The 72089-nt window shown below is 33.5% G+C and overlaps 2 protein-coding genes across 2 annotated transcripts in view; one reads left to right on the top strand and one right to left on the bottom strand.

The window, feature by feature from the left end:
- LOC124374848 (RAB6-interacting golgin) overlaps nucleotides 1–2520 on the bottom strand; it is a 16502-nt gene extending 13982 nt beyond the window's left edge. Inside the window, 2 exon segments of the mRNA XM_046833021.1 lie at nucleotides 1789–2051; nucleotides 2512–2520. Coding sequence (XP_046688977.1) covers nucleotides 1789–2051; nucleotides 2512–2520 — 272 coding nt within the window.
- A 43310-nt stretch (nucleotides 2521–45830) lies between these two features.
- Nucleotides 45831–71579, top strand: LOC124368911 (kelch domain-containing protein 4). Its single transcript, XM_046826447.1, has 10 exons — nucleotides 45831–46105; nucleotides 48427–48597; nucleotides 52444–52679; nucleotides 55269–55435; nucleotides 57529–57678; nucleotides 59941–60162; nucleotides 60582–60703; nucleotides 62660–62897; nucleotides 68057–68209; nucleotides 71472–71579. The coding sequence occupies exons 1-9, from the start codon at nucleotides 45998–46000 to the stop codon at nucleotides 68200–68202; spliced, it is 1560 nt and encodes a 519-aa protein (XP_046682403.1). The 5' UTR covers nucleotides 45831–45997; the 3' UTR covers nucleotides 68203–68209; nucleotides 71472–71579.
- The last annotated feature ends 510 nt before the right edge of the window (nucleotides 71580–72089 follow it).

Below are 72089 nucleotides of genomic sequence, written 5' to 3'. Positions count from 1 at the left end.
ACTGAATGGCAATGCTTTAACATACACAAATATTAACTGTTTATGCTTGAAGTTAATTCATATATTTTACTTTTCGTTATTAGAATAAACTATTATAATTAACTAAATTCTTGTAATTGCTTATGGTTTGGTGTACCAAGAAGTTAATTATTTCTTATTTATTATTGTATTAAAGTAATAACATTTTTATCATGAAGAACTTTTAAATACTTACAGCATATTTTGGTGTACCAAACTATTTTTGGCACACCAAGGCAATTTAATTAGAATGCATTTGCTTTAATATAATAAAAAAGTGCAATATATTTCTCTTCAGTGTACATAAAACTTGGATGGTGTCCTAAACAGTTAATAATTATTAGTTAACTGTTTATGTTAATATTGTATTACTTTATTATAACATGAAATAAATAATTTGGAGCACTAAATTATAGACAATTAGAATTTGTTTATATAAAATAGTTTGTCGCTTACTTAAATATAATTAATTTCCGTGTAATGAAATATTTGATGTATCAAAATATAAATAACTTTAAATAGTTTATGAAAAAATGTCATTATTTTATTTTATCATCAGGAATTGTTGAATAATAAATAGTCTTTTTTTATGGTGAAGCCTTTTTAACGTTATATTTCCAATAGTTTTAATATAATGTTGAATATTATATAAACAGTACAATTTTGGTTTATAAATAAGTATTTGGTACACCTACGAATTATTCTACACAACGTTGCATTTTGCTAAGTTTTTGTTTTGTACAGCCATCTATATTTTTCATTTCGAAATATAACTCTATATGCTTCTTCATTTACAGCATTGCCATTCAGTAATTCGCGAACTTGGCCAATTCACAAACTTGACACGTTCTCGTTAGTAATAAGAATGATAGACACTCAAAGTATGAAAATACATCTGAAGTGTGCATATCCCCGCTTGTTATTTCCTTTCACAGTTCTGTGACCGAATTGTAAATTACACTTATGAACAAAAGAGAGACAAATATTGTATTTTTACATTTACGTACAATATATTATCTCATCAGATTTATAAAGTAAATAACAAAACAAAAAACAAGAAAAACAAACATTTTTTTAAATATTCTATTTTGGGGTCCCTGTGACATATGGGATACATAAAATCTGCCCCTACACACAGACTGACAGAAGAGGAATTTTGTGAGAGCCCTTGGTGATACAAAAATATACAACATATCAAATTTATGGCTTAATAATTCATTATCGAGATATCACCCTGAGTTATAGACTTTGCTAATATTCAGCCAAGTCCCATGGAGTCATATGAACCATTATCGAACTCAATGTTCTCTATATAAAAATAAAACTTCATGCAAAATTTCAGATTGTTCTTGAGATATTGTACAGACAGACAAATAGAAAAGAAATTTGGCACTCTCCCTAAGTCATAGGCTTTGCTAATGCTCAGCCAACAAGGAATGAAATCAGTACTGAATTTAACATTGTAAGAGATTATATGTAGTACATTCTATGAAACCTTTTACAAAACTATTTACTTAAGGAAATAAATAACTGTAAACAAATTTTAAATAAAAATGAAGAAATATCTTACATACAAAGCAGTTTAATAAACAAATTAAACTGCCAAGTGAGACTAGTAAATAATACAGCAAACAAATGAAATATTGAACATTTAATTATCATTTAATGATCAAATTATTCTTATTTTATCCAAAATTATAGATATATACTAAACAAAAATGGATTATAATCACATAGTTAATATATTTAGTTATTATAAAATAAACAAACCTGTCTTCTAAGGCTTTCTTCAAAAGTTCTTTCCTTTGACGATTTTGCTCTTTTATCGTTTTCTGCCTCTTTTCAAAGTCTTCTAGTAAAACTTCGTTCACTGCAGTAAATGTTGCATTTGTGGCAGTGCTGATAACTTTAATCTGCTCACAATTATCTGTTGTGTTATAAACATTTGAAAGTTCTAATGGCACTACTGCAGATGAATCTGCATTGAGTGATTTTTCTACAGTTGAATCTTCCAATTCTTCCTCTTCAGGGATCTTCAAAATATCAAGTATTTATGTTAACATTTTACAGAATGTTATACAACTAATAGTAATGAACTTATTAATGTTTTGTGTAATAACTACATTATATTCTCTGTACAAGATCTATACAAATTTTTTAAGTTGGGACTAGAATAAATTAATGATTGATTACAATTGTGAGGTTCAATCGAACTAGTTCTAGTCTAATGGCGCAACCAATTACAATTCAATTCCATTACATGAAAGAGGTTTATAAATAATTTTCTGTGGGGGGGGGGGGTGGGGGGGGGGGGGGGTGGGGGGGGGGGGGGGTGGGGGGGGGGGGGGGTGGGGGGGGGGGGGGGTGGGGGGGGGGGGGGGTGGGGGGAATCTCCGAAGTTGACGAATAAAATTTCCAGCCAGTTGCAACATTCCTTTGCGTTAAAAACTCTTATTACAGAACGAATCTCACAATTTGGCAAGATTCACTTGCCTTAAACATTTTAAAAACATTCAGAGGGAAAATTGAAAACGCAACGTTAGAAGAACTAAAATGGCGTGAGTCGAGTAGCCCAGTGAAACAAAGGACGACTAGTGCGCATTGCGCGGAACACACGATTGCAGGCGCTATGGGTGGGCATGATAGAAATGGAAAACAGGTACTAATACTTATTCTGAACATGGCCTTGTATATTTGTTTTGTATGCGCCCTGAACATTAGTAGATTTGAACAGGAATTGGAAGAGATTCTTTGGTGTAGGAGAAAGTTCTGTAGAATTGTTTTTATTTTAGCCCTCTTTGAGAAAGTAATTATTGAGAGATTTTGTAGGACCAATGGTTTCATAATGTAATAATGAGTTTATTATAAAAATGTCTCAGCTAATCGAAATTTTGGGCTATTTCATGGCTTTGTTTGAAAGACTGGAATAAGAGTTTTGTATTTGAACTTTTGAAGCTTCTTGTCTGGTTGAAGAACTCCCTGTTATTAATTCTTTTTGTCCACAATTCGTCAGGCTACAACAACGCATCACTCATAACGTGTTGTGTTTGGATTTTTTTTTCCATTTCAAAAAAACACACTGCAACATATCTCCAATGGATTATCTTCTGCAATTATTCCCATGCAGCTGAAGGAAACAGTAATAAACACTCCTGAATTCACATTTGGTAAAGAGAATCAATAGAGGCAATTACATGTTTGATATATTGGGACCACACGTGGCCTCAGGAACAAATGTCTGGTTAACTTTGAACTCAGCAGTGAGTAAATACTTTTGTAGTGGGGAAGATGGTGATGTGCACACTGACCTGCCACTTGTTTGGCCGTCATGGCATGAGATTGAATGTTGAAAAAAAAACTCTTCATATTTATAACACTAATTACTGGTTTATGTTTATACATCATATTCATATTCTCTTTGTCATATTAATTAATTTCTGTGTTTACTTTCATAACAAAATATGAATTTTTGAAGAACTTGAAAGCTAACTCAAGAATGTGTTTGATTGTTTTCAGGCAGAGCAGCAGAGGCTGTTAAAGATGACACATGAAACCAATTCTCAAAATGGTACAGCCAATGGTTCAGGTAATCTTATAAGTCTTTGATATGCAAAATTATTCTTTAACCTCTGGAAACGTTGACCGACCCATTTGGTGTTGATCACGTAACTTCCAAAGTGCAATGGGCACAGAAAGTGTTGATTCGTAATTATTGTATAAAAGCATAATTACTGATCAAAGACCTTTAACACTTTCACTGCCGCCTCCTAATTTTGACTTCTTTCTTAGATTGCCACCCGTTTTAATGATTTTTAAACAAATATAATTTTTTACCCAATTAGAAGAAAAACATGGGACTTACATTTATTTTAAAGCTGTGTTCTTCCTTTTTCTACACAAATGCTCATGCATAAATATTTTGAAACAGAAATTCTGGTTTTAAAACTTAATAACATAATGTTTTTTATAAAAAATAAAAAGTTGGCAAAAAAAATCACCATATCCTAGTCTATAACATAAATATATTTCTCATTATTATTTTGTTGTATTTAGTATTTTCATTACTGTCACTATAGCTACAAATATTTACAATTGAAATCCACTTGTTTAAATTTTTTTAGTGTGGGGACTAATCCTCTTCTTCCAGGGCCATCATCAAAAATCTTTATCAGAAGCTGAAAATAAACAATAAAACTGTAAAATTCTGTGGTAAACCAATTATTTATAAAACACAACAATAAAAGTTTTTATTACTAATATGCTGATATTTTTGTTTGAGTAAAAAACAATGTCAACAAGGTCCATTAGTAGTAAAATCAGGATCATTATGCAATAGCAAGCAAAACAATAACAATGCAGACGATGAATTAGCAGAACAATAGCAGAAGTACAACAAATGGCCAACGCGACGCAACAACTAGTTCTTGAACAAACCACTTTTTTCCGATATTCCAGATGACTGCTAACAACATTTCATATATCATAATCCATAGAGTAAGAAGTAAAAAAGATGGAAATAGCTAATGACTATCAATGCCGTCTAAGTCCTAAATACGTTTAAATGCATTTTTATTACTGTAAAAGTTGGTGCTTGTCAAAATACGTCAGTAGTGAAAGTGTTAAATTATAAGTAAATCAAAAAGCCTATGAGTTGTTTTTGATGTTTAATAGCATTTTATATTATCCTGTTACTAGTTGCCAATCTGTGGGGTTTTCCCAGATGTGATTTTGTTTAGCTCTGTGTAGCGGAGATTGTTGAATCATTTTGTTCTTATGTTTGGAAGCTTTTTTATCCAAATTAAGCAAAGCTTTATCATAGACTGATTATAATACTTCAGAATGGATGATCCTTGTAGATAAAGTGATATTCGTAACATTCTACAGAATCTGACCATGACTGACTTGAGTTGAATCTGAAGTAGATGTGGTTTGTAACTTGTTATCGTATTTTGTATTTTTTGTTCATTTTGAAGTAAAAAACTGACTTATACACTGTTCTACATCAGTTAACATCAATCAAAAAGTTAGAACAAAACATTAACCCATTGCGGATCACTGACGAACTGGGCTCGTCACGCAGCGGGCCGGCCTAACTGCACTGTGACGAGCTCAGGTCGCAAAAGCGGTCTGCTTTTAAATTTCCCTCCAAATAGTTAAAGTCTGATAGATCGGGCGATCGTCTTCACTTGTCTACTAAGAGTGTTTAACAACGGTCTAAAACGTTTAGAGTTTTCAAAACTTTTATAAATATCCTACAGATCGCAGTTGTATGTCGAAGTTGAAAAATCATTCATATGAGTTTACTCTCTGCTTTTTAGCGCTTCTGATTGGGTGTTTTCCTCAGTTGTTATTATAATACTTTGAGGTTAGTGACACAACTAAACGACGCAGACGTATATGTTTGGTGGGTTTATTCTAGACAATTGGCCCAGATGTTGCAATCGATTCGCCCGAGCCGCTTTATTTAGACTATGATTCAGACATCATCTCTGCTACGCCGTAACCTTGCTCGCGAGTTCGTTATCGTTCCTACATCACGGATACCCCAGCAGGTCCATGTTCCATCTAAACGAATACCTTCACAGCTGAATTTTTCTAGTATACAATAGCTAGCGATATGATGTGGCGCACCCATTGCTGTTCGTGCGGCCAGCTGACCGTGAATTAATTCACGCGACCGCTGGTGCCCCGCGCGCCAAAACAATACGATCCGCAATGGGTTTAATTTGCATGAGAGTCAATTGTATTATGCTCGTATTCATTGTGTTGCTTAGTAAACTAAAAAAGGGTAGAATTCTACCCACTCTTTGGCATTTCTCCATAAACATAAAAATCATTACTACTGTCATTTCTCAACTCCATAACACTAATATATTTTTGTGTTCAGAATTAAAATTTTGTATAAATTAGCTATTTTTTGTTTTTTAAACATAATTTTAAATTTTTTATTTTATAAAAATGCAGATACTTGAATAATTTTTTTTCACATGCCAAATAATAAAATACATATATGTTGTACAAAATTTTTATTTTTGTTCCAAAATTATATAGTTTTATTCTGATTATTAACAGGAAAAATAGTATATAACACATAATACATATACTACTTAAAAGATATTTTTATGAAAATTTACAAAGAGGCCCTAGAAAAATCAGGGCATACTTTAGAACTTCTGATAGAAGCTTCTAGAGTTAGAAGCTCTTAATCATACCATTTATAAAGTTTAAGAAACAATCATTCTTTTCAATGATTTTTATAGAACATAGCCAAAAATTAATTGTACGTTAAATTTTACCTTCTATTGTTTTCATTTTCTGTGGAAAATGTATTACTGTTTTAGATTAACCCTCTTACAATGATAATAATTTCAAGCTCTGCACTACTACAGCTTTTAATTTGCTTTACTAAGTCAAAGTGCATGATACTAAGCACATAATGCTTAGCCTGTTGGAGCTCTGACCAGGCCTCTGAAGAAGAGAGTCAGGGCTCTATTTGGTGAGAGCAAAAATTTAAAGTACTTAGGAGACCTACTGCACAACCACAAGGTTTGTAAGAGATTAACCTGGAAGAAACTCTGCATTGACAATATTGTACTGGGCTACGCAAGGCTTCAGAATCTATTAGCAAATAATCCCATTTCGCTACTCTAGTTCTCAAGGACAATCAAGATAGAAATATTGTTAATAATGGGAACACACTTTCCGGACTGTATAATTTATGACATGGATCAACCACTTAGCCATAGATTTATCTTCTTATTGAGACCTGCAGGAGTTGTGCCACTTACAATGTAGTTTGGCATGTTGTGTAGTAACCTTCAGAAGGATTGAGTGAGCGATCAACTCGTTTGGTCCTTAAAAATCTCTTAGGGGAGATGGAGTAAGACCTGTTTGCTTGCAGTGGGGATTGGATATTCTCCTTCCCCTGCTGTTGCAGGCTGTTTAGGGCCTCTGTGGCCCTCAGGTACATTCTTCTATGCTGGAGAGTATCCAGGGTAGTGTTTATAAACAAATCAGGGAAGGTTCTAGTCTGGATCGGCTTAAGTCTTTAAGGGTGATATGTCTGACATCCTATCTTCTCAAAACCATAGGGAAGAGACTGCTAGGTTTTGTTTGGGAGGGATCTTGAGTGCTCTCTACATCCAAATCAGCATGCTTACATTCCAGGAAGATCATGTGACTCGGCACTACATTAAGGAGTATGCAGGATTGAGAAGGTGCTAGCAGTGGAAGAAATAACCATAGGTGTCCTTCCAGACATTGAAGGAGCTTTTGACAACACAGACAATTGTCAATGCCAGTCTTGGTAGCTGATGGTATATAATGGTTTATATATGTGACCTAGATAGGGTTGCTGCTCACAGATAGGGTGATCAGTAGGCAGCTACACACTCCCTTATGGGAGTATGGACATTAGCATCAGTGTCAAGTAAAACAAGGGGTTGTCCAAGTGTGTGCCAGGTGTCATCGCCTGTGATACGACTCTTATCCACACCCACTGGTCTTGGGGGGTCAGGGTGCCAGATAACTAGGTCTGGGCCCAGCATCCGTTCCCAAAGGGATGCCTTGCCTTGATATCATGGTGGGGCTTTTCCCGAGCTTGGCTCTGGGTTCACTGTCTCAAACTCCCCTCTCCCTCCCTATTGAAGATTGTCATTTGGGGCTTACTAGGCCAGGAGAAGTGACCTTACTGTCGTTCAGGCAGGCGGAGTTTTGGTTCAGCCTCGTATTTTTACGTAAAAGGGATTTAAATTATGGGTATGGTTGTTTTAAATATTTCTACATTTTATTTTTGCAGTAGGAAGTTATGAGCAGAAACCAGTCCTGTCAAACAGTGAAATTCTAACGGAGAGAATCCCAAGACTGAGGACACTGAGTAAGAACTCCTTTAACATTCGCAAGAGAGGCGGAGGAAGTGGGGGGTGGGGGGGGGGGGGGGTGGGGGGGGGGGGGGGTGGGGGGGGGGGGGGGTGGGGGGGGGGGGGGGTGGGGGGGGGGGGGGGTGGGGGGGGGGGGACCGGTATCGTCGCAAATGGCCAGCCGATAAATTTCATAGATGAGAGGGATATTCATTTCAAAATAAATTACTGTTCATGGACCTTTCCTTTTTTAGTAGCCGAAGAATTGCCTGTTTCAATTATTTTAGGGTTTAACTTTATGCAAGCTTCGGGTATTGATTATAAACACGGTAAGGAAAAACAGTGGACATTTAATATTTAATACCTCATTTGGTTTTAGCAAAACTTGGAAGCCAAGGTCGGTGGACAATTCGAACCCTAAATGGACCAAGTTTTGGTGAAATCTCTTAATCAGTCTCAGATAAATGAATTGAAACATATAATTCAGTAGCTACCCAAATACGATTACCAAGACACTAGGAAGGACAAAATTAATTGAGTACAACATTAGAGTAACGTCAAATCAGTTGGTAAGGACTAGGACCCTATCAGTATGCGCCCTCCGAAGCAAATGTTGGTAGAAAAAACACGTAAAATCGTTACTTGAACAGGGTGTAATTAGACCATCAAAATTCACCATACAGCAGTCCAGCTTTTTTAGTTCCAAAAAAGAACGGTTACGTTCGCAAAGATTAGTAGTAAATTACCGGGGAATTAACAAAATAATTGAATTAGAATCAACACCTATGCCTACTATTGAAAGCGCCTTCCAGTACCTCGGAAAATCTTCTTGGTATTCTACCATGGATTTAGTGAACGCATATAATCAGATTCCCTTACAGGAGGCCTCAAAAAAATATTACCGCCTTTCGTGACAAGTACGGGACAGTTTGAATGGAATTATGTTCCTTTCGGTTTAGCATCGGGGAGCATGGTTCTGGCGAATTTATTAAATAAGGTGCTTGGCGACTTAAAGTTTCAGTTTGTAGTTCACATATTTTGACGATATTTTAATCTACAGTGATACATTTGAGGATCCATTTAAAGCACATAAAAAACTGGTTTTGGATCGTTTGCGAGAGGCGGGACTCACTGTTAGCCCAGACAAAATGGTATTGGCCACTCAAAAAATTGAATTTTTGGGACACGTTTTTCAGCCAAATAAAAGTTTCCATTAGTAATGAAAGAATTGAGCCCATAGAAAACTACCCAGAACCCAAAAATTTAAAGCAATTAAGTAGATTCTTAGGTATGTGCTCCTTTTTAATGCAAGATACATTAAAGATTTTTCTAGCATCGCTCAACCATTAAATGAATTGAAGAAAAAAGGGTGTTAACTTTGTTTGGGGTCCACAGCAAAAAGTAGCTTTTTAACACATTGAAACAGCGATTAACATCTGGGGCAGTGTTGAGACTACCTAATTTTGACATACCGTTTTACGCTGCAAACAGACGCATTCAGGTTTCAGCCCTAGGAGCCGTATTGTCTCAGCGTATTGAGGGTAGTTTGGCCCCAATAGCATTTGCAAAGCCGACCACTAAATCAACATGAGCGACATTATAGTACCTTTGAATTAGAAGCTCTCGCCGGTAGTATTTGCCCTTAACAAATTTCGACCTTATCTAGAACATTCGGAATTCGATCTTTATACAGACAATAGTGCACTCAGCTGGTTATTAAATCATCCTAGACAAATTGGCAAAATTGCACGATGGGTTACATTCATAAATGCATTTAAATTTTACGGTGCATCACATTAAAGGCAAGGACAAATGTTGTGGCGGATTGCTTATCAAGAATATTTGAACATAAAAAATGATGAACAGATAATTCCATCTACTTCAAAAAGAGCAATCACCTCATTCGGTATTTCTTTTGTATGGGATACCCGAAAGCATTTAAGGATGTTAAGGAGCATCAAAGGGACGACTTAAACATTTAATAGCATAATTCGGCAAGGTTCAAAGTCGTACGCCGCCACCTAATTATTTTCTTCGTGACGGAATTTTTAATGTATCGAGCACCTAATCATACACGACCTCGTATTGTAATTCCGGAAAAAATTGATTCCAATGCTATTTAAAGTATATCACTGCTCGCCAACGTCTGCTCATTTGGGGATTTCAAAAACATGGTCTAGAGTATCCAAGTATTTTCATGGGGATCAGCTGCTGTCAGCCGTATAACGGGTATGGTGAAATCTTGCGTGGAATGTCAGCGTTGTAAACAGGCTCAAAACACGCGGTGTGTGGGTCATCTTGCGTCCGAAGTCTACTCTGTACCTTTTGAACGTATATTTATCGATTTTCATAGGACCACTCCCACGTTCAAAAAGAGGGAACAAATGGCTTTTAACGGTGGTAGATGGCTTTTCCAAATATTGTATAATGCTTCCCGCAAGAAACTGTACTGCTAAAGACAGCCGTCAGCTTAATGGAAAAGGGAGTTTTCACGTACTTTGGATTCCCAAAATCGATTGTTTCCGATCATGGTAGTTGTTTTAGGTCAGAAATGTTCCAGGGCATGTGCCGATCACTCGGGATACAGCACGTACGAACAACGGTTTATTATCCGCAGCCATCACATGCCGAGAGAGTTAACAAAAATATTAAGGTAGCTCTCCGGGTTTTTCATCAAAAGGACCATTCAGAATGGGACCGTAATTTACATTTATTTCAAATCGCGTTTAACTCTGCTGAACATGCTAGCACTGGATTTTCACCTGCCAAACTGTTTTTTGGGACACAGCATTAGAAATCACTTAGAGAATATTTGGAATTTAGATGATTTGTTGCAGTTAGATAATAATCAAACTAATATCGAGGCGCGTTGGGCCCAGGCTTTTGAAAACCTTAAAATTTGCTCATCAAAAGATAGCCTCAAGGTACAATATCAACAGGAAACCTGCTGCCTTCAAGGTTGGTGACACGGTAATGTACCGGTTGATCAATATTAGTCAGGCAGCGAAGAACATATCGGCTAAAACTAAACCCGTTGTGGTCCCGGCCCCTTATTATTACACGTTTCACGTCTCCGGTGACAGTTTCCCTAAGCGACCCTAAAAGTAAGAAATTCGTGAGAAATGCCCATATCTCGCAATTAAAGCCATTTTCAGGTAAAATTTAAATAAATCGGAAAGTTAATACTATAAATAACCAGTTAGCTTGAGAGGCGGGGATGGTCCCTCAAGGTGCCAAAGAGAGACTTTGTGATACTATATATTAAGAATACACTTACATTTGAAAATATACATCTACTGCAGATCGTCCTCAATGCGGGAGGCTTTTTCGACGCAATTGTCAATAAGATCTGGGTTTGCGAAGCCTTGATCACTTCTGCGTTTTGAGGCTGACTGCGTTGAGAGATGGTTGGAAACACACACACACATATACGAGGGAGGGTTATCCAAATCTGGCTATCCTTTTTTTATGTGAAGAAAAGAGCATATGCTACTAAGTAATTTTTGTTTTATTATTTACATTTCAGACAGATGGTTGGACGAGGAGATCCCTAGCGCACCCTCATAACACTGACATTCATTACACAAACAAATATTCACATTAATATTAGTTCAGAATCGAATTTTACTACGGAAGTGATAGGAAAGTAGAATGTTTGTGATATGGAATCTGTCTTGTATTATTTCATATAGAAATATAAATAAAATGAGAGTTGTATACAAATATGATAGATCAATAATGAAAGAGTGTTAGGTGGGTGAGTTTGTCATACAGCATCGCCAATAAGTCGGACATGTGCCGTTCCAACCGAGTCAGATTTTTCACAAACTCTACGTAAGGAGTTTGCAAAATGGAGCGGAGATGGGAAAACCTTTTCTACAGTACTTGGGAAATTGTAACGTGACATTCACTTCGTTAGTGTAAGTAGGTTAATTTTAATTAGTTGGTTTTGGTGTAGGGTCTTTTAATTTCTCCTCATTTCTAAGCAGGCACGTCTTTAGGGAATGGAGTTCGTTTCCTCACCATCAATATTTTGTGACTGGGAATTGTTTTTACGATGACCGCTTGGGGGAGAGGAGGGCGCTCCCTTTCCCTCCTACGAGTATAGGTTAGTGGCACCCACTGATCGTGTGACCAGTCAGAGTCTCATTTGGAACAGTAAAAAAAAAAGAAAATATGAAACAACATAATTACTCACAAAACTGCCAACCTTTAAAATCCTACCTTTTCCTATTTGAGATAGAGTGGACATCTTCCAGGTGATAAGTTAGAACCAGAGTAAATATATAAATACAGTCAACATTGATCTAATTATTAAGATATTTATTGACTTGAATATAAGGAATAGGATAATAATCATCTCGAGGAGTAGGAGGAGTTGAAATGAGCTCAATAAGTAGCCGTCACATCATGAGGGTTAGGAGGATATGCAGAATAAAAAAAAAAAAAAAAAAAAAAAAAAAAAAAAAAAAAAAAAAAAAAAAAAAAAAAAAAAAAAAAAAAAATGCTACACCTATTTTTTCAATGTTGATGGCTTAAAGATTACCTTCCTCCTTATTTCATCCTTTTCGATGTTTTTCATTTACATAACACAAACTCACACGAGGTTCCAAAGGGACAAACCAATGACTGATTGTCTATACGGTGGTAGGGTGTTGCAAAGGGGGGGAAACAGATTTTGCATAAAGGCAGGGATGCATGTATGCCTTGTTCCAAGGTTATCGAGAAACTCACAATAATTAATTTGTGAGTAGATTAGGTTTGGTGTCGGTGGTGAGGAAATGGGGGGAAACTAGAAATTCTATAGCAATCCATTTACCCCAGTAAGCTAGGTTAGGAAGACGTGCCTCAATGTGTGACGTACAATGTTGATGTTGGGAGACATTATATACATAAAAAAAAAAACTTTGGGGAAGGGGGAGAGGATGTGCCGAAGGCACAACAGTTAGTTAGCAGGTGGTCAGATAGGCATAGTTGTCTTGCATGATAGAGGGCGCTACTGACGCCGGTTATCAAAGGTCGGGGGGGAGTCGCTCAAAAGACGAGCGCAGTTGTTCCGGTGGCTCCGTGGCTGTATGGGTGAGATCCTTCCAATAATTCTTAGGACTTAATTTGGTTAATTTTTAGGAGAATTATACTATGGTGCTTTTTTACAGAACATGCTATTACCATTTAATAAATGTGGTGCACCTTAGTTGCTGTCTGAATAGGATCACGATAGTTATAAAACCGGGGGGATTAGATTGGAATTAAATTATATTTTTCTAAACTAAAACATCTATCAAAGCTGGCTAGTCTCTGCACCTTGAGGGGTGTCCACCTCGACCTCGGGCTCCTAAAGCTTAAATTAGTTGGTGAATTGCAAATTGGGGCGGTCAAATTATTTATTAACCGAGACACGAAACAATTTTTCGTTCACGCACGTGCTTAGAAACGTTGCAATGTACATGATATGCTGTAAAATCAAATTTAAATTTTCGTACAAGTAGTACTATTTTTTTTTTTTTTTAATATGCTATAAAATTATTATTTTAGATTATATTAAGTTCTTACACATGAAGTAAGTCTAAACAGTAGCCAACATTTTTGGCAAAGGCATTATTTGAAGTAGGTAACAATCATAATAACTTTCTAGTTGTAATGAGTGATATCCAGGTGATCTACGGTTCTGTCTCAGCTATGTAACTGCCCAGACGGTCTTGCATGTAGCATATAACAGTGTAATAGCATGACACAGCACTGTATATAAAAAAAACATTGTAAGGGTCAGTGTGTGTATGTGTTTCACTGATACTGTCTGCATAGTTTACTCACATTTACAGGCCAAACTGAAGAAACAGAAAATAAGTATCCTTAATATAGACAAGTTTGAAAAGGATAACAATATTTCAAACATTTGCTATTAGATGTTCCAAAAAACAATGCCAAGTGTCCAAGAAATCCCATTATCCTTTTGAACCTTCCATTGCCAATAAAAAAGAAGAATTCAAGATATCTGTACCAAGATTGCAGCTTGTGGCAGAGCGAATAGTAAGAGTGCTGCACATCACTGTCCTGGCAGTAGCCCGCAGTGAACGTGTTATAAAATACTGATTCCAATACACCTATTTATCTTAACAAATTACCATGTCATCCAATTGACTAAAAAAAAACCCAATAAATTATACATACTCAACACAAACACATTGGTTGAAATGGAATGTAGATCTGCATCACAAGCACATAATAGAATATGTAACAAAACTGTGACAAAAATTGTTTTGCTTGCATCAGTTTGATACACTGCAACCAACCGATTCAGGCTAATGTTGGTTTGTACTGTTAACAGGGTGGAACACCCGCTACCCTGTGATCAGAGTGCGCACCAAGCACTAACTGCCTCGGCCTCACTCATCTATACGATTTTTTATACTTATTTATATACATAGAAAATACGTTAGTTATTATATATTATATACGGGTTGTGTTTTTATAGTTAGCCAACCGTTTGTTTGGTCTTGTTGTGTTATCAGGTGGATTTCAGCTCTGTTGAATTTGATGTCCTAAATAATTTATCTCCAATTAAGTTATTTGAATTACTGTTGAAAAGGATCTATATCTTAATTTAAAATCTCTTATTATAAACACTATTCAATGTATAATTTGCAGTTTTATTTTTAATGTTTGTCTTGTGTATTTTAAAATGTTTTTCTTTGTGTATTTAAATGTATTTGAAATTATATTAAATAATTATAATTATCAATGTGGCATTGTGATATGTGATGAGCTGGCTCTGTGTATGCATTTTGTTATAATGTGATATGTCTTTTCCGTTGACTGTGTTTTAATATTATTGCTCAACTTACTTATATGTGACTACAAAGTAATGAACAAATCTGTTTTTGTTTTTGAAAAATACATTGTTTTATATTTTAATTCTACTGTATCTTATGTTATAGGTTTTAACTTAGCCACTAAGTAAATTGTTGATGAATAAAACCAATTCAACCTGACAATCCACCTGGGTTCATTAATTCTTGCCAAAAAAGTGTACTTAACCATAGAAATAATTATTCCACGATGTAGAAACAGATCATATTTACAGGATACTATAAATTAAGGAGACTAATCAAAATATAGCTTTGGTTATGTAGTATAGTTTGATATGAAATGCAATTTTTATTGTGTCATTCTAATTTGTAAGTAGTTAATCTAATTATTTGAAAATTGAGCCAAATGTTTTACACCAAATTAATAAACGGATTAAATCCTTGTGTTAACTCCTATTCTGTGCTCATTTTACAGATCTATTTGAATTTTTCCATTTTCCTTTTAGAATAGAAGATTTTGTGTAAGAAATCATCCAGATAGTAAATCTAAGTATACATTAAGAATTAAAAGTTTACCATTAGATTCCTTCTATACTTTTTCTTAAACTGTCAATCAGATTTAGATTTTTTATTAATATGAAGATCAGTTTTTATTTTAAGTCACAAGTGGTTTCTTCAGAATGTTTGTTAGAAATGGCATGTTGTTACACTGTCCAAACTGGTTTACTCACCAAACATTGAGACTCCCATCAGATGATCTACAACGTTATTCAGTCTCCATGACATTAAAAATTATTTTAAAAAAGCACACACAATAACACAATGACAAATAAACAAAATTCATAGTAGGCCATTCTTAAACTGTTTGCAAACACATGTTGATGTGTTAGGCTCGTCTCATACTGTGTATTTTGTTTGACCATTATTTTTTCTTGATATTTGTGTTTTTAGTCACTTTTGAAGACAGTAACTTTGTAGTGCATCAATGATGGTCTCTCTCTTTGACCGAAACATCTAATACAAGAGCTGAAGATATTGCTGTAAGTTAGCAAGCAAGTAGAAAGAGCTGGTAAGTTAGCCGGTTTTTTTCCATACGGCTCAGAAGGCTCACATTCCATTACTTGAAATAAAAATATAGATTTCAGAATAACTATTGAAGTGCCTGGAATTATTAATTTTTTTTATTTTATAAAATGCTATGTGCAAAACAAAATTTTATTGATGTAGATTTTATGTTTTAAAACCTGTATTGTTAAAAATTTAAATTGATTTACCTCTAGAAAACTGTTTGTTAAATTCTCGACATAGTGTAATGAGTACAAATTTTATTCCCAACTGTGCAGGAAGAGGCTTACACACATTTGACATCAGTTAACCTAATATAAGTAAGAAAATCAGTCTTTGTTAACACATGGTTGTGATGATAAAAGCATGTTCACCGACTATACACAAACCAAATACTTTGTAGTTCACTTTTATAAACATACACTATTGACATATTACACGTTCTAAATTTCTTTCCAACTCTTTACAAATGTTCATGGCTTTGATGAATGTTTCTCAAGTAGCATTCAGCTTTTTGAGTAAGGAATTTTCTCATTTGTTCTACTTTATTGGTTTCTTTTACTAATTAAAACCTAACTTATGATATTTTATGTTAATCTCAGAATAAATCTTCAAAGTTTACAAGCAGCATACTTAACAGGTAATTCGTCTGGAGGGTTCCTTCTTATAGTAATAAAATATCTAGTTAGGCAATCTCATTTTGTAGTAGAATTTGAAACACTTCTAATGTTGAAATATTGTCTGTCATCTAGTTTTAGAAACAATAAAGTTGTCGTGCTCATTGTTCATCTCAAAAGTTTCATAATTTATATTAAATATTCATTTTATTATATATTTTGTTATTTATTACAAATGATGACTCTTTTGAGAAGAATACAAGACAAATCTAGGTTTTGTTTGTCATTATTATGACTGACTATGGTTTGACATTTAACTAGTTTTTGGGCCAAACTACAAAATGACAGTTGAAATAACAAACTTTTCTAATACTCTGAGGATCCTTGCCGTTGCAACAGATTGGTCCTTGTAATTCTGAGTCAATCAATCAAGTTATTCAAACCTTTGCCTTGTCCTTGTCAACATTGTTTGATCAATGATAATATGATACTTTTTACATGAAACAAATAGTTGTCAAACAGCAAAGTTTATTGATAACTTAAAGAAAGTCTTAGTTTTTCTGCCCTTTTTATAAGGTAAGATTGCATCAAATTTTAATACATGTAATTTTTCTTTTTCTTGACACTGTTAATTTTTTGGAGCATGTCTAACAGAATTAATCACACCAAAGTATATCACAATAAATATTGAAACAACTTAAGTGGTGATGATTATAACTTTGTTCTTGTACATTTTACTTACCATTGCTAGCTGAAATACCATTCTTCTAGCTCTTACAAAACGCACAATAGTGGAGGGAAAAAGATTGTAAGGAATTAGACTTATTCCTCTATCAGTTGTTTACCGAGACTATGGACAAAACGTCACTTACCATTTCGTTTTTTGCTGAAACTAGAGTGAGTGGAAAGAGAGCCATTACCTAACTCATGTATCGAATTCTACTGTCAGAAAAATTGTTCCTGGTAGAAATGTATGTGTAGGAACCTTCTGAGGAAGTAGTCTGTAGTGTAAGTTACACTTGGACCTGTCAATGAGAGCCTCACTGATCATGATCTGTGCTCTTGATAGAAATACTCTAATGGTGTATTTCTCCAGTGATAAAACGTAGGTTACACAATTAGTAAATCTTGATAATAAGTACAAAAATAAAAAATATTTTTACTGAAAATACCTGTTATAATTCTAATAAACATTTACTTAAAGAATAATCGGATAACAACTCTGAAAACTTCTCTTCATTTCAATCCTGCTCAGTTAACAATATTGATTAATAAATAAATCCAGAAACTTAGGAATTTATGTGTTGTAAACTGACCTTGTACTGGTAAAAACTTTAAAAAAGACCAGTAAAAGTTCTTTGTGACATACTACTAGTTTTCTGTAACTCTTGTCAAAATAGTTACAATTTACTTTAGCCGTTTCTATAGCTCACAGACTTTCAAGTATTTCAGTTAATTTATTGTTTTTTCAACACCTGGAAGTACTATGAATAAAACCTGATCTGATTGTAACATTGCTATTCATGTTTGATACATTTAAATAGTTACCACAAACATTACTTTATCACATCCCAGTACATTAAGAAAATGTGCAGACGGTTACAACATTCTATTAGGTTTTATATGAATTATGTTTGTATATTATTATTGTAATTTTAGTTCAATACAGTATATACTGTGACCTGTATATTGTGTTAGTAGTGCAAGCCACATTAAAATGGTAACATGGATCCAATTTTTAAACTGATATGTTATTAGTGTTACTTCAAAAGAGGGTTAGGCAAGTAATACTTTGAAAATCACTGCCTTTTTTTATTTTTTCTTAGTTATAGGTAATGAATCAGTGTTTTAAAATAGTAACAGAAGTTGTATACTTGGTGTATTTTTAGTACATGTATTTTTAAAATTGTCAGCTTATTTTAATTTACTTGTTACCCATGTGTTTGAAATGTTGTATTAAAAGTAGAAGCAATGAAAGTCTTTATTAGTAGTAAACAACATTTAAATTGCTTCTGTGGTAAAAACCACAGAAATTTCCATATTTGTTTCATTATTGTAATTGCTTTGACCGTCAAATCTCTTACATTTTTTGGCATTAGAAACAAGGTTTAAAGTCAATTAAGTTTTCAAAAATTACACTTTGTCTAATTTGAGTAATGTGAGTTTTGTACTTTTTGAATTTTGATGAGTAAATATAAAAATACAGATTTTTAGTAGTTTAATAAAAAAAGGTGTTAATTTATTAATTAATTAATGTGAATTTTATTTTATATTAAAAGAAGTGCAGAATTTTTTTAAATCATATTTCATACAAAATATTACTTATGTCCATTTAGCAGGTACATTTTGTAACACGTTCGCTACTGAGGGCTGCGTGATGTTCACCACAGACCACCAAAATAATTGTATTCAGTTATGTTAACATGCTTTAACACAAATGTACATACCAATGTATTTACTACTTGTTTTCCTTATGTTTTGAGATTTTTAATGATGCTGCACATTTGCATCGTTTAGTCATAATAATTAAAACTAAAATTAAGTTTTCACTATGGACCAAATGACACATATAGCGGTATTAAAAGCTTTCTCATTTATGGTAATGTTAAGACAGATGTAATAAAGATCAGTATTACTTTATAAATATCAATTATGTCTGCTTGTTGACAGGTAAACCTAGTACACCTGCTATTATAAAAGTACAGAACTAAACTTGTAAGGAACAGTTTTACCAACTGTGGTGTGACGTTTACTAAACTTCAGATTCACATACTAAGCAATTCATTAGAGTATGCTGGCATTTTAAATAGACCAGTGTTTTAAAACGTATTATTGAATGACAAGACAACAATGTTGCGTGTCAGCAGTCTGTTTTAATGAGACAATACACCGCAAATTTGTGGCAACAGTTGGGATAATATCCAGACGACAGTTTCAACACGTAGTATTTTTCTTAACATAACAGTAGCGAACGTGTAAGATGGAATAATTAAACTTCTGTATTCAAATTATGTATTTTGTCTTTATTATAAATGTTATACAAACTAGTTTGATTTATTTCATAGTTTTCTGATATCTACCTCAAGCATTTGGAACTTTGTGGGCAGGTCCATTTTGGTGCGTGAATGACTACTTGACCTTTGAAATTTATCAGTGTACACTATTTTCTTAACAACACTCAATGTGGAATACAAACATTTTAAGTTATTGATATTTTGTTGTTTTTATCTATACCAAAATCAGTGTTAGAATTCATGATTTGTACGGCATGAGAGTTTGAGAATGTCCTCAAAGAATTCCTCACAATTAGTCAGGTATTAGTTGATTTTTAAGAATTAATTTTTTTCTATATACATTAGTTTGGTAATTACAGTAACATTTAAATGGTTACTTCTGTCATACCTAGTATGTAATCCTAGAACTGGTACCACGTTCGAAGTTAATACCCTGTATTCATAACTCTGCAAGTCTGTTCAGAGTATGATTTATTATGTTGTCATACACAATTCTTGTTATCAGAATAAAACATAGTGTGTGTACAAATATAAAAAAACCTTAATGAATTGTAAATAATTAATTTTTCAAAAATGCCTAAATACTGTCTATTACAAAAACAATATATGAAGAACAAACTCTATAATTAGTTTTTAAATTACATTAAACAAACGGGTAGTTTTTAGGTTTAACCAATGTCTTAATTTAACCAAATATAGAAAAGTGTTTTCAAAATATTTGTTGAAATTTCTTAAAAGAATGTAATTTTTATATGTTTTTTCGGGCCATAAATCTTGTCTGTTTGTAGCAATTGTAGGAAACTTAAAAGGAACTTCGTCTACCAAATTTGGTTTGACAGGTTGAGAACACAAAATGTTACTGTTCCACTTGAGTATTGAGCAGTGGGTTATGCATCTGAAATTCTATATTTATCTAAATTATAATTTAAGGTTATAGGTGTGTATGTGTGAATGCAGTGATTATACATTGTGTAATTAAACAATTTGGATACTGTTTCATGTTTCTAATCTTGTGACAGGAAATTTATTTTTATTAAATGTAATTGTGAAGTAATATGACATAAGCATATTATTATCATTTGACTGCTTGTATTCTGAATGTATATCAGTTTTAATAGTTGCGAGAGATGGATTAGATTACAAATTTTACAATTAAAACTTAGTAAGTATAAGTAAGCCAAGATAGAAATTATCAGCTGTTTTAAAATCATTCTTGTTTATTAAAATACATTAAAAATGGTTTCTACCAGATTTTCCATATGAATGCAAATGTTTTATTTTGCCGACTATAGTGGAACAACCACAAGCTTTACACCATAAGAACTCTGTAAAACCTAAATTTTATAACAATATGTTTGGTCATGGAATAATGGGCGATTTCCAGTTACAAAGATTAAATTTATAACAAGTAAACGCTTTTGAACTTTTACTGTAAGTAGTGTACTTTTGAATTATATAATTTTAAAAAGTTTGAGATTTAACAGTATTGGAAAAATTAAAACATTTGAATGTGTATTAATATCTGTACAATGGGACATCCTCCGTAATTCAAAGACCAAATTTAAGGTTACAACATTGTTTAAGATTTAACTTTGTTAAGCAAAATTTAACAGAGTTTGAAAAATTAATGTCAATACACAATTTCTGGCAATTTTTAAACTTTGTAATGCAGTAATCATTGTCTTGTTTGAAGTAATTTAAGTTTCCCACACACAAATTTTATGCATAAGCCTTCACAGACTAAAACATATATTTTGACAAACATTTTAAATGTAGACTTAACAATGTATAAAATATATTTAATTGAATATAGTGTTGTATTTTTGTATCTGCTATTCAAAACAAAAAGTATTGAATAATAGATATTTTATTATTTACTTTAATTAAAAAATTTAAAATATATTTTTTGTATGTTTGTTACATACAATGTTGAATAAAATGCCAGATTTAGCAAGTGGAAATGTTAAAATTTTGGGTTTGTTTCATGTGTTTCTTATAGCGAATAACATTAGAAAGACTGATAAGGGCATTGATCTTGTTCATTCAAAGCAAGTTTCAACTGTGTTAGTTAATATCTTACCATAATTAAATTAATTCCATAAAATGAATACCCTACACATACTGTATATCACTGAAATGATTATTGTAAATTATATCTGTACTGTGTGACCTGGGTCAATTTGGCTCTCAAGCTTACATTAACCATAGCGTCAAAGTTGCATAAATGGAAATATATAAATATAGATAATATATTATACTGATTATTATGTACATGAATTTTTAAAGGGTCTACAAATGTTATAATTTGTTTTCTTGGATGGTTGTGTAAAAAATTATACTAGAAATATGTTGTTCCAAGAGTATAAAGAATTCAGTCATTTTGATTGGAATTGTAAAAATAAATATAGTTGATTTTCAGCAATAAACTGTTTAGTTTTAATTTAAATTTATTCCTACGGTACCCCACTATGCCTTCTATCTCTCTCTCTCTCTCTCCCATTTTAGCAACTGTAAAAGTTCATTATTTGTTTGGAACAGCCAATTGGATAAGTGTTCTATATTCCCACAATATTTGTTTGTTTCTTTTTGTTTACCAAGAAATTTACATTCATAAAGCTCAGAATGATGTATTACTGCTCATAGCACATGTCATAACGACAAACCATTGATGCAACAGTGATTCTGCCATAATTATTGTCAGAAGCGGTCTGAGCTAGTACGACGAAAAGTAAACAGAAATGTCGCTTTCACCAATATTTTGTAGTAAAATACCTTAAAAAACAGGTAAGAGGGATTTTGGACTATCAAGGTTTACATTATAATATTCAAATTGGCATTTATTTAGACAACCAAAAGTGTTTTAATTTGGCTTATGATGATGCTTCAAAAACTATGTAAATCACTTTTAAATCTTTCTCTAAATTCTCTGTGTCACTAATAATTTAAAATGTAACTGTTTATTTATTTATTTATAATTTTATGGCCTACATTGGACCACTTTAGTCACTTTATATTTTCTAGTCTTTCTTCTTTTATCCACCCAATATTTCTTCATCCTTTCCGAGCGTAATTTCCTTTCCTCCTCCGGAACCACTCTTCCTATTCGTTGTTTGTTTCTTTTCAGCTGTAGTGTAGAGTATTTGTCATTCAATATCTTCAATGTGTTTGTCTTGTGTTTTAAATCCTCTACTGTAATTTGTAACTCTCTCATATCTTCTTTTAATTCTGTGATCCATTTAATGTCACTTTTACTATACCACAGTTTTTGTACTATTTTCCTGCTAATTCTATTTTCAGGTGTTCTTAACAAATGCCCCAGGAATGATATTCGTTTCTTTTTAATTATACTTGTAATGGGTTCTATATTTTTGTAGACTGTTTCATTGGAAGCTAGTCTCCAAACTCCGTCTACTTGATAGTTTTTGTTTAAGCAAGTTCTGACTATTCTTCTCTCCATCTTAAGAACCTTATCTATTGCAATAGTATTTGTTGTTTTAAATATTGTTTCACTTGCGTATGTAATTTGTGGCAGAGCAACTGTTTTGTAGTGTCTTAATTTTGTATTTATTGAAAGACATTTTTTATTATACGTATTCTTAGTAGCATGTTTAATCTTAGTTAGTTTGTCTATTTTACTTTGCCAAGATGGTTTTTCATTCAGGTTATAAGTGATTACTTCTCCTAAGTATTTAAATTTCTGCACAATTTTTATATTGTGGTTGTCCAACCTTATTTTATTTGCAAGTGGAGGCTGCGTTAATAAAACTTCTGTTTTTTCAAACGATATCTTTAAACCAATTTTCTGAGCTATATCTTGTAAAGATTTAATTTGCTGTTTTGTTTCCTGAATGTCAGTGGCCAAAAGAGCTAAGTCATCAGCAAACCCCAGACAGTTCAGATTAATGTTGTCCCTTTGATATCCAATCTTTATGTTTTTTTGGTTATTTCTTTCCCATTCCCTCATGACGTACTCTAATGCACAGTTAAAAAGAAGCGGTGATAATCCATCACCTTGTCTTAAGCCAGTCTTTATCTGAAATGGTTCTGAAAGTTCTCCTCTAAACTTTATTTTAGACTTTGTATTAGTTAATGTTAGTTCTATTAATTTAATTAATTTGGGGTGAAGTCCAAAATGTCTCAGTATTTTTAATAGTGATATTCTATGAATGGAATCATAGGCTTTCTTGAAATCAACAAATGTTATCGAGAGTTGTTTATTTTGTTTTCTATAATATGCCATAATTAACTTTAGTGTAATTATTTGCTCTGTACAACTTCTCCAAGGCCTGAATCCTCCTTGGTATTCTCCAAGTTCTTGATCTAGTTGGTCCTTAATCCTGTTGTAGAGAATCTTTGAAAAAATCTTATAAGTACAATCGAGGAGTGATATACCTGTATAGTTATCCGGATTACATCTGTCACCTTTCTTGTGCAAAGGGTGAATTATAGCTATAGTCCATTGATCGGGAAATTTCTCAGTAATCCAAATTTTCTGTAGTATCATATGAAGAGAGGTATGACTAGATACTCCAGCATACTTCCACACCTCTGCAAACATTTGGTCTTCACCACCTGCTTTGTAGTTCTTCAATTCTTTAAGTACAGTTTCCACTTCTTTTACTGTAGGGGGGTTAATATTTACAGGTTTGGTTTTTATTGGAGTATTAGTGTTGATTTCCAAAATTTCCTCCGGTTCCTTACAATTCAGGAGTTCCTTAAATGCTTCTGCCATTATTTCAGCATTCTCCTTATTGTTATGTGCAGTTTTTCCATTTTTGTTTTTCAACAATAATGTCGGAGGGCTGTACTTTTGTAATTGTGTATGAAAGGCTTTGTAATAGTCTCTAGAGTTGGTTCTATAGTAATTCTTCTCTATAGAGTTAATTAACTGTGTTTCATATTGTCTCTTACATTTTCTAATAATTTTGGAGAATAGTTTCCTTGTGTTCTTGAGGTTATTGGCATTTTCCTCGGTTTTATGAGATTGAAATTTCAACCAAGCCTGATGCCTTCTTTCATGCACTTCGTCACAGTCGTGGTTCCACCAAGCATGTTTTTTCCTTGGATTTAGTGGTGCCAAATTTGTTGCGTGTTCTTTGAGAATTTGTTTTATTTCCTCCAAATTTTCAGTCAACTTTATACCTTCTGTAACTTTTCTATATTGTTCATTTTGAATTAGTTGATGAGGGTCAAATGTTCTTTTCTTCTTCACATCTGTTTGTTGTCTCTTTCTTCTTAGTGGAGTCAACTTGATTTTAATTTTTATTAAGTAATGGTCCGAACCTGTATCAGTTCCTCTCAGCACTTTGACATTGTAGATCTCCTTGTGGAAGAATTTATCCATGCATACGTGGTCTAATTGCCATTCCCCCTTTATCCAGTCTGGATGTTTCCATGTCTTAAGTTTGTTTGGCTTTCTCTTAAAGTATGTTGATTTAGAGATAAATCCATGGGTTCTGCAGATTTCTATTAATCTTTGTCCGTTTCTATTTGTATGTTTATGGGCAGCCCATTTTCCAATTACATCTCGATATTTCTTTTCTTGTCCTAACTGGGCATTAAAATCCCCTATTAAAATCTTTACATGCTTCTTATCAATCTGACTTATAGTTTGATCCAGGAGGTCCCAGAAATCCTCCACCTCTTGCATAGTCCTTGTCAAACGGTTTTTCTCATTAGTGGGGGCGTGGGCATTTATTATTATATATATTTTGGTGGCAGTCTTCAGGTTTAAAGTTGCAATTCTAGGTGATATAGCCTTAAAATCAATTACAGAATCTATTATCTTCAAATTCACTATAAATCCTGTACCAAATTGTGGGCACTGTACCATGGCCCTTTGTCCTGGTTTCCCATTATAAATTCTATACCCCTGAGACTCAAATGGGTCCTCTGTAGTGTTTCTCATTTCCTGAAGCCCTGCCAGTAGAATATTCTGCCGGTCCAATTCATCTGTGAAGTTCTTGAGTTTTCCTGTCTTCAGTAGAGAATTGATGTTGTGTGTCGCAATATAAGTGATTGATTTGTGTTTGATTTTATGCATCTGAGTTTTATAAACTGGTAACTTTGAATGTTCCGACTCATTTTTGCCTTCTAGGCGACTACCTAGAACTGTTTATTACATAGCAAAAAAGTGTTAACTATACATATTTTCAAAATTGCTCATTTTGAAAATGAATATTTTATACAATTTAACTCTATAAAGAAATATACGTTAATGTCAGTTTTACAAGAACACACACATAATTCCATTCTTTTTTAGGAATAAAGCAAATGAACAAAAAGGTCTGTACACAGGACTCCACAAGTGTGTCATTCTGTTCAGAAATTAACTAAAACTTTCTAATGTTTAACAATGAATATTTATTCAACAATATACACAGATAAAAAGCACAGTTTTATTTAGTATTTCTCTTCTAATTTGCTACTTTTAAGAAGCCAAATAAAAGAAACAAATTAATTAGTGGATTGGTTCTTCTTTGCAGCCATATGATTTTTTTAATGATCCTGGTGACTTGGATGTTAGTCATGACACTGTCTGCTTAAGCCTAATAAAATATTAAAAGTTCTACATTTTTGCTTAATAAAAATTTTAATTTAATAATATATGAGGCATTGTAACACATTTATTCAACATCTAAATAAATTTTATTTGAACCTTACAGAAGTTTACAACTATTGCATTTAATACACGTATACTTGTCTTAAAATTGTAATGAAAAATTTAGAGGATGGTGGTATGGGATGTTGTTTGAATATTATTTGTTGATGACCTGAAAATTGTCCTATCTTCTATCATCAAAGACATTTCTTAGCTCACCGACTTTCAAAAGCTCCAGTTCTGTGTATCTTCAGGAGTGCCTCTTTCAATATAAAATTAAATGTTTGGTAATTTACTACAGCAAGTATGCCTTTGAAACATCTGCAAAAACAACAAATCCACTCATTATATTTCAACTAATTGTTGGTTGATATGAGATGGTTTATGAGTAGAATTAGTTAAAATTGCCTATTGTAAAATCTATCTATTGTATACTGTAAGACAATGCCCTATTAAATTACACAGTGTTCAATGAGATATAGTGAGCTGATTAAAATTAAGATAATATAAGTTACAGTTTAACACACAAACTCAATTTTGTTTATGTACAGGAAGGATTGTATTCTCAAAATTACCGGTCAAATTTATACTCTGAGATACAGAAGTCACATCAAGCTCAATGATCAACTTTCTTCACTTCACTATTGATGACAGATTTTTTTCAAATCATACTGACTTGATTGCCAGATGAACCAATACACTGTTTTATAGTTGTCTGTTTATTCTTTGTAGAGTGGTAGGCTATGTGAACAGACAGAGCCTGCTTGCAGCATGCTATGGATGCATGTTTTCCCAGAAGATGGTGCTCTGCAGAAGAAGGCAATAAAATCATCTGTGGGCTTTTGCCCAGGTACTCCTGCAGAAACGCCTTCCTGTTAAATAACCTATTAGACTTTCTTTAATATATGTCTTACTCTTTTAAAAAGAAATTCTCATATTTTCCAAAATCATAGGACTGAAGTGAATTAAAACCAAAAATTTAAATTATCATGATAGATTGCGGTCATGAAAAGAACCAACAAATTCTGGAAAGGTAATGAATGACGTTAATCTATCTCTGGGCTCATATTATTCATAATATTATGTTATATATTATAAGGTTGGTCGTTAGGTTTTCCATTTACGACCAAATACTTAACGACTTGAGTGTTAGCGGTTTGTATATTTATATCTATTTACAAAAAACTGATTCTTTAATCATTTCTTTGCAGTTGGATTATTTTATTTTATTAGTATAAACATCAGAGACAAGCAAGGTCTAGTTGAGCACCATAAAAGCATCATTCAGCAGTACGCCACAGAAATTTCTTTTTTGTCTGTCTTTCCAAAGGACATCTCAAGAATGAAATGAACTATAGACTTGAAATGTGTCACACAACCACAATGGAGCCTGTTATGTGACACGTGTAGGGGCGGCTAGAGGCGGGGTTTTATTTTAGTAATAGGTTTAAAAGTATGTTCATATAGTTTATCAAATACCTCCTTATTACAAATTATAAACATGACTGTACCTCTCGTAAATGTTTACTACTGTATGGATTATATCTTATTATGCTGCGATATAAATGCCGCCGTACAGTGCAGCGGAACAAAGTGGTCTGTGTTTATCCATTTACGAGCTTGACCTTCAGAAAAATATAATAATCTAGGGACTAGAGAGTTAGGGCCAGTTCAGCTGGGTACAAACCTTTCAACTGTATTTGGCAAACAAAACAGGTCCTTTTCATAGGCATACTTTAATCAGCATCCTTGGCTTTTATACAGTGTAGCTAAACCCGCAGCATATTACACTATGCTTGACTCAAATTCCTCCTCAGAGGAAGTATAACAGTGAAAAGGGCAATGTTATGACACTAATGTCGAGTGCCCACAAAGACGATGTTGGCAATAAGAAACTGTATATAAGCACAATTATAATATGCCTTACAAATCACGGCCCTGCTCTAAGAGGACATTGTGAGAAAGACAACTGGAGGAATTTTCTAAAACCTTGTAACTTTTATGCTCAACATGATCCATTATTATTAAAGATGGCTTTTAAAGAACCATAAGTTGTTGTAGTAAATCTATATAAACTGAAATAATTCACTTTAATTTCAACTACGATTACTGATGAAATGAAATGCTGTGGGGTTTTCCAGCTATGGTCGACGAATCCAGAATAAGGATCAATAACTTTTCTTGTGTATTCTCTATGATGATAAGCTAACCCCCCACGAACGGTTCCTCATTTTTTGAAACTGTTCATATGACGGAAATTCTGAGGAACTAGCTTTATCTATGTTGACTATTATACATCTGTTATATCAGGGGAGGGGGCGAAATGCTGGATTACAAACAATAATCAGATGGCACCTTGCAGCTGTGTATTTTCACTGTTACGCTCACAACGCTGACTTAGCCGTAACAGATGTCCAAATTTGTTTGAAAACTCAAATATTTTATTTCTTGGGCTTCAGGCGTAGTATGTATATTGTTCAAAGCCATCCCACCACAAAGTAACGGATATAATACAAACAGTCGCTTGAGGAACAGTTCCAGGATTGTTGGGATTTCTGCTCAGAGTCAACGGACTTGTACGTACAAAAGCTGCGTGCAGTTGATACAAGCTATAATGTTATTACTGAAGCTCTGAGATTTGAAATCGACCAAAATGAAAATATAGATGCTGTTGAAGCTTTAAGGATTTTGAGCACCATAATTGAAGGGAACTTCGTTGTTAACCTCTTTATGTTCCACATGTTAAGTGTTAACTCTTACTCACATTATGATCCAACGGCTACAGCACTCTAAAGGCACACTGAGAGGAGCTTCACAGGTATTTAGAGGTAAAATTAATTCTTTGGAAAAAAGAAATGAGATATTATTTTTCAAAGTATGGACAGAAATAACATATTTTGCTGAAAAGTATGAAATTTCTTTGAAGAACGTTAGGAATTCAAAAAGAAAAAGAAAAATGAGTGTTCTTTTGGGAAACAGCGCAGTAATGTCAACCGTCGGAGCGGGAGAGGATGTCAGTCAGAATGAAGGTCAAGACGGGGTGAACAGATATTGGAGACCTCATGTTTAGTCATTATGTTTAGTCCTCAATATGTGTCATGACGTCAGCGCTCAGATAAAGACGGATCGTTTAGAGATAGTGCTCCGGTCTCGACCATAACCTACAAAACTCTTTCAAACGTGCCCGGTAGTTTTATTTGCGGGATTTTTTAATCGCGTTATAGGCTATTTGATTATCTGTTTTTTATATTCACCTCGTTTTTTACAACAACAGATATACAATGGCAAACTGTGGTATTTGCTTAAGAGAGCTATTGGTAATAAAGTGAAGATACAGTGCAGTGACTGTTTCAAGGAATTCCACGGCGTTTGCTTAAAAATGAGCAAGGCGGATGTAGGAATGCAATCACCCAAGATGGATTGGTTTGGAGATGCCCACCCTGCAGTGAAACGCAGAGAAAGAGCTTAAGATTTGATTCTGAGGCAACAAGAGGGTAAATTTACTTTGGATGATTTAATGAAAAAAATTAATGAAATAGTTGAAAACCAAAGGAAGCAGTGAGAGCAGTTTCAAACCAGTCCTATGAGGCCTTAAATGAAAAAAAGCTGGAAGAAAATACAAAAAGTGTGAAGGAGCAGACTAACACAATTGAAAAGATGCTTAAAAATTATAGATAACCTGATTGATGAAAATAGAATACTGAGCAAAAAGGTGTCGGAGTTGGAAAGGCGTGTGGAGGATATGGAAGCAATACTCCAGGATGAATACCGTCGAAATCCATGGTGTACCGATGCAGCCGAATGAAAAGATGTTGTGTGAGCGTCGTGAAGGAGCCCTGCCGGAGGTTGGGAGGTGGGGAAGTGCCCTGGACTTTAAACCTAACCCGAATCAATGATCGATGCGTGTCATCGGTTGGGCAAGAAAACGGGTCCGAATAAACTCGCCGCCGGAATTATTGTGAAATTTGTGAGACGTCTCGACAAAGATGAACTGTTGCGAAGATGCCGTGTGAAGAGGGACTTCTCGAGACTCGGCACATGAACTTGAACGTGGATAAACCCGTATACATCAAACGAGGCCTTGTCACCTGGCGAGAAGAGTACTCTGTTCGCGATGGCGCGGAGATCAAGCGGGACAAACAGTACAAGTACTTGTGGGTGCGAGGTGGAAAAATCTTCCTTCGTAAAGAAGAATCTGGGACAATTACAACAGTAATATGTCAGGCTGACCTTGAAAAACTGTAAGTTTTTTTTTCTAACCCATTTCACAAAACAAAATTAGATGTAGGCTAGTGTTTTTATATCAATGAGGAATTTGTTTTTTATAATTTGTATTTTTATAATGTATTTGTACCTTTAAAGTTTATTTTCTCTTTTAAAAAAAAATATAGATAAAAAATTTAAAATTCATTCATCAAAATATAAGAAGCCTAAGAAGTAATTTTTGATTTTTTTTTCTAGCTGAAGCTATTGCGAATAATATTGAGCCAGATATTAATTATTTTATCGGAGATATGGATCAATGAATAGAATCAACAAATTTTTATACAATACCGGATTATAACATTTTTTTTAAGTGCAATGAAACATATAGGGCTGGTGGAATTGCTGTTTACATTAAAAAAAACACATTTGTAAACGTTAAATTGCCTAGATGTGAGTGTGAAGTGCGATACAGCTGACATTCTTTTAATCTCTTTTGAATTTTTTAAATCAAACTTTTTCATTTATTAGCAATATATAGATTAATTTTTCACTCTGTGGTAGTTTATAAATGAAAACTTCGACAATTTTTTTGTAATCTAAATATGAATTTTAAAAACATTAGAAATTTAATTTGGGATAGGAGATGTAAATATAAATTTAGTGGAAGTGAGGGAGTTAAATGCGGATACTGACAGTTATAGAACAGTGATGGCAGTAAACGGGTTTTGAGTGTTTAGTCGAAGAGCCAACACGAGTAACAGATCAGTCCGAGACATGCATTGATCTTGTTTATGTCCGGGTGGCCAACATAAGAACACGGTTTTCTGTGGATGGCCGCGGTTGTACATGCCGGCATTAAGCCGTGTCCACACTATGCCGCGGCTGGCTTTTGGCAATGCCGCGTTGGCAAAGCCAACGCGGGCAAACCTAGATTTTGGCTTGTCGTCTACACGTGAGTTGGCATTCAGTCGCAAAAATGTTCTGTAAACGAGGAGAGGCATGTACTAGTTGCTTTAGGCGCGTTTGTAATTATCAATCACGAAAAATTGCGTAAACGACGGTTTTGGGTGCGTCCAAGCCTTCAAAGTAGAAGAAAATACGGAAACTAGTGAGTTGATGAAGGATTTGGTATTGGATGATGAAGACGAATTAAATCTCGAGTACAGATATGGATGTGGTTTCAAAACACACTTTTTTCGAATGAAAAGTAGTGACTTTGAAGATCTTCTAAATAAGATAGCTCGTATCATCCAGAAACGAGGGACACGTCCTTCAGGAAGTGCTATTCCTCCACATGAACGCCTTGCAGTTACTCTGCGGTTTTTGGCAACGGGAGACTCTTACCACTCGTTAAAGTTACACATTCAAGATTTCAAAGCAAATAATATCAACCATCATCCCGACTGTTTGTTGAAGCAATTGTCAGTGTATTACAGGATTACATCAAGGTAAGAAAAAATTGTATATTAGAAAAAACCTTTATTTGGTAGACATGCGTCTCAAGTTTCCCGAACAAAAACACTCTCCATTACAAAATTGAAACCCCTTATTTACTTAGTTAAAATGAGTATTAAGTTAATTACAATAACAAAAATGAACAAAAGTCTTAACTCAAATTTGAATTTTGAAGAGATGAGGTGTAAATATTCTCTTTTATTTAAATTTGTAAAATTAACATTATTTACATTACAGTGCATCAATATATTGGTCGATAGAGTCATTGTCCGTATGGGGTTGATAGCGAGGAGCTTATGACTGAATCTTGGAGAGAGTTTGCTTGTGATTCCTGTGTGAAAAGACTGCTGCTCACTACATGGGTTTGGATTGGGACATGCTCGAAGTGTTTGTAGTAGATTTCAGAAGACAGGAAAGCCTGGTTTTGGGGTTGGACGGGACATAGTAAATCGGTGTTGTACGTATTCGTGTTGTTGGGTACTGGCTTCGGTGTAGTTTTGTTTTTAGTAGGTGGTTTTTATTTTATAGGTATCTTGTGTGGTTTTGTTTGTTTTGTTGCCACGTGGGTTGCCATAGTTGGTTTGGATGCGTGGTCTTGCCCATTTCTGCTTCAAACAGTTGGTGTTATTACTAATAAGGTGTTTGCAATTTTCTGAGCATTTGATGATGGGAGGTCTTTAATACGCAGGTCCTACATCTTGCTCTCCAAAAGATTTTGAACTGATCCATACCTTTATGCCGACCTTGGATACTTCTCATAATTGACAGAGCTTCTTCTGTAGCTGTAGTCTTTTTTTTCTTTTGTGGGCCTCACGCCTGGCCGATTCTGACTGTTCCTTTGGCAAAACTTACACGTTTTCGAGGCGTTTCTCCACTTGGTCCAGCCTCAAACTTGGTCCTGGTTGATCAGTTTGCGATTGGTTTGCAGTATCTCCATCTTTATTTGTATGCTCGTCTAAAAAAAAAGGAAAAGATTAATGATTGGATAATGAATATTGCTATATTGTTGTCATTTTTGTTTCAGATGCCAAAAAACAGAAGCAGAGTGGAAAGTTATTTCAAAAGAGTTCAATGATAAGTGGAATTTCCCAAACTGTGTGGGGGCCTTTGTGGGAAGCATATTGAGTTTGCAAAGCACCTATCCATAGTGGCACAGAATATTTCAACTACAAGGGAATGGGGTTTTTCAGGTGATATAGTTCTATTTGCGGTGGCTAGATGCGCACTACAACTTTATCTACGCAAGTGTTGGTTTGTCAAGGAAGAATATCAGACGGAGGTGTGTTTAGTCACACAACATTCAGATGATTGTCTGAGGAACAACACAATGCATCTTCCTCCTATACTCCTCTTCCTGGAAGAACAGATAAAACACCGTATGTTTTTGTGGCCGATGATGCTTTTCTCGTTATCGAAGCACATCATGAAACCATATCCAGGTATTTCAAAAAAAGGACTCTAAAGAAAGAGTGTTTTTTCAACTATCGGTTAAGTAGAGCACGTAGAGTTTCTGAGAATTGCATTCGGCATAATATCCTCTGTGTACCGCATACTACAAAGACCTATGCTATTAAAAACCAGAATGGGGCTACGCTGGTGGTGTTGGCAAGTACTTTATCTGCACAACTACTTGAGGAAAAGTAATTCCAAATCAGTGTACAACCCCGTGGGAACATTCGACTCGGGAGTGCTCAACTACAGGTGAAGATCAATCCAGGACATTGGAGACATCCCCTTCAAATCAAGCTTTGGTCAACATGTCTCGAACTTCAAGAAGAAGCAAGAGCACTGATGAGCCACAAGCCACTCTAGCACTAGAAAAGAATTTGCAGACTTCTTCGCTTTCCCCGGCTGGAAAATTATCCTTTCAACAAGACAAATAATTAGCCCTAACTATGTATATGTGTTTGATATGAACGTAAAATATAATTACTAATACTTACTGTGTCAATATATATTTACCTGCGTGATTGTGTCCGTCGTTTCGTTAGGTGTATTTCGATCCTGGAGAAATAGCATGTTGTTATAGCAAAACCATTTACTCTTGTACACATCAGAATTTCCGCACCCAGACTTACTTGAGTCTCTCTCCCTTTTTTTATTTCACGTAAAAAAATGGCACACTAGGTTTTTAATTTTCTTTTCCACTACTGCTTTGTCAACACCAAAAACATCTGCTATTTCTTGAAGAGCATCTTGTTTTCTTGTTTCTGTCTTTGTTCCCTTTCAAGCGACACAGTCCCACACAGAACAGGTTTATCACGGTAGAGCTCAATAAGTTGACACACTTTAATCGTTCGTCCCACTCCATGACTGTACTCGGCACTGTCTCAGCCACAACTGAACCACGTGCATGCCGCGTGAAGCCAACGGTTGGCTCGTCCCACTACCGGCTCCTCACCAGGCTTTCCTTTGATGGAGGACCGTCACTAGAGCGATTTTCGTTGGCAAACCATTGGTTCAGCGGCACATATGCCAACGGCCACGTCTACATTAGCATTTGCTTTGCCAACGCGGCATTGCCAAAAGCCAACCGCGGCATAGTGTGGACACGGGCTTTACGGATCACTCTATGGTTCAGGTTAGCGTGGCGGTGCGGTTGTTGGGTGGCGGGGGGGAGGGGGCAGAGCCCGGTCTCGCCCTCCACCCCTCCCGCGGCCGCACACGTATAATGCTACGCTCTCCTCAAACATATGTTAAATAATGCCGACTGGTCGGATGTATACAAACATTCTGATGTGTCGGCTGCTTTTGACTCTTTCCTTTCTATATTTCAACAATTGTTAAATCAATCAAATTTTATCGTCGAGAACTCTTTTTCAGTATAAGAAAATTAAACCCTGGATGAAATAATGCGATTTGTTCGAGGATTAAGAGAAGAAACTTACTCTTCAGTCATGTTAAAAAAGCATCCTTACAACGAGAGCCTAAAAAATTATTACCTAAACATTCAGGAAAATAAATTACGGAACGATATAAAATTATTAAAAGATCGTTTCTATAAAGACAAATTTAATAAGTGTGAAGGAAATTCTAAAGCAACATGGAAAGTAATAAATGAAGTAACAGGACAAAATAAAGCAAATAGAAGTCAGATTAACGGCTAGAAATAGGCGATATGACAGTTTCTGAATTCACACATTATATCAAATCGATTCAATGAGTATTTCTTGAATGTAGTGAATAATTTATATTTGAACAAAATTGTGAATGATAATTTCTGTCTATGCACTATAACAATTATTTTCCATGTAGAATGGAAGTTCATTCGATTTTTATTTGAACCAGTTTTAGCTGAAGAGTTGCTGTGTGTTATAAAAATCTCTAAAGAATAACACTGCGCCTGGTATTGATGGAATAAGCACTTGTACACTAAAGGAAGTTTCTGAAAAATATTTTAGATGTTTTTCTGTATATAATTAATCTTAGCTTCCAAACTGGCATTTTTCCAACTAAATTAAAAAATGCTGTTGTCATACCAATTTTTAAGAGTGGTTCCAGTTTATTATGCAGTTATATTATCGTCCGATATCATTGCTTTCTTGTTTCTCTAAGGTTATTGAGAAGGTAATGAAGCATAAGCTTATGAAGTTATTAAATAAAACAAATTTTTTTAGTACCAAACAGTTTGGATTTAGATCCGGACTGAACACTGAACATGCCTTATTAAACTTTATGACCAATGTTTTATGATGGAATTAATGAACGGAAAAAATGTTAGTGGCCTATTTTTAGATATCAAAAAAAAGCCTTTGACCATAATACAGTTGACCATAATATTCTTTTGGAAAAGCTTTATCGGTGTGGCATTCGGGGAGTTGTATATGATTGGTTTCAGAGTTACTTGCTTGAAGAGAAAACAAATGTGTCAAAATTAATGCTGTATGTAGTGACATGGGTGTATGTGTGTGTAATTAAAAATGGTGTACCACAAGGATCAGTTCTTGGAGCTATTTTATTCATAATATATTATAAATGATTTTTGTAATGGCTCGCTCGCTTTCATTGGTACTTTAACATCTTTTGCGGAAAAATGATACTGCCTTGTGCTATGCCAGCCAAGGATTTGGACTCAGTACGAGTAGCAATGAGTCGTGGACCTTGATGCGATACAGTGGTGGTTCACTGTGAATCATATGCAACTGAGCATTGAAAAAACAAAAATACATAAATTTTTCCTTAAAAAAAAGAAGTAAATTTTTCAGTACCGATTTTATATAGGTGTGCAGATTGTATTAGTCAACAAATTCATTGTAAAAAAAGTAAAATGTTCTGTTTTGGGTAAAACCAGTGAAAATAAAGTATTTAGGTGTATATGTTGATAGTGAAATGAATTGGAAGATACATATAAGTAAAAATTAAATAGTAAAATAATAAAAATCCTAAGGTTTTTCTATTTTTTTAAAAGTATGTGTAGTGAGTGAGAGTTTTTGCGTACAGTTTATTTTTCAATGGTGCAGAGCAGAATAGAGTATGGAATAGTATTTTGGGGCAATACATATATTTCTTACTTGAACTCAATATATCTACGGCAGAAGCATTTGGTAAGAAATAATCTCGAATAAAACTAAATATGAACCTTCTCGTCCATTGTTCTTAGACCCTAAAAATTTTTCCTCTGAGATATTTATATGTATTCAAAGTATTAAAACTTTTTTACTGTAGAAGTGGAAATATTCCAGCCAATGTAAATACCTATAAATTGAGATTAAGAAATGCAAATAAATTTACAATATTCTAAGCCAACAATATCTTTTTACACTAGAACATATTAAATTTTATCGCACCAAAGATTTTTAACCAAATACCTGATTATATTAAATATTCATACAACAAAAATATTTTTTTGAATAGACTAAAATCATGGCTCTTTCATTTGGAAGATATTGAGTTTTTGTTTAATATTATAACAATAGCTTACTTATTCAGATGATCAGTGTTTATCAGTAATGTATGGTTAATATTTGTATGTAAATATTTATTTATTGTTAATATAGTTGTGAAGTCAATATTTTTGTTTTTATTATGTATCTGTAGTCTATGTTCTGCTTCCTTGTGGATGGTGGTACGGGAAAGTCAGGTGTTGTTATTTTCTCTTGTTGCAAGTTGCATTTGTTTATTTTGTTAACTGTGGATAAATTTTTTTGCTAAGGCACAACATGTTTGTTTTTTGAGAACCATCTTTGTTCAATTTTTCTTAAAAAAAATAATTTTTTCTGAGTGCTGGGGGGGGGGGGGTGGGGTGCATGTTTTTTTTGTAAGTACTGTAAAGGAACCTCTGAACAGGCTTGCCTTAGAGGCCCTAGATTTTCTTAAATTTCCTTCTTGTGTCAATATTTACCTACTGTAATATGTACATACTGTATATTGTAATGTAGTTAAGGCTGTTTTCAATGCAAAACTACTAAGTTAGTAATAAAATAATGGTCAGCCTGACCGAACGAGAATTATTAAAATGATTGAGATAAAAAGTGTACTAAATTTTGTTAACTGTTGAAATTTAAGAAAATAAAATTCTTTATTCTTTATTCTTAAATTTAAGGACCTTGGCGTTGTCATTGAACGATTGAATAAAAGATTCAATGTATAATCGCTAAGTTATATGAAGCTGGCAATACGCTGTTCAATTGGTTATGAAAAAGTCTTCCTTGATCTTATTATCTTAATTTTGGAATACCAACATAAAAAAATGGAAACGTTATTAGTTCAAGAGCAAAGTTCGAAGAATTAAGAGAAATAGTTAAGCAAGAAAATTTTCCTAACTTATTCACAATAATCAAACTTCTGTGTCCATTCCAAAAAGCTCAGCCTCGTGGGACAGAAGTTTCTCTGCTATAACAAGGATAAAAAACTGATTGAGAATGCTGCAAGAGAGATTCTCCTACTTATTGTTGTTGTACATAGAGAAAAAATACTGAGAGAACAGATTCAAATCAAGATATTGTAGAAAGGTTCACGATGAAGAGAAATTTCTACTTGACAGGCACTTTGTTTTACTTTTTAACAATTGCTATTTCATATGAAATTTATGAAAATAGCAAATATTGTAAGTTAAAATGTAGAAGTTTTGTTAAATAACTATTTTGTATTTTATTAAATTAACATTTGTTCTTGAATACTCATTTTGTCTTCCCTTTCCAGCTTTAAATTTACGATTAATTCCGTCTAATCGCTAAACTTTTTAACTGTTAAAAAGGTGTGTAACTTAGTTGACAAATCTAAACGATTTTGAGTGGTATTAAAAGTTTTTAAATAATATAATGACTAGAAAATTAATGACTATAATGAGTTCTAGGTGTATGGTTATGAAATTGTATTCTATATTCCCAGGCTCATACTATTATACTACTCCCGTACAACCATGCTAAATTAGCATCTCCCAGAAACTATTGTCTAAAGCCGCCTATGGACACGTCGAGTGGTATACTCCTGTCTTATTTTATATAGGATACTGACACAAGATGTTGTTAATTTCAAGATGTATTGAGAATGAAGGATGAATGTAATAAATGAAAAGCTTTGTTATTCCGCTTAGGAAGTGCAAAATTATAAGTTTAATCAAGATAACCATGCTTACATAAATTTTCCTATCTTGAAATAAATGAATAATTAAAAATGAAGACTGTACAGATTATTATTGACAATTTCGGAAAGAATTGATTTGAAAGTTCAATAAAACAGAAGTAACTGAGTAGATAGTTATTTTTTTCTTTTAACTGCCTGGTATAATAAGAGTTAAAAAGTGAAAGGTTAAAATAGAAAGTATTTAGTCAAAATCCATGAATCTATATTTATTACAACTAAAGGTGAAAACCTTGTGATATGATATTTTTGAAAATTTAGAATTTTCTCAGTAAAGAGTTTTATAAATAATAATTATAAATATAATTATGGACTAAAAATACGTTTTCCTGTGTAAAGTTATAGTGACATTAACTAATCATCTTTTCGGAGTTTTATTCTTTCAAATCGACAGAAATTAGTCTTAAAATATTATTCAAGATACAATAGAAACATAATAAATTTTGTGTGATGGTCTTTTTTAGTCTGGGTATTGTATTAGCAGTTCCCACCAAAACACATACAGATGTTGACTAACTGGTCTTTTCTCGCCCGACCAGCGCGCTAATAAATTAAGATTATATATTCGTCAGATCTCGCCAAAGCGGGTACACGGACGTTGTTGCCATATTGGACTTTCCGGCCAGCGCACCAATGTTTCTTTCCGTCATAATTGTCTTACCCTTACTTGTCTCTTAAATAGTGGGAGTCTACTGACCCTCAAAGAGAAAAATCATATATTTTCGATAATTTTTTTTACCAGTAATTCCAATGAATAAACATTGACATATTGTTCAATTTTTAAATGAAGATAAACTCGCAGGTATTTTCTACAATGTGTGTTTATTGATACTATGTAGAAATACACAACGACACTGCACACTGCTTAGGCCAACACATCCATTTAATCTCATAGAGCGAGATGCAAGTAGGACATTGTTGAAAGAAAGTTATTTCTCGAAACTTGGAGGACTAGGAAGATGTTAGGGTAATTTTTTACCGACAACAGTAATTTACGACACAGTTTTCGTTGATTTGAAGATGAGACGCAAGTAATGTAATTAATAACGCAAACATTATCTGAGATATATATTCATACTATAAATGCAGACGTTCTGTTTAATAAATCCAATCAAGACATGTTCACTTAAACCTTGCAGCCTACAGACGAAAAGGAACAATTCCCTTACAACTAGTCCTGAAGACGAAGTAGGCAATGAATTTAAATAAAATGAACAGCTTATATCAGCTTTTGGTTGCTTACTAAAATATTCTTAAGATCTTATACTCTCAACACATTTAACGATTGTAGGGAATACAGTATTATTAAAGATTGTTGCTGGGTATATAGCCTTTCATAGATAAAATACAGGATTACCAAATAAGAATACTGGGATTTCGCACGGCCGCTACTTAAAAACTATGCACGATAACTCAACTATTTAGATGTCAAATTGAATTTGAAATAAAATATAAATACCACCAGGTGATAAAGCAACTCGTAGCTGGTTTTAACCAGTTTTGTAATATGAAGATTTTATTATAAATAAGCGTAAATTAATAAATTTAAATAATTTAATAACTAAATAAGAAATAACTTTCACTACAAATCATATAGTAGGCTGAGCGTCAGCGAAGTCTATCACTCGAAGTGCTGGAAAATGTCATCTATGCAAATCTGTCCCCATATACAAGTATCTCGAAAATGATTTCGAGCATTATCACGTTGCTTTACACACAACATACTCTTTCTAGTTCACAGAAACTTTGATTGGTTAAACACTGCTATAAAACCTAATTTAATGAACAAACATTTCAACGTTCGTATGGCAAGATATTTCGAGAAATATTCAATCTGTACACTTTAAATTTTGTATGATAATTCCTTTCCACCTAGACAAGAATGAGGATTGTGATGTTGCATATTCAACCATGGAATTTAGTTTTGCATCATTGAAGCGTCATACTCTTTAATCTGACACAATTTCTTTTTTCTGATTCTATTGGGTGTAAAAATTACTTTTCTGTGTGACTGTCCGTCTGTCTATCTCTCCGCAAGACATCTAAAGAATGAAATAAGCTATAGACTTTGCTTGCAAGCTCAGAAAAGCCTGTTAAACAACGTTTGTGTGTACCTCCATCTTGTAACTTTGAGTAAGCTTGTATTATAATAATACATATATGTGGGGTTTATGTTATTGTATCATAATTTGAAATGCTATATTATTGACTATTGTATTTTTAACAAGTTGTCATGCAAGTGAAAAGAAATAGCTACATTTTGTCTTTGAGTGTATATTAGACTGCCTAGATTATATTCTTTTACAATACATTAACAAGAAATTTGGGGTTTTTCAAAGAGATAAATAGATTTTTATTCACTTGAAATGTTTAAACTAGTGAACAAACAACATGATCAATGCCTGAGCTATACACTATATTTGAACGCCCTTATAAACACTTAAAGACACCGTGTACCTCGATCGCGGACTGTGTTGTCAATCGTGGGACAATTATCACATTTGAGGTAAAATCAGGCTACTTGGGGTAACAAAATTTTTGGGGTCATTTGAGGTAATATGAAAATCTAAGCTGACTCTGGGTTATTCTAACCTAAACGTTCACTGTCTCTTTCTCGTAAACATAATTACTGCATTCTTTGTAGAATTTAGTATATTAACAAAACAGAGGATGAATATTGCGTTTGCTTTCTGAACTGGACCTGAATCCCTGTTAAAACTATGGAAATCGCTCAATTCTAAGTACTTCACCCACATCTGTTGACAAGGCATACCGCACAATATCTTTTTACAAGCACTACTCACTTTCACATTCTCACTCCAATCTAACCGGGAGATTTGATCGTTGTTAGAAAGTGTACTGTAGGTTTACTGTGATATTATTTTAGAATAACTCTTTAAGATATTTTTGTGTGTTTATGTGTGATTGAAAATCTGTTTATTCGGACAAAAATAAAAAGTGGAGTGTACTTGATGTATTTGAACGTTCATAGGCGATGCTGAATTGCAATAACCGAAAACAGGGTAAGTCCAAATTATAATATGTAAATAAAAGTTAACAAAACTAATTACATCAAAGCTGGCATATTCCTTGCGATGACTATTGATGACGTCTCAGATATTTGCTTAGTATTAAACTTTTTTGTTCTTAAAATTTTGATTTCATAGGGTTTATTTAATCTGTGTTTTATAAAATTAGATATACCGTATATATTTAATCTGTATAAACATGTGATAAATAAAAAATACAACCATTGTGACTTATGTAATATGGCATAAAACATAAAGCATTACAATTATTGTCATCTTATTTATCTGACAGGAAACAGATGGTTGTCCAGGGGGAGAACAAGTCCAATTTCAGAACAGTGAAATTGGGAGTTCCGCAAGGCTCTGTTTTGGGACCTTTTCTGTTTATTGTTGCAATCAATGATTTTTCATCTAGCCTACCTTGTAATTCTGTTTTGTACGCGGATGATACTACTCTTTTAAACTGTAATAAAGACTCACAAATCTTAAAATCTGATCAAGAACGTTCATTTAAATTAGCTCTAGAATGGTTTAAAGCAAATGGGTTGGCAGTGAATCATAATAAAACTGAATATTTAACATTATCTCTACACAATAATACTAAATACAGTAATGATTCTGTTAAGTTATTGGGTGTTATCCTAGATAGTAAATTAAGCTGGCAACATCATGTTAATTATTTATGTACTAAACTATCTAGAGTTATATACCTATTATGTAAACTAAGGAATACTGTTACTCAAGAGATGTTGATAACTGCTTATTATGCATTTTTCCACTCACACTTGAGGTATGGTGTGACTCTTTGGGGAAACAGTTCCAGTGCCAAAAAAATATTTTTATGGCAAAAAAAGCTATTAGGATTTTTAAAAATGTTTCTAAACAAGAATCTTGTTCACCTTTTTTCAAAGAACTTCAAATTATGACCTTGCCAAGTTTATACATCTACTGCTCATTACTTGATGTAAAAGAAAATTTGAATAGTTTCATAAATAGACAAGATGTTCATACACACTGCACAAGAAAAAAGTATTTACTCGATCTACCCCCAGTCAGACTCGAAAAGACCAAAAACAGCCAGATATTTTTCAGTATAAAATTATTTAATAAATTACCAGAGAAAGCATGGAATGTTACACTTAATAATTTTAAAGTTACCATTGCAAAGTGGCTGAAAAATAAAGCTTTTTTACACTGTTGAAGATTACCTAGCCTGTGATATTAGCTCATTAAGTTTTTAATCCATTGTTAATTTAAGATTAGGATTGTTAGCACATATGAGGGCTCTAACTGCAAAAGTCACACTCTCCACTTTTTAAAATTTTACGAAAATAGCAAAAACTGCTACTTGCATTATAAATAAAGTAACCTTGGTAACCATTATATGTTCTTAGAGTTGGCATTCCATCGAATTAGATTTACAACATTTTTTGTATATAAAAGCACTCTAAACATAGTGAAAAAATGCCTTTAAACTTTGGAGAATGTGAGTTTTGTATTCTCAAACTGGAGAATGTTAGTTTTGCAATAATCCGATATGGAGATTGTTACTTTTGACACCAAACATTGTAGGCTTTCAAAGACAAGAAAATAGTAATAAATTAATATGCTTAGACATAATTACTGGGGATTTATAAGGTACGGTATTAAAACTCATAAAATGAAGAAATCAGAGAACCAAAGTTTTATTGCCTATTCATTTAGGACTTCTGTACAGTATTTTAAATTTGGTAACAAGGCATCTCTTCGGCTCGTTGGCAACCTTCCTCATCGTCACCAATTACTTCGACTTCAGGGTCATCTAATACATGTCTAAAAAACTCCAGGGATTCATTCTGTCGCCATTCATTTCCATAATGTTTTAGTAGAAGAGTGTTTACATCAGCCTTTTTTTTTTCTTCCTTTCCAACACTGTTACCTTTAACAATAGTCACTGGTCTTATGTTTGTTTAAGGCTTCTCCCTCTTTTTACTATACTTCTTGCTGCTTGTTCAGGATTTGCTTTTAGGCGATAGGTACATTCTCCTTGTACCAAAACCGTTTCATTGTTACCATTACTCTCCTTAGTAAAGTAGACCCGCCTACAAGACTGGATACCAAAATGCCATGTACTTGTCTTGCGTATGTGTTGCTCCACCTCAGATTTCCAATCAAGGTTCACAGTATCAACGCCAAGTTTTTTTCACTGTAGCAAAATTTCCTATGATGTCAATGTACTCCTGTGGGCTTACAATTACTTCACATCGCTTTATCTCCTTCTCGACATTGCCAAACACCCTATCTGGGGGGATAAAACTATGACCTGTCATTGGGAAAACTAACTGTACCTCCTTGATGTTATCAGGTGCATTGACAAACCATGAGCACACCATAGTGATTAAAATTGAATTTTTTATTTTGACCCCCACACCCGTCGCTAATAAGTCGAACAGTCATGTAGGGGGTCAGATCAATAGAATTCAAAGTGTCAATATAAACAGGATGAAATCTCATTGGGATCCCTTAGAAAACTCATTCTCTGTCCACGTGTAAGCTGTTACATTATCTTTGTCAAGTTTGGATTTTGAATGGGCCCTTTACAACACAAAAATTATTTAAATATAGCTGACGGGTGTAGTAGGAGGACTGATCCGGAAGTTTAGGTAGAGGTTGATTTTTTTTGGCAATCGAAAGATAATATTAGGAGATCTTCACGGTCTTCTTGTAACAAACCGTAAAATGCTTGTGATCGTAGCTTGTGGACCCGTTTCTCAACAAGAAGCATGTTTCGCTCGGGCATCACTCTTTGTCGACTTTAATTTTTTTCTGCCAATTCTAGGCAAGTAGAAACATACGTCCACCCTAGGTGATCCGAATCCCAAGTTGTATTTTCTATTAAAAATATATCTAAAATAACTGTCTTTCACTTTAAGGTGATCTTCCGCATTGGTCTGATACATTCGCCAGAGCTTCTTTATATTTAGTTCTGCAGGCAAATATTTCCGGCCACTTCTGTTTGTACAGTAATGAGTTTCACTGCACTTTTTAAAAACTATTAATAAACGTCATAATACTTTCTTTTTTTTAGCCACAAATCTGTTACCAGTAGTGTCACCGCCTCTCCTCTCCTTCGGCATTTTCATGTTTGTAATAAAACCGGTCAGCAATTTTATTAATTAATTCTAAATCTGGAATATTTAAGGCCCTCAGAAAAGTACCCAAACACACCGGAACCATTTTCTTCTCACGGTTTGTTATGAAATATTTTGCTCTAGCTTGTTTTTTAATATTTTTTTTGGTTTTTGGGTCATCTTCGCTTTATCACGTTTCATTGTTATATGCTTTAGAACAAAAGTTGTCTTGGTATATTTTATCATGTTCCTTATAAAAAGCAGAATGAAATCTTCTTATGTCCTGGGCTGTCAATGATCGGCAAAGTAGGGAGCGCCTTTGGTGTGGTTACACGTAGGAAAATCCGGAAAACCCTTCGGGAGGCATATCTGAAAACAAAAAAAATAAAAATAATATGCTGATTCTAACATTTTATTCAGCAATTATTTCTATTTTCTTGTCTCAGAGAACCACAATGAATATATTAGCATTTCGTGTCAAAAGTAACAAAGGCCTAAGTCCTATTTGCTAAAATTGCATACGCCTAGAGAATGACAAGCATCCAAAAGCTATGCCTCAGACCGGTACGTAAGTTAAATATAGTTAAATAAGTAAATATTTATGCAATAAAAAGTTTTATTTCTTAATTAACGGTCTTTGAAACATGGCAAATAGGTTATGAACATAGAGGTTATGTATGAAGGTTTTTGGTTACCTTTTTCTTTTTTGCCTGGGCTCTTTTCCAGTGGTTTGGTGCTCGAACCTTCTTCCTGGGTGTTTCTCCTTTACTTTTATCACTTGGTCTTACACTAATATCCATTTTTAAGCTATTTAACGCATAAAACAGAAACAGTACACCACTACACTGACTTCCTACTTACAAAACATTAGCAAAACAGACGATACAGGGTGCAGTGTCACGTGACTCAAACAGCCTTCCTATTGGCTGAAATGGAGAATGTGAATTTTGCATTCAAAGACTTTGGAGAATGTGAGTTTTGAAAACAAACGTAATTTTCACCGTTAAAATAAAGTGGGATACTGTTAGTTTTGCTTTAAAACTCTTAGATCAATATGTGCAAAGCTATGAATATAATTAGAATATACCCAAAAGTCAATTTCGAAAAAAATTGGAGAATGTGACTTTTGCAGTTTAGAGCCCTCATATTGTATAGATTTTTAAATTATTTAATTGTAATTTTATTGTTTTTATTCACATTTATATTATTGTTATTTAGTTCTAGCTGGCAATACTGTATTTTGTCCTATAACTGTGCCTAAATTAAAGATTAGATTAAAGTAGGCTATATAATATGTTGACTTTGTCTATTGCATAATATGTATTGTGCTTAATGACAATAAAATATCTTGAATCTTGAATCTATGGAAGTAAATGATAGAAAAAACGTGGGCCAATTTCTGGGAAATTTTGAAGGAAGTTTTGGGGTAGTTTTGACTTATGTTGGAGGTATAATGACGGCTCGCTATTGGCTACCCTGGCAGTGAGCTAGTGTCTAAATAACCCCAACACGTGTTGATGTTGATGGTGTTGGGTTTTGAGAACTTGTTACAAATGTTTTCTTGTAAGTAATAAGGTAACCTCAAAGTTTACCTCAGGTTTTTGAATACTGAGTGTGTAGTGACTGTTTAAAATGGGCAAAAAAGATAAGAAAAAGGGGAAAGGAGCTGAAAAAACAGCAGCCAAAACGGATAAGAAGTTGTCTCAAAAAATGAAGAAAGAGTTGGCTGTTAAAGGAGAGGTGAGATCTAATATGAGATTACAACCTTAGTTTAATTAGTACAACATAATTATATGCTTTAAAAAGTAATGAATAAAACATTATTAATTATTTACAATTAATTATTGTTGTTTTTAAGTATTCAATTACAATATTGTTGCAAATTTATTCAAACAAAGTAAAATCATTTGTATAAGTAATGGCCACAAGTGCTGCAGTATAATAAGCGGCCACCACGGCACAATAATGATGGTAATGACTATTGAATCATTGATTTTCATGAGTATCACATTCTCAATATCGTGACATCTAAAAATACTGAAAAAAAAATTGAACCAAATTACGTAATAGGCATTTTAAGCAAGAATATGGTTCTGCTGGTTTTACATCTTAAAAATTAATATATTAATGATAAATAAAAAAATATCTACCCTATGAATATTTGTAAAGTATTTTATACAAAACAATGTAACATAACTCACATTCTACTATTTTCAAGGATAAATGTGTATGACTCCTTTGGACAAAGACCACACCTACATCGCCATTATTGTACTTGCGGTCATTACTCATATACTAAACACATGATTTTAGGCCTACTTTGAATTAATTTGGAATAATGTCGAATTGAATTATAGTGAAGCTATGTTTTTATATGTATAAGAAATGTATTTATTTGAGATTATATAAAGTAACAAAACTTTATTTAAATTTTATGTTTGAACAGCGTAGTACTTACACTTTACAGGTCTGACAGCATTTAAAATGCTCAAATGGGTCACCAGCATCAAGGTCATTATCCTGTAACCATTATAAACATTGTTCAATGTTTAAAAATATATTTCAAGACCAAAATCGCAAGTTCATTTCCATTGTTCTTGCTGATGTCACTAGCCTACCCAGTACCTAAATGATTTTAATTTATGAACACGTTAACGACGATGTGTACCCCATCGTGTACACAAGATCTTTCACAACTGCTGTTGTATGTACCCAATCGGGTACACACCAGGCTTTTGTAAAGCGGTGTGTGTGCTTGATGGGGTACACCTTGCTATTTCCTTATTGTGTTTTTATTGTTTACCTGTCTTAGTGATTTGAAAAATTTGATCTCATACTATATAAATGCTCCTACTTTATATAAATGCTTGATTTTTAAGGTAAATTAATGTTTTGGTTACCCCTTAGGTACATGGAGAAACACTTTAAAACATGTTGAAATTTTTTTACAAAATTGTGAAATCTACATACTTTTCGCATTATACTGAAATGTTTAAGGTAAAAAAAGATTACGTTTGAGAAAAAATGCCTTCAAGGTCATACTCAAACCCGAACAAAAGTCTGAATCATGTACTGTAATTACGGAGTAGTGTCCTAAAACAAACTTTTGGGTTATATATACATAAGTTGTTGGGGTCATGGGTGCAGGAATTTCATTTAATTATAGAGTAATGATAGCAGTTTTTAGAAAACTTAATCACAATATGGAAAAAAATATTCAATTGGGTCCAGTCATGTTCAACAAAGCAAGAGTACGGAAGGCCAAAAAAGCAGCTGAAGCGATTACGAAAGAAGTAAGAACCAAACAGAAAAGAAAATGAGAAGAAGGGGGTAATGATGAGTATGGCCCAGGACAGTTCTAAAAGTAATCCTTTACTATTTCTCTAATTGCTATTTCCCGGAAGGCCCTTTTTTTAAAGACAAATGTTCCTTTATTTTAGTTTTAGGTATTCCTAGGAGTGTGATATTTTTACTGCAGCTGTAGTTCACTATAAAACACAATTTATAGTTGAAGTGTTAAGATAGGTTTAATAAAAAATTCTGGTTTTGTAATAACAAAACTGATTTACAAAAAAGTTCTTAAATAAATAAAAATGTTTTTGAAACAAGTACCTAACATTAAAATGTTATAATTTTGCCATTAGCATATATAGGCTCTACTATAAAAATTATATAAACATTTTATAAACATAGGTACAGTAGATTTTTTTATAACAAATATATATGTACTGTACATAAAGGTACTCCCATAATAAATGCATGGTGAGTGTTTCAACAGCTTTCTTCCCTTAAGTGGTTAGCTTCTACCAGTCATGATATGTTTGACATTATTATTATTATTATTAGTAGGTTAATCAATATACAGTAGCTTCAGGACTAAATGGAAGCAGTTTTAAAGCGGATAATGTGGAATAAGATAGTAGTTAAAACGAATATAATCTGAGGATAACAGGACTTAATAGTCTTTACATTACATTCACTGATACGTACTTCTATAAATCAGTTTCTGTGTTCAACTTTTGGCCTGTATTAACAGTTATAATATGAATGTTATGTTTTAGGATGAAATTGAGAAAATAGTGGCTCAGATTGAAGAAGAAGAACGAAAACAAAAAGAAGTAATTGTGAAGATTGTTCCTCCACCATCGTGTCGTTCTAACTTCTCGTTCTCAGCACATCCTGAGAAGGATGAGCTTATTTTGTTTGGAGGGGAATATTTTAATGGCCAGAAAGTAAGTGCAAAATAAATAGCTTACTAGTAATAATTTTTTTGCCAAAAACTAGTTTGTAAAGTTTGTTATATAAATGACATATTATAAAAAACTAAGTCAACAATAGGCCAATTTTACGTTTAAAGATTTTACAATCACTTTACACTTTGCAGTTCTTACTTAATACATTATAAATGACAATTTGACTATTTTGATAAATGACTGACAGTTATATTGTAACCTTTAATTGCGGTTTTTATTTTATTACAAAAACATTTGAAAAACAAATGTTTTAAACAGAATTATGAGTGTTAAAAAGTCTGAAGTATTCAAAAAGTTTAATAATCTATTAATTCCCACAAAGCCTCATGAAAACAGTTATGACTGCCCCCACAGAGCTATCAGCCTCATCTTTTTTAAGTCAGGTTTTTAAAGTGTCTAACATCATAAGAAAGTAAATACGAGGTCTGTCCAAAAAGTATCCGACTGCCGACCAGTAGGCTGCCGCAGCGTAACCGACCGGCTCGAACCGGTTATCGGAGGGGAGGGGCGAGCTTACTCCTTCCCATATTAGGCATTGAATACGATCCGGTCACTCAGTGAGTCACAGCGCTCTGTTCCGTATAGTACTGCTGTGTGTGTGCGTCGCATTTCAATATGACTGAACAAGTTGAGCAGCGCATTTGCATTAAATTTTGCCAAAAACTTGGCCATTCAGCAGCAGAGACGATTACTATGATACGGAAAGTTTATGGTGACGTATCTATGGGCGATACACAAATAAAAGAGTAGTTTAGGCGGTTTAAAAATGGCCGCATATCAGTGGAGTGTGATGACCGATCTGGCAGGCCTTCAACGGCCAGAAACGCTGAAAATGTTGAACGTTCCTGTAGCAATTAATGAAAACCGTTGATTGACTGTCCGAGAACTGGAAGAAGATTTAGGAATACCAAAATCGTCAGTTTGTAACATTTTACACGAAGATTTAAAAATGAACCTTGTTTCGGCAAAATTTGCTTTGACTGGATCCTGCACCATGACAACGCGCCAGCTCATTCCTCAAATCCTATTCAGCGTTTTTTGGTCAAACACAACATCAACCAACTACGACAGCCTCCCTACAGTCCTGACATAGCTCCTTGTGACTTCTGGCTATTTCCGAAATTAAAAATTCCTTTGAAAAGAAAAAGATTTGACGATGTTGAACTAATAAAACAAAATGCGATGAAGGACCTGTCAGCCATACCGAAAAATGAATTTAAGAAGTGTTTCCGGAAGTGGGAGGAGCGTTGGAATAAGGTAGTGGCTTGTGGAGGGGAGTACTTTGAAAGGAACCAGATTGCCGTTGCCGCTGAGTAACGTCAGTTCATGCCAGAAGTCAAGGTCAGATACTTTTTGGACATACCTTTTCAGAATTATTTTTAACAATAGCTAGAAATGCTATATTAAAAAGAAAATATATACTAATATTCATCAATTTATTCACATCATTCCATAAAATTCAAATATGACTTTAAAATGACTAACTATGTAGATTGATTTTTGCAGAATTATTTTTAATAATAGCTAGAAATGCTATATTAAAAAGAAAATATATACTAATATTCATCAGTTTATTCACATCATTCCATAAAGTTCAAATATGACTTTAAAATGACTAACTATGTAGATTAATTTTTGATACAAGATAAATATGACAAAATGTTTCATTTAAATTTATTTTACCAAAATAACTAAATAAAAATTACATACTGCAGAAAAATTATAAAATGCCACATTTTTCAATCTTTTTTGAAACATTATCAATCAATTTTAGAACAGTGTTTTCTCTATGGATAAAAGCTATATACACAAATTAATGTACTGCACTGTGCAGAAGATTTCTGTATGCGGAAGAGCTGCTGCTGTTAGAGTTGTTCTATCTTGTTACGACAGCTATTATTATTCAGTATAACTCTGTGTCTGAATGAAGAGACACACAGTTTCTACCAGTACTAAGTGTAGTATGGTCAAAACTGCAGCTGGATGTTTACAACAATATCTAATTGTCAGTGTTTACAATAAACCTTTTCATTACTGTAGTGTGACTGCTGCCGATGCAGAGATGACAAATTAAGACACAGTTTTTTAGAAGCGACAAATGAAATAAAAGAACAGTGTAGTCTCCAATGTAAAAGTTTAATAAATAATAGTAAAGCCTAGAAAGCTACTTTCCAAATTTAACACAATGTTCAAAACAAAAGGCACTGTAATTCCAGTCAGATGCATAAAAATATTCACATAGGACTGCTGACTGTCTAAGTGGATGGTTTTATAATAGAGTAAGTGGCCATTGTTTCTCTTTCATGATAGATGTAAATGTGGACCTGAGTGTTTTTTGCCTTTTTATATCTTCCAAATTTATAATTCAGTAAAAATTGATGACATATACAGGGTGTTAAAAATAAAATAAATAATATTTTGTATGTTTACATATGCACATCCTGAGCTCTGTCAGTAGATCCAGTTTAATATATGTAATATAAGTGGTATGTGCCTTTCTTCTTGTGGCAAATGAATTTCCATTTTTCAGGCAAATTTTTGAATAGCATTCTGCCCCTAAGTATGTTTTAGTGTTGATTTAAGTAATGTTTTACCGATTTGAATTAGTTCTTGCATCTGAATACCTGTAAAATTCTGAGGAAAATAATGATGTATTACGACGATTACACTTATTAACACTGAACTTAGACCTACTAATTAATTAAAAATTACTCACATATACTGAAAATACAAGTGATTAGTTGAAAATGATTAACTTGTTGGAGGCCAGAAGTAATTGTAATAATTTAAATTAATACATTTAAATTATGTCCTATTTTGAAACAGAAGCACACGTACCTAAATGAATAAATGTAGGAAGCAGTGGCCGGCAACTCAGTGATGTATCAACAGGATTTCATAAACTTTTGATAAATCATCAAAATAAACAATAACGAAAGTGCCATGCTGTCGTCAAAATTGTATACTATTATTAAAACTAGTAACCATTGCAAACTTAGTTTAGTAGGTCGGCAAATGGAGAGTGAGGTGGGAGAAGAACTTTAAAAAAGTATTACAAAATTATTAATTTCTTTGAATGGCATGAACATACTATAGATCTAGGACTGGCCATCATATTCATATTTACCTAAAATAATGAAGCAATTGGTATTGTTTGCAAAGATTCTTGTAAGTATAAAAGGCCAAAGAAATAATTATTTTTCCATATAATATATTTGTTCTACATTACAGTTCATTATTATAAATTATATAAAATTTAATTGTGGTGATCCAAAAAGTGCTTTACCAGTATAGTATATAGAAATATATTCATTAATTAGTATGTAGATATTAATTTTATCTCAATAAATTTCTATATGTTTTCAATATTGGAATCCTATTTGACTCATGATAGATTGAAATTCGATTCTAGCAGGTTTTGTTTGTACATTTTGTTAAAAAAATTAATAAACAATGACTTGACCACTGAATGTCTTATGAATTTTGTCAAAATAGTTTATTACTTATAAACAAAAGTGTATAAATTTGTTGAATATAATTTTTATAATAAGATGATTAATAGTTACAATTGAATTACGGTCGAAACCTTAGTTATACATATTCATCAGTTCTATGACACATTTGAAATATAACATAAAATATTATTGTTAAGTAACTATTTTAACTCATTTCCTTTCAAATAAGTAAGGTGTACCGGTACTTGAAATAATGTTTTATACATCTAATATTTTGTGCAACTTGAATTCACAATACTTGGTAATATAGCAACTGATTTTGAATGAAATTGCTCTTGTTGTACAAATGTGATACCGAATGTTTGTGTAGACATTTCTTTACAATGAGCTGTTCCTGTACAATGTCGGACGGGGAGAGTGGACATTGGTGAAAGCTCCTGGAGGACCTCCACCCCGGTGCTCTCATCAGGCTGTGGCTCTCGCTGCTAACAAAGGCCAGCTGTGGGTGTTTGGAGGAGAGTACGCGAGCCCCACTCAGTCACAGTTCTACCACTACAGAGACCTATGGGTCTTCCACTTTGCTACCAACCTCTGGGAGAAAGTCAAGTGAGTGAAAAATCCAAGCTGTAAACTACATTTGACATGTGAAACTGTCTGGAAGTTAGAGTGAGGATAGAAAGATTTCTTAACTTTTAACAGTTTTTAAAACCCTTAATAACCATAATATTGTAATTTCATCTAAAAATGTATAACAATTTATAGAAACTATGACTACTAAAAATAAATTATCTACGGTTGGTTCTAGAGGTTCTTTGTCTCTGTTATGATGATATTGACAAAATCTGCTGGTCTGCAGATGAGAATCCTTGTTCTGCTCTGGGTAAAAATTTAATTGACAGATTAAAACAGTATTATAATATTGTTAATGTATACAGAGTGTTCATTTGAAAACTTAAAACTCGTATTAAAGGCTTATAGCCCAAGTATCAAAATTCTGTAAACAGGAGTGTATAGACTAATTGGGGGGAAAAAAATTCAATATGAGAATGCTCACCCCCATGCCCAAAGCCAAAATTTTGAAATGGTAACTAATACCTTGTGACACCTCAAATTGAAGCTCATAAAAAATGCTGTATTTTGTAAAAAGAATTGAAATCAGCCAAGCCGTTTGGTATCAGCAGCCAATAATATAATTTCTTACACAACAATTATTAGTCTACAAACTACTGTACTACTGCTAATAACACAACACCATTACTTACTGTATGCAATGATATTGCCAAAAAGCAAAAGGCGTGATTAATGCGTCACTTTGTTCATTTTGTGAATAAATTGTACAAAATACGAGGGTCATTTTTTAAGTAAGAACCGTTTTATAATGGATCAAGGAAAACTTTATGTATGAACTTAAATTATTTCAAAAAATAAATTATAAACATTTATTCACTTTTCTACATAGTCACCATGAATGTTTAAACAGTTTTCAAGTCATGGGTACCAGCTTTTGGATCCCATCATCAAAGAATTCTGCCTCTTGACTGTCAAACCAGTTAGTAACTGTTTCTTCCAACATTTCTTCGTTTTCCAAGCGTTTCCCACCAATAAATTCCTTAAGTTTTGGAAAAAGATGAAAGTCTGATGGTGCTGAGTCAGGGCAGTATGGTGGATGATCCAGTAATCCCCAACGCCTGTTTTGGCAAATTTACTCATCAACTTTTTGTATAAAATCTTCATTCATGGCAGTAGGGCATCTAGGTCGTTCTTTATCATGAACATTTGCCCTTCCTTTATTAAAATGTCTACACTATTTTCGCACATTTCCATCGTTCATTACACCCTCACCATAAACTTAACAAGCTTCCAGTGAATTTCATCAGGACGTATTTTTTTTGCGTATAAAAACCGAATTAATGAGCACACTTCACAATCGGCGGGATTAATGTTTGACATAGTGACAAACAAAGCAGTATAACCACACAACCGACACCAGCAGAGATATGAAACATAATGGTGGTGTAGTGAGGGACTGGCCAAGAGCAGTTAACCTTTAATGGACGTCACATGACAATCAGTTTTTACTTTAAAAATTACTCTCGTACAACACTACACTCACAAAAAGGTTCACATCAAGCTAATACTATACACAATTAATTGTACTGACCAAGAAATAATCACGACTAAGGCAGTAGAAGTGTACTATTCTCCTTTAACTCATGCTTTCATGTTAACTACATTTAATCTAAACATAGCATATATCAATGAAAAGACAAGATTCTAAACTTTCATTTTCATATATAAAACATATTGTTCTTTCTTTTATTTTTCAATGAATAGTAAAAGAAAAAGTACAAAAAATAGATATAACCGACTTCCTGGGACAGTGACAGTTATATCTATTTTTAACTGCACTCAGTACAATAACAATGCACAAGTCACAACAAGACTATGCGTCTACTGCCTTAGTTCTGACTGACTTCCTGGGACAGTAACAGTTAAGCTGGTGGGCGAAGATCTGAGGGCAGTAAAGAGGGTGTCTAATGCTATCAGGCCTCACCATGCTATTCAGACCCTATATTCTGTAAGTTTAAGTTTTAAAAAGTGTGGTAATCTAATAGATAACAATCAACTGCCAGGATAGTTAAACAAACAATTAGGGTAGTTTCATTGAATCTATTAATTTGATTATTATCTAAGTCTTACATATATGTTGCTACAAACTGACATAGTGGCAGTAATAAAAGCATGAATCAACCCTTCCCACCATAGCTATGTTGTATTTCACTATTAATATAATTCTGATATTCAAATGGTTCAACCAATGCAGGACTGTTGAAATACAAGATAATAAAATTATAAATTGGATGTAACTGTTGAATATAACAACATTGTGGGACTTAAATAAATTGCACTAATAAATTTAAGTCCTGATCCTTTATAATAAATTGAATTGACTTTTTAGTACATTAATATGTTTAATAATACAATTTTGGTGTTAAATTCAGAGTATCTATATAGATATACCTTGAGGTTTTCTTTTTTGCTTTAACACCAAAACTATTTCTTTGTACGAATGCAGTCATAAAATATATATTATTTACTTATTTAATTCAGATTTGTAATAAGACTTATAAGAATGAAGGTTTCTATCCAACTATTATGTTTCCATGAGTTTTGGATTCTTTTTTTGTCAATCAGTGCTGCTGGTGCACCTTCCTCTCGAAGTGGACATCGAATGGTTTGTGTCAAAAAACAGCTGATTGTATTTGGTGGATTTCATGACAATCTGCGGGAGTACAAATATTTTAATGATGTTCACTGCTTTAACCTGGAGACTCGGACATGGACTAAAATAGAACCCTCAGGTAAGATTATACTGCTTATTTGTTACATTTGTTCTATTATTGTAATAGACACACTTAATTAAGTTTGTTAATATTTAGGTTAACTGGAATGTTTTAGTTCTTTTTAGCATAATACTTCTGTAGTATTATACTTAATTACTTTGTTTTGGAAATTTCTCTATATATTTTAGTCCTTCCTTTAGTCATTACCATTGTCATTAACCTTCAAAAATTCCAGCACCCTCCATCTTTCCACATGCTATCTTCCAGCAGTTCCAGCCTGTCCTCTCTCCGTATTTCTTTCTATTTCCCACTCACCCCTACATCTCACTGGTCAGTGAAACCCTACAAATAGATCTCTTGAAAATTTAATTATCCAAAATAACCTTTAAGAAAAAATAGGTTTTAAACCTGGCGAGCTTGTCTGTTGGGATTTTAGTATATGATAGTACTTGTTTTGTTTTATTTTCATTGTATAAAATAAGTATTATATTAAAAAATTATAGAAAACATATTTACAAAATGATAAGTAAATAATCAGTTTATTTTATTTATGTCAAACTTAAAACAAATACAATTTATAAAAAGTGTGTATTTGATTCAATTAAAATTATTTTTAGTGGTATGACAATTCCATTGTACATAAAATATAGACTATAATAGTTCTGAGTAAAAACTTTAAAAACTTTTTTAAAAAGGTTTTTCAAATGTGTTGCACAATCATATGGTGAATAAATGAACACTGTAAAGGTAACATAAATTTTTCAGACATTTGCTGTCTGAATCAGTAAGACTTATTTTGAAGATAATTTTTTATTTGATCTTTTCGGTGAATAAGTTATCTAATACATAACTACAATAAGATTAAAATTTAAAAATCATTCATTCTAACGAGCATATTTCAAGAATCACAACATGCATTGTTTGATTGTTTGTGAACTCCATTCACACACTCTCTTAGTTATGCACTTAATCCTAGAAGTGGCAGCATTCAATTTTCCGACAGTACTATTCTCTTGTAATACATTGACTGCGGTAAAATATTTTATGAAATATGAGAATGGCTGAACTACACTGAATCCTTATACAAACAATGGCGCGAGCGGTTACAATTTGAAATGTGAAACCACATTGTTCATTATATATTTAAGTTAACTATAAATATAATATTGATTATGGTATTATTTATACCAGGTAGCCCAAAAGTCACAGTGAAATAACCTATAGTTTGTGATAACTTATACTTGAAATCTACACTCAATACCAGAGACGAATTTGACTTATTCCTAGAATTATAGATAATAAATTGAATAGTCCTTCAATAAACATATTGAAATTGTTGTTCAACGGCACATGGTACACACCTAGACAGGTAGGGTTCAACACTTTAATGTAAATGGCAGCTATTTCACACGTATCTTGAATTGAAAGTTCCACCAAGTCTGGTACGTCAACACCTACTCTTCCAGATTTGGTATAACCTCTCCTATCGGATGATCTGTAATATGCACTGGCCAAGTCATAACCTGGTATACATATGTCCGCAATCTCATTTTGAGCTATTTTGAGCTAACCAGTGTTCACATATACACAAAATGTCTACTTCAAACCTGTTATTTAGATAATTTATTTCATTAATTTTATGTAGAAGTCCCTGCACATTCCATTGCACTATGCCAGCTTTTTACCTACCTTCTATTGTATTTACACTATGGTTCATGTCTTCTAGAGGAGTAGTCAATATTTGTTTATCATTAAACCTATTGTCAATCATGATATTTTTTGATTGGGCTGAGTTTCCAAGTTTAAATTCTCACTATTTTTAGGATATTTGTTCTTAAATTTAGTCACAAATACGTTATTCGGTCAGAATTCTGGTGAGTAAATGTCCCCAAAGATATTCAATAATATTTAAGATATTTAATGTTCCAATTTTAAAAGAGGAGTAAAGATCAGGTCATTTTGATGCAATCTGTTCTACAAAATAGTTGCCAGGTTTATCCCTTTTGAGGTGATTCTCATTGTCACTAGGTTTAGTATTTGCACCAAAACGGGATACAAACAAAAACGCTTTCTTGAAATGTTATAAGTTCTGCAAGTCTTTGTCTGTACAGGTACACCACCTGCCCCAAGGTCGGCCTGCCAGATGGTTGCCACACCAGACTCTAAAGTTCTCATCTTCGGTGGCTACAGCAAGGTTAAGTTGAAGAAGGATGAAGACAAGGGAACAATACACACAGATGCATTCTTACTCTCTCCTGACAGTAAGTAAATGTATTATAATAAGTGTAATTACTTACTGGAATATATTCTATAAAATTTTCTTTGTACAGAGTGTGTGGTTTTCAATCTGGAATCAATACCAAGAGATTATAGAATAAAGGCGACAAAAGGATTCTAATATCCCCTGCCCTTTAACTATCTGAGATATTTTAATCAGTTCAATTAGTTATTCTATGGTTCACATTTACAAAGTTAATAGTAACAACTAATAACAGTGAATATATGCCATGTTAAACAATAAATACTAAATTAATGTTAAGTTATATGGTGGTGCTTAAATTAAATAAGGACAAATATTTATTCATATAGTCTTAATTTTGTTTTTAAACATTAAGGATTTTCTGTTTTAGCATCTTTTAGTAAAATGTTAAGAATACACAGATTCATGTAGTATGCTCTTTTTTAATGCAGCTGGGGATGTAACTGTACTGAAAGTACATCTGCTAAAGCTAATATACGAGGTGTGTCCAAAACTTATCCGACTTTGACGTTTGGCATGAACTGACGTTACTCAGCGGCAACGGCAATCTGCTCCACTTCAAAGTACTCCCCTCCACAAGCCACTACCTTATTCCAACGCTCCTCCCACTTCCGGAAACACTCCTTAAATTCATTTTACGGAATGGCTAACAGGTCCTTCGTCGCATTTTGTTTTATTTGTTTAACATTGTCAAATCTTTTTCCTTTCAAAGGAATTTTTAATTTTTGAAATAGCTAGAAGTCACAAGGAGCTATGTCAGGACTGTAGGGAGGCTGTCGTAGTTGGTTGATGTCGTGTTTTACCAAAAAAACGCTGAATAAGATTTGAGGAATGAGCTGGCGCGTTGTCGTGGTGCAGGATCCAGTCACGGCTTGTCCACAGTTCAGGTCGTTTCCTTCGCACTGCATCTCCAAGATCGCCACCTTAGGACCCCAAGATAATACTCCTTATTTACTGTCTGGCCTCTTGGAGCATATTCGTGATGAACAACGCCGTCCTGGTCAAAAAAAACTGTCAGCATTGTCTTGACATTGCTTCGACTTTGTCTTGCTTTTTTCAACCGTTGCTTTTCCCGAGTTTTCCACTGTGAAGATTGAGCCTTTGTTTCAGGGTCGTAGCCATTAACTTTTTATCAAATCCAGATTGTCCTGTGCAATTTCAAGTCGACAGTTCTTTTGGTCTTCTGTCAGCAGCCGAGGAACAAATTTTGCAGAATCACGGTTCAATTTTTAATCTTCGTGTAAAATGTTACAAACTGACGACTTTGGTATTCCTAAATCTTCTTCCAGCTCTCGGACAGTCAATCAACGGTTTTCATTAATTGCTGCACGAACACGTTCAACATTTTCAGCGCTTCTGGCCGTTTCTGGCCTGCCAGATCGGTCATCACTCCACTGATATGCGGCCATTTTTAAACCGCCTAAACCACTCTTTTATTTGTGTATCGCCCATAGACACGTCACCATAAACTTTCCGTATCATAGTAATCGTCTCTGCTGCTGAATGGCCGTTTGTCATATTGAAATGCGACGTACACACATGGCAGTACTGTACAGAACAGAGCGCTGTGACCAGATCGTATTCAATGCCTAATATGGGAAGGAGTAGGCTCGCCCCTTCCCTCCAATAACCAGTTCGAGCCGATCGGTTAAGCCGCGGCCGCCTACTGGTCGGCGGTCGGATATTTTTTGGACACACCTTGTATGTGCAAATTTTACTCAAAGTGCAAAGGGTTAACAATAAAAGTCAAGGTTTTGTTATATACTATGCAACTGCTGCTTTTATTAAATGGGGAATTCGACCAGCAATGGAGTTTGTGGTTTTCAATTACTGTATGGCTATGTTATTCAATAATAATTGTTTTAAACTGCATCTTTGGACTATATATGGGTATTACTTTATTTGTTTGTAGTATCAATTGGGGTCTTTAAATTTATCTACCTTAAATTTTTAAGCTATATAACAATATAACTTAATACAACAATATAAATGTAAAGCCATATTGATTTGATTTGACACATTGTTTCCTTTTATTAACAGTTTTATGTCCATCTTGTTTTCACAAACTATTCTGACCTCTTAATACTGGTGAACAGGAAAATGGACAAATATTACAAATAAAGACTTGAACATATTTACTCTGCTTTAATGTTGATTTCAAATAACCCTAAAGATTATACTACAAATTACAAAGAACTATTTTGACTTTATAAAAACAAAACATTTAGGATGGACATTTTTCTGAGAAGGTATTTTATTTCAGAGAACGATACGTCTGGACTGAAGTGGAAGTGGAGTGTGGTGAAGCCTGGAGGAGCGAAGTACTCTGCACGGTGCGGAGTTGCACTCACGTCTGCGCCTGGTGGCAAGGCTTATACATTCGGTGGTGTCTTTGATGTAGATAATGAAGATGATGATGATATTGATGGTGTTTTCTACAACGATCTGCATTCTCTTGACCTGGAAAAGTTTGTGTTCCGAACAGGTAAATATCTATATTATGATCATTTATTTACATTGGTAATATGTTTTTATGGAAAATTTTCAATCTGGAAAAAATAATAAAATAACAAAAATCAAACAAGACAGGTTTTTATCAGCAAGTACAGAATTGTGGGTTAGAGGTCTGTGGTGCAGTGAAAATTGTGGTTTGGCACATTGCTTTAAAAAAAAAACTCTATGGTAGTCAAGTTGGTACAGCATCACTTAAATTGAAACTGAGTTATTGTTGAACATCTGATGACTGATGCTCTCAATAGCATGGGTGAAGTATTTCAAGAATTTAGGTGTGTAAGTAGTGTTTTGACATGTTGTAGAATATTAATTAAAAAATAGATATTAATTACAGAAATTGTTTCATTATTGAAAAGTTAATGTTATTACAATTAGTAATTTATGTTGCAGTGACTCTGTCAGGCAAGAAAGAAGGTTCCAAACCTAAAAGGAGAAGACGTAACAAAGAAGATGACGAAGATGTTTCAGACGATGAAATGGAAGAGGAAAAAGGAGTTAAACCGCCACCAGAAGTGAGTACTATTATTGGTTACTCATTATAACAACACTCTTATCATAATTATAAAAGTAATTAGAAAGTTATAGGCGATTCTTATAGCATGTGATAACGTTGAAATTCCAAGTAGTTAATGATTGAAAGCAACATATATTCCCGATAATTTGGGGTTTGTGTCCCTTGAATACTGACATATTGTACTACAAACATATGATAAAGTAATTTATGACCAAAATAAATCTAATATTTTACTTGTTCTTTAGAAAAAAAAACAGCTGAGGAATATCAATTAAAACAGCTATTATGTTTTGTTACAAATAAACTATTTTTTTTAAGTTTACAAAATAATAATTCAAATGTTGGCCAAATTAAAAACCATGACTTGAATTTTGACCTCATTCATATGCGGTAAAAGTTTTCAATCATACATTGGTTAAAGGCTTCTGAATACTTTAATAGATTTGATTAGTTTTGCTGTTTCAATTCACTTCTTAGCTTTAATGTTTGTTCCAAAGTATTAAAAGGCAAAATTGAAATTGAAAACTTGTGCAATCAAAAATTTAGGCTTATTGTAGAAAAGTTATAGTAAATGTTTGCTTATAAAATATTGTTATGCGTAAATTAAAAAATATAGCTAAAGTCCAATAAGTCAGATAGGGACGAAAATAAATTCTTTAATTCGACTGGTTGCCAGACACCTGTGGCATGTTAAATAAACATATTTTTATAAATATTCTTTGGTCCAAACAAAGAAAAATGTTTAGCAAACTTCCTAGTTGGGCACTGGCTATTTAGGAAAAGTTAATAAGAGTAAAACTTGTTGATAATTAATTTGAAAAATGCTTTATATGGATCCAAATTTCTGTTAACACTTTCACTGCTCTTTCCTAAATTTGACAAATTTCTTACACTGCTGCCCGTTTTGATGATTGTTAAATAAATATAATTTTTTAACCAATTATAAGAAAATCATGGGACTTGCATTTTTATTTTAAAGCTGAGTTCTTCCTCTTTCTACATAAATGCTCGTGCATAAATATTTTCAAACAGAAAGTTATGTTTCAAAACTTAAAAACATAATGCTTTTTGTAAGAAATAAAAAAAGTAGACCAAAAAAATCACAATGTTCTTGTCTATAACATAAATATATTTCTCATTATTATTATTTTGCTGTATTCAGCATTGACATTACTGTCACTTTAGTGACACATATTTACAATTGAAATCGACATATTTTTACATTTTTTTTTAGTGTGGAAAGTCTTGAAACATGGTTCTTTGCACATGGCAAGTTTGCACTCAATACACTGATAGGAAGTGTCTTCTTGCAGCCTTGCCTGAGCTGTATTTGCTTATATTTGTTATTTGAGTAAAAAAACAATGTAAACAAACTTGCATCCCCAAGAAGTCCAACGGTAGTAAGATCAGATCATTATCTGAGTAATAACAGGAATAAATCATTACTTTCACTGTCACTTGAAAATCTGAGTAACTTTCTAGCACTTGATGCCTTTAATACTGTCATGGATTCATTATATTTACTCACAAAACAAATATTGTTGTAAACTAAAGTAATAGCAAGCAAAACAATAAAAATGCAGATGACGAATTAGCAGAACAACAGCAGAATCACAACAAATGGCCGACGCAACACAACATAAGTTTGTAAACACATAACTTTTTTCCGATATTCCAGATGACTGCCAACAATATTTCATACATCATCAATAATCCATAGAGTAAGAAATAACATCATGGAAATGGCGAATGACTATCAATGCCGAAGTCAAAATATGTTTAAATGCATTTTTATTACTGTAAAAGTCGGCGCCGCCAAAAGAATTTCAGATTATCCACAAAAACGTCCCATATCACAATCTTAGGAGATGCCCCATGGGAGACTAGTAATTTTACAGAAGGCCTATTTATCCTAATCTTGAATAAAATTTGATTTGAAATGAATTCTTTACAGGTGGCTGAAGTCCAGAAGGTTTCAGATGATGGAGTATTCACTGTGACTGTCGGACCGTCACTTGCTACCAGTTCAGATACAGTGGCCACAGCAGACAACTCTACAAGTCCTACTGCCTGCCATCCTCACCCTCGCATGAACTGTGGACTGGCGGTCAAGCACGGTTCTCTCTACTTGTATGGGGGACTGTATGAAAAGGGTGACCAAACTGTCACATTTAATGACCTCCACGTTCTCGGTAACTAGATGCAGATACTTAATTATATATCTGTTATTATACCAGTTCTTTCCACATGGTATGTTGCATGATTGGTACCGAACATACACTAATAATAAATTAGACTGGAGCACAGGAATGGCCTTGAGATAGCCTTAAACCTTTTATAATATATTTAGATGGTCATTAATAGTATGAAAGTCAACATGTTACTTTCGTTCCAAACGTTCAAATAATAATGGAGTTTAAATAAAAACGTGATATTCACAGTAGTATTGACATTGTTTTTTCATGAAATTAATTTTGTTGGTTTAGTAATGAATTCAGCTAACAGTTATATTTCTAGAAAATAATAACAGTAACTATCAATTTAGTATTATTATTGTTATTATCACTCCTGTTGTGTTAAGACTCCGTAAGATCACTCACTGTAGAGCCACAATGAAGGTGTTACAGTACTTTAACAAGTTGACTGTTGTACGCTTAGTATGCGTGTTGTGATGTTAAGGCTACGTAAGTTCACTCATTATTGAACCACAGTGAAGGTGTTACAGTACTTTAACAAGTTGACTGTTGTACGCTTAGTATGCGTGTTGTGATGTTAAGGCTACGTAAGATCACTCATTATTGAACCACAGTGAAGGTGTTATAATACTTTAAGGGGAGCACTTCGTAAAAAAATCTCAAAAATTACAAATTTTTTTTATTTTTTTTTATTAAAGTTTGGAATTTCCCGATAACAATGGTGGTATTAAATTTTTTTTATGATGACTAGAAGTGTCCGAAATATTTTTTTTTAAATAGGCCTGCAGGCAGTTTCGGGCCTGTAGCAGTCACACTTTGAATGGTGCTGTTATAGTACTACTTCGTTGCAGTCATGTTCATGATTTGGTTGGCAGTGACAGTTTGTTTATGTCAACAACTTACACTAACCAACAAAACATCTGTTTTATAACCATTGCTTATAACCTAGGTAGCATACATGTTTTGGTTACTGACATTTCTGTTTTAGAGAGTGAAAATTACGTAAATGATTATGGTTTTTTGTGAGTTTAGTGGAGAGTTTCTGAGTATTTTTTGTTATAAGTGTAGTGAATTTTATAATGCCACGTTCAAAGCCTGCTTTCAAGAAAACGCGTTTTCAAAGGAAATCAACATAACCCCTCCAACTAGTCCTAGGCCTAGTTTCTCAGGATCAAGTAACAATCGAGGTATCAATACTCCAAATGTGGATAGGCCAAGACCTCAAAGTGCATCTTCTAAGAAGGTCAGTCCTTTTTTGAAACAGTACCAATTGAATGAAAATGATGAGTCTGAAAACTGTAATAGTTTAATATAGGATTGTTTGAATGAGGCTCTTAGTAACGTTTCAGTGTGTAAAAATTGCCATGGCCAACTTGTTTACAAAGTAAAACACATTGTAGGCCTAGCATCAAAAATTATAGTCAGCTGTTCTGATTGTGAAAACACTATTACTGTGACAAACTCTGAATTAGTCAGGCCTAACACTAATCAGAATGAAGCAAAGTCTGATAGGCCTAACACATTTTATGACCTAAATCTTCGTTTGGTTTATGCTATGCGTAACATAGGCAAAGGTAGAGTGGCTGCGGAGAAAATTTGCGCTTTTATGAATCTTACACCTCCGCCTTTGAGATATCATGAACATGAGCATTACTTGGGTTCAATTGCTGAGTTAGTGTGTAAGAAGTCAATGCAAAGTGCTGTGCAAGAAGCTGTATCGGATAATGATGGTTGCAGAGACCTCGCTATAGCTGCTGATGGCTCATGGCAGAAGCGGGGTCACCTTTCACTAAATGGAGTGGTATCAGTGACATCTTTATCAACCGGTAAGGTCCTAGACATCGAGATTTTATCTAAATATTGCAGATGCACTAATAGAACTAAACAACACGCATGTGATGGCTGTATCGCAAACTTTGAAGGTTCTAGTGGAGCCATGGAAGTTGCTGGAGCAGTCGCAATTTTTCAGCGCTCGCAGGCATTGTATGAGGCTCGTTACCTTGAATACCTTGGTGATGGAGACAGCAAGGCGTACTCCAGTGTATGCGAAGCCAAGCCCTATGTGATACTGCCATAACAAAGATAGAATGCATAGGCCATGTCCAGAAAACGGATGGGATCGAGATTAAAAAAATCTAAAAAGCTAAGACTAAAACACTCCCTGAACGGCTCACGACTTGGCGGCAAGAACAAGCTAACAGATTCTGCCATTATTCAGCTCCAAAAATACTACGGATTGGCAATTAGACGCAAACACAAACTCTGTTGAAGACATGAAAAAAAGCCATTTGGGCAGAGTTTTTCCATGTGATGTCTCTAATGAAAGGCCTCAACATGGACTATGTCCAGATGATGAAGAAACCTGGTGTAAGTACCGCAAAGCCGTAAAATCCAATGAAAACTATGATCATGGCAGCCATTTTCACTTGCCTGAAAACCTAATGACATTTATTAAACCTATTTTTCAAGATCTAGCCAATCCAACTCTACTGGCAAATGTACTAAGGGAAAAACTCAAAATCCCAATGAGTCCCTCAACAATGTCATTTGGACCTACATACCTAAAAGAACATTTGTGGAGATTAAAACTTTGAAATTTGGCATATATGAAGCTGTTACAGCTTTTAATGATGGCTACATTGGCAAATGCAAAGTATTTCAAGAAATAGGAGTGTCACCAGGGCAGCATTTTATTACAGCAATGAAAAAGCTTGAACCGGCGGCGAATTTGGAAGGCAGAGAAAGCTCAAGAAGATATAGAGAAAAAAATTAGACAGAGAAGAAAAACTTACTAAAAAGAAGTCTGGAGGATGAATATGAGGAGCAGGAAGGAGATCAGCCAGCCTATGCACCTGGAATGTACTGAAAAAGGTAATAAAGCAGTATTTTTTTTATCCGTTTTTTTGTGTTTTTTCCGAAAGTTGCGGTTTTCAATACAAAAGTACATTTTTCTCAAAAACTACAAATGGTAGGAATATGAAATTTTTTTTGTATGTTTGTAGCACTGTTTTACATATGTGGAACCACTAAAAAACATCACATTTCACTGAGTTCAATATTTATATACATACATATACACATATTTATATAGGTTTTTGACAAGCGTTAAAACAAAAATATAATAACTTTTTAGGGTATATGCCAAAAAAAAATTTTTTTTTTGGTTCCACGTGTTCCCCTAGAAGCCCTCTTTTAAATGAAAAAAAGAATTATGAAGATACCTCAAGTAGTTTTCTTGAGATAAGTGTACCTATGTTAACATTACGAAGATAGGGCGAAGTGCTCCCCTTAACAAGTTGACTGTTGCATGCTTAGTATGCGTGTTGTGATGTTAAGACTACGTAAGATCACTCATTATTGAGCCACAGTGAAGGTGTTATAATACTTTAACAAGTTGACTGTTGCATGCTTAGTATGCTTGTTGTGATGTTAAGGCTACGTAAGATCACTCATTATTGAACCACAGTGAAGGTGTTATAATACTTTAACAAGTTGACTGTTGCATGCTTAGTATGCGTGTTGTGATGTTAAGACTACGTAAGATCACTCATTATTGAACCACAGTGAAGGTGTTATAATACTTTAACAATTTGACTGTTGCACGCTTAGTATGGGTGTTGTGATGTTAAGACTACTTAAGATCACTCAGTATAGAGCCACAGTAAAGTGTTAACTACATGTATTATATCTACACAGTTATTGTACAGTAATTTAAAACATTGACTGAAATTTGTTTTCACATCACAATTATCAAGCTTTAACAGTAGTACCTCTGCGAGGCATATCTTTAGAAATAGACCATGAGAGATTTCAGATAAACTTGCAAACTGTGAATAGGACACAAATATTATGCAATAATTCCAGATTAAATATTAAATGGCCTTGGATACTCCCATCAATGACTTCATTTCTACTTACATCAAACTTTGAAGCTGAATTTTTTTTTGTGCTGCACTTACAGGGTTTTTTCTGTACTGAGTCTGATGTTGTAGAAGATCTAGGATTTTTGCTTTGTTTCTTACATGAAAACTTCTTTTGGAACCTTTTAATTCTAGACATGATTCACAGTAGAATAAGATACACAGCTAAATACTTCTGTTTAAACTAAGTATAAGTACTTCAGTTTATACTTAATTGTATAAACACAGTATTCACAATATATAAAATAAACAAAGTTCTGGGTATATAAACTATTTTTATATATTTCTTGTGTACGTGTTTATGTCTCTGAACTCCTCTTAAACAGCTGGACCATTTTTTAAGAAAATTTTGTGTGTGTCTTCAAGTGGATTCAAGAATGGTTTAGAATTACAATTTTAACCTATTTAAATTGTTTATTTAATTTTTTTAAATTTATTAATTGTTGTTGATTTTGGAATGTTTTACATTGGATCCGGCAGACTGCGCTACGAGTATGACAGAATACAAAGTGAACTGATACTTAGCAGCTGTTAACACTTTCAGCTGAAGTTCATCAAAGAGGCAGAAACATTTGATTAAATGTAAATATTAAAACATATTAAATTATGATAAAGTGCTGATCAGTAGTGTAGTGAAAATTGCATAAACAAAGTTATTATCTAATTTTAAATTTAGATTGCACCAATGATCTAATACAAACCATCTAATAAAATGGAATTACTATTTAAACACCATTATAAAAACTGCTTTATTGTACAAGGCTGTGAATGTTTACACATAAGGTAATCGAATCTGGTTAGATCGAAAGTAAATTAAAAGAGCCGAAAGGGGACGCTTTATAATTGAAGTTAGTTTTCCTGGGTGTATATTTTCTTGATCAGAGCACAAGGCAAACTCTACAATAGTACTGGAAATATCTTAGACAGAAAGTGAATTTAAAACGGACGGAATTTTATTCTTTATAACCAAACAAGTGAATAGTGTCCTGTTTTTCAACAGGAAACTGTGTGTGAAGCCGCAGGTAACCAACTGCTAGTAAACTATATGTATGTGTTTGGGACTTTCTAAATGTTAAGAAATATTTCAAGATTTTCGTACCAATTGTTTTCCCGATTATAAAATACAAGTGACTTAGTTTTAATTTAGGAGATTTAAAAGTTTGTTTGTGGTTGTCTGTTTAGAAAATAACCAAGATTAGTTAATTCTGATTTTTTAATCCTAAACTTGTCTGATAGACTTGCACAAGTTGGAGGAATGGAGGACATTGGTCAGCTGTGACATTGATAGTCAGGAATGGTTCAAGTCTAGTTCCGAGTCCGAGAGTTCCAGTGATGAGGACGAGGAAGAAGAGGAAGATGAGGAACCAATGGACACAGACTGAAAGCTAGGTAAGTGTTTGTAGACTTGTGCATGAGTTTTAGCTTATATAATTAACTATAATAAGTTTCAACCTAGCAAAACTTATGGTCAAAAAGCTAACAATTATTAAGATTCTCGTGTATATTTACTTATAAGAGTAACTATTGTGTAATGGTCCAGAAAATGGCATCACTTAAGTCAAAAACAGTGATATTCACAAAGTTTTATCTGAGTGAGTGAGAATATATAAGCATCAACCATAACCTACTAATGTGATCAATTTTAGCTGCAGTTGTAGTTGATAAATAACTTTACTAATGCATTTATATTTTTATATTTTGTATAAAGAATAAATATTTTTCACAATTTTATTAATTTTTCATTATTATATAGCCCATTTAGATGCTAAAAATCACAAAAATTTGTATAAATAGAAAAAGTTTCATTCAATAGTTATAAATAATTGAATTTCTATTATTGTAAAAATTTAACTATGATAAGAAACCATTTATAGATGGTTTTATTTGAACTAAATTTTGGTATGTATTGCATTTTGGTATGTAATACCTCCAGGAAAAACCTTTCTAAATTTTAAATTCAAAGATTTCCAATCATGTTTTTACCTAAAATGTCCTAATGGATGTAAAAAGCAAATATCTTAAAATTGGCCGTTATGATTTTGATAGTGTGTTTACCATTTCCCTTGAGTGGTAAAAAAAATGTAAAAACCCATGTTTGCATGTAACTTATCTTATAAAAACAAAAACTGTTATTTTGATTTTAACTAAGGGGGGGGGCTTGAGCAAAACCCCAATCTAAACTTTCCTGAACTCTGTGTAACTGTGAAAACAGTGAAATACAATATGTGTTATGTAAAAGGAAAAATGTTACTCCTAATATTTGTACTATTTATTTTATTGAAAAGGATTCACAAGTTACGTTGTATTCAAATTGTTTTAAATTATATTCTCTTAACCCCTTAACTGCTACACCTGAGTTATCATGAATGATTCCCCATTGCGTTCAACTTTCACACCTGTCTTACCACATGCCAAACAGCTGTTTCGCTACACGATGCATGGCAGCTGTAAGATGATACAGATTGGCCTCTAATAGTGTTTATTTGAACCACTAAAAATCCACAGTAGTGCTTTTTAATTGTTACTACACTCTGGAGACTAAGAAACTACGAGACGTGTTCAGAAAGTAGGTACCGTTTCATTCTACTGCCACCTTAGCGCTGCAATTAGTGTTCTGCGCATGCGCACTAGTTGACCTTGTTCACTGACTGATGCCGTTTTAGTTGTTCTACGTTGTGTTTTCAGTTTTCTCTGAAAGTTTAAAATGTTTAAGACAATTAGTGATCCTGCCGATTGTGAGATTCATTCTGTAATAAGATTTTTGAACGCAAGGAATGTGAAACCGTCTGAAATTTATCGTTAACTTCAAGATGTTTATGGGGAATGTGTGATGAGTGAAGGAGTGGTGAGAAAGTGGGTTAGAATGTTCAATGGTGGTTAAACAAATGTGCAAGATGAGAATTGCAGCGGTCGGCCTTCTCTCGTCACCAATGATCTGGTAAGGACAGTTTACGAAAAAATCTAAGAGAACAGATGTTTCACTATGACAACACTATCTGACAATTTCCAATAAATTTCACGCACTATTTTGTACAAAATTGTTATGGACCGGTTAGGTTATTGCATGCTGTGTTCCTGATAGGTTCCAAAATTGCTCACTGACGTGCACAAAACCAAGAGACTCGGAAGTGCTTGGATTTTTCTCACACGGTACAGTGATAATAGTGAGGATAATGTGATGAAATTTGAGTCCATCATGTCGCACTGGAATCCAGACAGCAGTCAATGGAGTGGCGACACGCAATCCCCAAGGTTTGAAAATGGGATCAAAAAGGTGTTTTGCTGATTGATTTTTTCCCAAGAGGTGAAACCATTAATGCGGCAAGGTATTCCGAAACTTTTAAAAAACTAAGGCGAGCAATTCAAAACAAACAGAGAGAAATGCTTAGTAACAGAATTGTGTTGCTCCATGAAAATGTTCGGACCCATACCGCTGATGACACTCAAACATTGGTTTGACAATTTTGTTGGGAGCAGTTTGATCACCTGCCCTACAGCCCGGACTTGGCACCATCTGACACTACCACTTGTTCCTGCACATGAAGAGCAAGCTATAGGCTGCCAACGCTTTGAAATCGAAGTTGAAATGAAAACTGCCATGGAGTCATGGCTACATTTGTTGGTGGGAACCTTCTTCAAAGAGGGTATAGACAAATTGATAACCTGCTACAAGTGTTTGACTATCAGTGGAAACAATGTTGAAAATTAGTTTAAGGTTTGAACTTTCATGTAGAAATAAAATTGTGTTGAAAAAAACATAGTTTTACTTGTTTTTTTTTTTTTCATTTTTTTAAATAAAAACGGTACTTTCTGAACACGCCTCATATGAAAGCATGTGGTGAAATTTTACGAAGACACTAGAAACAGAAAGTTGTTTTTTCATTTGCGTTTCTGAGGTTGCTACTGAAATATTTTAAATTTTGATTGTGGTTTAGTTGGTATGGAAGAAATTATTTGTAATAGTAATAAGGATGTTTTATCAATTTTAGATGTATCCAGATGCGCTGTTGTGAGTTAAGACTTTCAGTAATGTGTAAATTTTATGAGAATGATGGTGATTGGAATGTGGATTAATCACGATCTGATGTGACAAATCTGGAGTTTCTAGCAGCAATTTGACAATGAAGATGTTACTGAAATTGATCATGGTGGACAAGAAACACGCGAGATGTATGCTAACTGTTGAGTAGATCTGTTCGTGGCAAATAAACCTGGCAGTACTTGGTGACAGCATCGTTGAAAACTCAGCACTTAAAGGGTTAATAAGATTGATAATAAATCCACAATGTGACCTTTATTTAGTTTCCTCCTGTTGTTTTCAAAAGTTGTCATTCAGGATAGTTTAAAAAATGAGTGTTAACTTACATATTCCATTATTAATGAACTTATAGTTATAAAAAATTATAGATATGTAAGAAACATCTCTTTTTTATAAATTTTAAAAGGATTTTTTCAAAGAGAATGAATTGTTATTGCTACATGAAACCTCGTGTTTAATATGTTATAAAATTACTCTTTATTACATTTTTAATTGTTATCAGAAAGCTGGCATTAACACAAGGAAGTTACCCATTCATCCAAAGAGGGTTTAATGTAACTAATATTCTGTATTATAATTACACTAACTATGTTCTGTTTTTCCTGTTTCCAGATGTTTACCAGTCTTAGAGTTAAACTCCGCAAGAAATGATTCTCTGTACATACAGTTAAGTTTGTATTTTGAAAATAAATTAATAAAAATAAACATTGTTTTATTTTATTGAGAAACTAAAATATGTTATTGTGCCCTTTACATGCCTCATATAATGCTAAATTTGTTGTTCTAATGGGAGAGATTTGAGTTTTGGCACTTTTCAGTAGTAATCAGATGATTTTGTAACTAAGCTCAAGAGGAACAGTAAATTTCTGGAATACTCAGTATTAACTATTTGTAGTATTTTCCTGTACCGGTATGGTAAATTTTGTATCTACTGAGATTCCCTACATTACTAATTATTGGCCATGCGCAAATTACCGATTATATATAAAAAAAGGCAACCTATTGCGATATTTTCAAGATAATTTACCTTTCTTTTCTAAGAAACAGTTATAAATAGAAGCTAAATGTTTTTTAACTTGCTACTTAATGAAATAAAATCATTAAACAATAAGTAATTTAAAGCTAGAATTAAATGGTATCCGACTAACCTTTCATTGGATTCCTTCTTCAAGTTCTATGGACTTCACAATAGGTTGAATTGGAATTGAAAATATTATTAATAACTAGTTT

This window comes from Homalodisca vitripennis, chromosome 1 (assembly GCF_021130785.1).
Source record: "Homalodisca vitripennis isolate AUS2020 chromosome 1, UT_GWSS_2.1, whole genome shotgun sequence".
In the NCBI taxonomy this organism is placed as follows: Eukaryota; Metazoa; Arthropoda; class Insecta; order Hemiptera; family Cicadellidae; genus Homalodisca; species Homalodisca vitripennis.
The sequence above is the reverse complement of the archived record's forward strand: the minus strand, read 5'-3'. Positions and strand labels throughout refer to the sequence as shown.

Coding starts and splice junctions, on each gene's coding strand:
- LOC124368911 (XM_046826447.1), top strand. CDS start 45,998: ATGGGCAAAAAAGATAAGAAAAAGGGGAAAGGAGCTGAAAAAACAGCA. Junction 48,598..52,443: donor AATATTTTAATGGCCAGAAA/GTAAGTGCAAAA, acceptor ATGTTTGTGTAG/ACATTTCTTTACAATGAGCT. Junction 60,704..62,659: donor GAGTTAAACCGCCACCAGAA/GTGAGTACTATT, acceptor AATTCTTTACAG/GTGGCTGAAGTCCAGAAGGT.